The 71,389-nt window shown below is 49.4% G+C and overlaps 1 protein-coding gene across 1 annotated transcript; it reads right to left on the bottom strand.

Moving 5' to 3' along the window:
- Positions 1-21,219: 21,219 nt before the first annotated feature.
- Positions 21,220-69,147, bottom strand: PDE6D (phosphodiesterase 6D). Its single transcript, XM_048505516.1, has 5 exons — positions 68,943-69,147; positions 33,504-33,592; positions 27,159-27,284; positions 23,940-24,045; positions 21,220-22,002 (listed from the first exon to the last, which is right to left on the bottom strand). The coding sequence occupies exons 1-5, from the start codon at positions 68,993-68,995 to the stop codon at positions 21,921-21,923; spliced, it is 456 nt and encodes a 151-aa protein (XP_048361473.1). The 5' UTR covers positions 68,996-69,147; the 3' UTR covers positions 21,220-21,920.
- Positions 69,148-71,389: the final 2,242 nt, after the last annotated feature.

Here is a 71,389-nt window from a genome sequence, read left to right as displayed (position 1 = left end):
GCATTTTTACCATGCGAAATGTTATTCTTGTTATTTTCTGCTTATATTGTTTGTTTATTGGTGTTCTTACTGTTTTGTAATGTTATGCCTGTGGATGTTTTGTTGACTGACTATGACCCATGATTTTTGCTGCTTATATTATTGTTGCTCACCGCCCTGAGCCCTACGAGGGAGGGCGGGTTATAAATCGAATAATGACATGACATGAATGATACCCTGTTAAAGTATCTGTCCAGTCCAAACTTTCCCTTTCCCCAGAATCTCCCGGTGTTTCCCAACCCAGAGCTTGCAACCAGTGGTGGGATCCAAAAATTTTAGTAACAGGTTTCCATGGTGGTGGGATTCAAACTGTGGCATAGCGCCAATGGGGCTGGGCGGGGCACGATGGGGGCGTGGCTGGAGCATTCTGGGGTGGCGCATTCGTGGGCGGGGCTGTGGCAAGGGCATGGCAACTAAGCTTCAGTCACTTGAGGCTGGAAGCCTTAGCGAATGCCTTGGTAGCGCCCAGGCTGCCTTGCGCTTACACCCGGTGCACCTCCTGCTAAGACTGTTTCAAGTTCTGCTGGCGCTACTGCTGAGGAGGAGGGCGTAACTAAAGGCAAAAACCACGTGCTTAAGGCACCAACTAGTAACCCCCTCTCGGCACACACAAAGAATTAGTAACCTACTCTCGGGAACCTGTGAGAACCTGCTGGATCCCACTTCTGCTTGCAACCCTTGGTCCAGATAAGAGTCTGCTCTCTCTCTCTCTCTCCAGTTGGAATGTGTTGTTGATTTTGGGAGAGAGCACGTTGGCACCTTGCTGGCACTGCCCACCATTGCCCCGTTCAAGATCAGAGGTTGGGCACAGACTATCCAAACGCCACCCAGCGGTGTGACATGGGGATCTGCAATGAAAGCATTTTGCAGCCAAAGTTAAGAACTGCGGCTGGCCACATTTATGGATCAAGACAGCCCTCTGGTGGTTGAACAGAGACCTGCATAGGACAAACGAAGAAGAAGAAGAAGAAGGAGAAGGAGAAGGAGAAGGAGAAGGAGAAGGAGAAGGAGAAGGGAAAGAAGAAGAAGAAGAAGGAGGAGGAGGAGGAGGAGGAGGAGGAGGAGGAGGAGGAGGAGGGAGGAGAGGAGGAGGAGGAGGGAGGAGGAGTTTGGATTTATATTCCCCCTTTCTCTCCTGTAGAGGAGACTCAAAGGGGCTGACAATCTCCTTGCCCTTCCCCCCCTCACAACAAACACCCTGTGAAAGTGGGTGGGGCTAGAAGAGCTCCGAAGCTGTGACCCAGCCCAAGGTCACCCAGCCTAGCGTGTGTGTGGGAGTGCAGGCCAATCACAATTCCCCAGATGAAGCCTCCCACGAAGCTCAAAGGCGCGACAGAGCTGGGAATCAAACCCGGTTCCTCAGATTAGATACCTGAGCTCACCATAACCTCCTAAGCCACTGCTGCCTTTTGTTGTGTTATTGTAAAAGTCGTCCAAGTGGCAGCCAACTTACGGCAGCCTGTTATAGCACCAAAACAGTGGCACAAATCAGTCTCGCACCTGTTTTCGATTTCTTCAAAAGCGGCTGCCACATTTTGCAGACCATCGAGTCACAGAGAACCTTTGGTGACCCCCTACCAACGGTCACCTTCGCAAGGAGCAGGAAAGAAGAAGAAGGGAACGTTGTGGGCATCCCTAAAATTCTGCAGAGTTTGCAAAGAGAAGATAAATTTGACTGGATTGGATAGTGGCAACTAGGCTTGAGACACTTCTGGAAGAGGATTTGGAGACGGACTTTTGGGAGGACAGAATTAGGGCGAGGAAGCGAAGAGTGGCATTATCTAGGGTGAGAGAAAGAGCGAGGCGTATTGAAGGCATGTGCCCTAGACGGCAGTCTTGAAGGGTGCATGCTTGCAGCAACTTAGAATTGCAAATGAGAAGGTTCAGGCATTAGACTATGCGCCTGCCTCGAGAAACTCCCCTCACAGAGTACAGGGGCAGGGCATTCATTTCGAAGTTGGACTTGGCCAGGCTGGGTCCAGCTTTAAGCAGGGTCCAAAGCCTGCAGTTTAAAGCTGGATCCAATCAGGCCCAGCCTGAAGTTTTAAATTGAGGGCTTCAGAGGTGGAAAGTTCACAGTTTAAATCTGACCAGGCCGAGTCCAGCCTTGAACTACACTCCCCACCCCTGAACTCCACATGGGGGGGGAGGCAGCACTGGACAGGGCTGGCCCTAAGCCAGGGGTGACCAATCTATGGCGCTCCAGATTTTTCATGGACTACAATTCCCAACAGCCCCTGCCAGCATGACCAATTGGCTGATGGGAATTGTAGTCCATTGCATGGAACATGGAGTTAGCCACCTACTTATGGGTTGGCCACCCCTGCCCTAGGCCAGGGGTCTGCAACCTGGACTCTCCAGATGTTCATGGACTACAAATTTAAAAATTTAAAATTTAAAATTAAACTTTGAGTTTTATATTGGGTATACGTATTGGGAAATTTTATCGCTGCTTTTAAATGTTTATTTAATTATATTGTATTTTATATGTTGTACACCGCCCAGAGCCCTTCGGGGATGGGGCGGTATAAAAGTATAATAATAATAATAATAATAATAATAATAATAATAATAATAATAATAATAATAATAATAATAATAATAATAATAATAATAAATCCCATCATCCCCTGCCAGCATGGCCAACTGGAATGACCAACCTAAGCCAGGGGTGACCAACCTATGGCGCTCCAGATTTTTCATGGACTACAATTCCCATCAGCTCCTGCCAGCATGGCCAATTGGCCATGCTAACGAGAAGCAGATGGGGCTGTAACAGTCCATAATTGCCTGGAAAGCGCCATAGGTTCAGCCTGCCTAAACCAGGGTCTGCAACCTGGAGTTCTCAGATGTTCATGGACTACAAATCCCATCCCAGCCCCTGCCAGCATGGCCAATTGGAGTGACCAACCTAAGCCAAGGGTGACCAACCTATGGTGCTCCAAATTTTCATGGACTACAATTCCCATCAGGCCATGCTGGCAGGGGCTGATGGAGATTATGAATCCACAGTACTATCTGAAGCCACACTTGGTTGCAGAACCCATACCCTAGAGCACTAATTTTCAATAAATATGCCTCTGCAGGGGAAGGAGCTAATCAGTTAAAACTATTTCCTGAGGACGATTCTCCCAGATAACCGTGTTCCATTTTTTTCTGCCCCTTTCCGTTTTCACCATAAAGTTTTTTGGTTTTTTTTTTACAAATTGTCAATGTTTGCTTAAAACTGATCTTGTCGTTCCTGGCTTTAATGAATCAGTCATTTGCTTTTTGCTTGTTTGTTTAAAAGCTTTACATCCTGCCTTTCCGGTTTTTTAAAAAAACCATTAAGGTGGCTTAGCTTGGTCAAATTGCCAAACTTTCAAATAAGCAAATACTATAGACATGTTAAAACACGGATAACCGCAAGATTATAAGACTGTAGTCGCTCGAGATCTTCAGCGGTAGCCAGATTTATGCAAGGACTGGAATAAACTGAAATTGAAACGCTTCTTCTGTACCATGTTTAGCTGTAGGAGAGAGGATCTTTTTAATTTTCCTCAGAGGGGCCCAAAAGTCCCTCCCTGCCAATAGAAATCCAACATACAACGGAGAAGGTGAGACCTAGCCCTTCTCCTTGACAAGCTACTTTTATCCATTGCAAGGAGTTTTGTGAGCACTTCCTCCAAGGAATTTTGTGCGGCGCTGCTTCCAGTCAGAGATCATGAATCTTAGCTAGAGGACCAACCCAGCCGAGCTCCAGCGTGGTGTAGTGGTCAACAGCAGGTGGATTCCAATCTGGCCAACCAGGTTTGATGCCCCACTCCTCCGCCTGAGTGGCTGAGGCTTATCTGGTGAACCAGATGTGTTCCTGCACTCCTACATTCCTGCGGGGTGACCTGGGGCCAGTCACAGTTCTCTCAGAACTCTCTCAGCCCCACCTGCCTCACCAGGTATCTGTTGTGGAGAGAGGAAGGGAAAGGCGCTTGGAAGCCACCCTGAGTCTCCTTACCAGAGAGAATGGTAAGGTATAAATCCAAACTCTTCTTCTTCCTCTACAGAAGGCACGAGTTATTTAAATTTATCTATATTTATATTTTGTGTTGTACACCGCCCAGAGCCCTTCGGGGATGGGGCGGTATAAAAGTTTAAGCAATAAATAAATAAATACATAAATTAGACGGACTCAGAGATGCTGTCTTGGCTCCATCACCCTCTACCAGGTGACTGGCAGGTGTCTTCCTGGCCAAGAAAGGTAGCTTTCCTGACACCGGAGGTTATTTCAGCATGAATGAACCAGGGTCATGTTTGGTACAGAATATATCTATCTGTATCCCAGGCCGCATCGAGGAGAGACGGTTGCTTAGCGCCCTCCCTTTGAAACTGGAAACACCTGCAATTACTGTATTTCGGAGCTAATTGGAACACAAGTCCCCCTGGAAACTTGGCAAGCAGGGGGAAAGAGAGAAAAACACAGCGATCTGTCTGCTTGCCAAGTTTGAGGTGACTTTGCTGCAGCAGCAGCAGCAGCAGCAGAAGAGTTTGGATTTCTATCCCCCCTTTCTCTCCTGCAGGAGACTCGAAGGGGCTTACAAGCTCCTTTCCCTTCCTCTCCCCACAACAGGCACCTTGCGAGGCAGGTGGGGCTGAGAGAGTTCAGAGAGAACTGGGACTAGCCCACGGTCACCCAGCAGGAATGTAGAAGTGGAGAAACACATCGGGTTCACCGGATAAGCCTCCGCCGTTTAGGTGGAGGAGTGGAGAATCAAACCTGGCTCTCCAGATTAGAATCCACCTGCTCTTAACTACTACACCACTCAGCAAATGGTTTTAAGAGCTGGGTGAAATCTCTCCTGTGTAGGATTTGGCCGCTTTCCCCTAGGATGTAATGTGCTCATCCCATCAATAGAAGGGGATCTCTAGGATTTACCAACCTGGACTCTCCTCCTTTGAGTAGGACAAGAGGGATGGAGGAATTGTTGTGCTGCAGCACCATCTAGTGGCTCAGCCTGGGAAATGACGCTCAACTGTTCAAACTGGATTGTAGGGAAAGGTGCTGGAGTTGCATTTCCTGGAGGCTGACACTGAGGAGGGTGAAATTTGGAAATGGCCCCGCCCTCCGAAGCAGCCATTTTCTCTGAGGGAACTGATAATGCTATAGGGCCCGCCCTCGGAAGCAGCCATTTTCTCTGAGGGAACTGATAATGCTATAGGGCCCGCCCTCGGAAGCAGCCATTTTCTCTGAGGGAACTGATAATGCTATAGGGCCAGCCCTCCAAAACAGCCATTTTCTCTGATAATGCTATAGGGCCAGCCCTCTTAAACAGCCATTTTCTCTGAGGGAACTGATAATGCTATAGGGCCAGCCCTCCAAAACAGCCATTTTCTCTGATAATGCTATAGGGCCAGCCCTCCAAAACAGCCATTTTCTCTGAGGGAACTGATAATGCTATAGGGCCCGCCCTCGGAAGCAGCCATTTTCTCTGAGGGAACTGATAATGCTATAGGGCCCGCCCTCGGAAGCAGCCATTTTCTCTGAGGGAACTGATAATGCTATAGGGCCCGCCCTCCAGCTGTATTTTTCTCACAGGGGAACTGATAATGCTATAGGGCTAGCCCACAGGGCTTAGCCATTTTCTCTGGGGAACTGATAATGCTATGGGAGGGCCCGCCCTCGGAGCAACCATTTTCTCTGGGGAACTGAAATGTGCTATGGGGCCCTTTCGGAAGCAGCCATTTTCTCTGAGGGAACTGATAATGCTATAGGGCCAGCCCTCGGAAGCAGCCATTTTCTCTGAGGGAACTGATAATGCTATAGGGCCAGCCCTCTTAAACAGCCATTTTCTCTGAGGGAACTGGCTGACTGGGGCCAACCCTCCCAAAACAGCCATTAAGTCTCTGATAATGCTCATAGAGATGAAGCCTCTTAAACAGCCATTTTTCTCTGGGGGGGAACTGATAATGCTATAGGGGCCAAACCCTCAAAGCAACCATTTTTCTCTAGTAATGCCATTTCAGTCTCTTAAAACACATGACTCGATGGTGATAAACTACAAAGCAAATACGAAACTGCAGTGTTCTTATGCGTCCAAGAGGAGGGGGAAGGCCAGCTAAGGTGAACTTGGAACGGAGGAAGAACAGCTACGTGGACGCCGCTTTGCTCCAGAACACGGCGCCACGTTGGATCGAAGCCAGAAAAATCAAAGCTAGGTGAATCCAACAGCCCAAAGTGAGCCAAACATAACCGATTGAGCTGGATGCAGAGGGGAGTAGAGGCGTGGATGCTCCAGTCTTGTCCCACTGTCCTGAATTCTGGTCATCCTTAGAAACTGAGAATTGATATACAAACTGGCCTATTAGGAGCATCAACCGACACTAGCAGATCTTTCCAGATTTGGGACAGTCAGTTGGGGTTCGTGATTTGACCTGTGTGGCAATCGCAGCCATACACGTCCCGAAGAAAAGCCAGCGTTTACATTTTCTTTTTTAAAAATGGACAATAGCAAAATGGTGCATGTGACGTCAAAGACATTTGTGTCTTCACGGGCCCTGGCACTACTGGGGTTAACGGTAGCATCCTCAGTGCCAATAGGTTCTGGGGCTAACCCTGGGTATGCTGTAGCATCCGTCTCAGGACTGAAAGGTCTGCAGCTAACCCTGGATATGCTGTAGCATCAAGCTCAGTTTTGATGGGTCTGTGGCTAACCCTGGATATGTTGTAGCATCAAGCTCAGCACTGATAGGTCTGCAGCTAACCATGGGTATGTTGTAGCATCAGTCTCAGCACCGAAAGGTCTGCAGCTAACCCTGGGTATGTTGTAGCATCAGTCTCAGCACTCTGTGGCTAACCCTGGATATGTTGTAGCATCAAGCTCAGCACTGATAGGTCTGTGGCTAACCCTGGATATGCTGTAGCATCAATCTCAGCACTGATAGGTCTTTGGCTAACCCTGGGTATGTTGTAGCATCAAGCTCAGCCCCAATGGGTCTGCAGCTAACCCTGGGCATGCTTTAGCATCAAGCTCAGCACTGATAGGTCTGTGGCTAACCCTGGATATGCTGTAGCATCAAGCTCAGCACTGACAGGTCTGCAGCTAACCCTGGGTATGTTGTAGCATTAGTCTCAGCACTGACAGGTCTGCAGCTAACCCTGGGTATGTTGTAGCATCAGTCTCAGCACTGATACGTCTGTGGCTAACCCTGGATATGCTGTAGTATCAATCTCAGCACTGATAGGTCTGTGGCTAACCCTGGACATGCTGTAGCATCAACCTCTAAACCAAAAGGTTCTGAGCCTCATCCTGGGTATGCTGTAGCCTCAGCCTCAGCGCCGGTAGGTCCGGGGCCAACCTTGGGCATGCCACGGCATCAGCCGCCAACCAGGCAACACTCTCCAGCTTCAGCCTCAAAACCACACCCCTCGTCCACGCCTGTTGCTTCTCCTTGCCCGCCGGCTGCAGCATCATCTCTGATGTAGCAACAGTGGCAGAGCGGGTTGCGGGAGGTGATGTGCCCTCAGGCAGCGCCGCCTACTTTGTTCAGCCTCCCGTGCTGATCACTGCGTTCATTAGGTGAGGCAATTGAGCTGACTTGAGTGGGCAGCCCCACCCACCTCACAGGGTATTTGTTGTGGGCCGGGGGGGGGGGAGGGAGGGAAAGGTGATTGTCGGCCCCTTTGAGTCTCCTGCAGGAGAGAAAGGGAGATATAAATCGAAACTCCTCCTCCTCCTCCTCCTCCTCCTCCTTCTTCTATTAGAGTCCACTGCTCTTAACCTCTACACTACACTGACGCAGAAGACTTTAGGCAATTCGGAGGTGTCTATAACTGCATGGTTTCTGCTGCTAGAACGTGATCCAGAAGCTGTGGATTTGAGCGCTTGCTCAGGCAGCCTGGGACCAGTCTTTCAGCCTGACCTACCCCGCAAGGTCGTTGTAAGGGCAGCAGGGAGAATGACGCACTCCCAGCTGCTTGGAGGGAGGCCAGCTAAAAATAGACCCAGAAGACAGCTGCAGAAAGAACGCTACCCGTTCAGTGACAATGGAGGAGCAAAAAGCCAGATGGGCACAGGAAAAGCCCATGGCTCGTTTTGGGGTCAGAACCAGGCTGAGCGCTGGAACGAAGCAAGGATGGGAACCCAGAGGCCTTCGGGGGGGGGGAGCTTGCCCTTTTCACACCCAGCCCCCCCTCCCCTCAATTGCAGGGGCCGAGTGACCTTGGATGAGCAGCGGACCCGGTTATGCAAAAAGAGCTTCATATCCATCCATTACGACACAGGTGTCAAACTCGCGGCCCTCCAGATGTTCATGAACTACCATTCCCATCAGCCCTTGCCAATGCTCATGTTGGGAGGGACTGATGGGAATTGCAGTTCATGAACATCTGGAGGGCCGCTAGTTTGACACCCCTGCTTTACGACATCAGCAGGGGGTTCCCCTTGCCTTGGGAAAGAGCTCGTGTCCTTGGCTGCAAAGCACTGATTGTTGCAAAAAATATGTTTCATGCAAATTTCATGTAAACATGCATCTCACTTGGAAAAATAGGAAGATAAAGGCTGGCAGGCAGGACGCTACAGCCCTATCAGAACAACCCTGGGAAGCTAAGCAGGGTCGGCACTTGGATGGGAGGCCACCAAGGAAGACTTTGTAGAGGAAAGCAACGGCAAACCGTTTCTGCTTCTCACCTTTCTTGAAGGCCTACTCGGCAGGGTCGGTAAGCCCCGGGTATGCCCAGTGCAGGAGGAAGCTAAGCAGGGTCGGTTCTTGGAAGGGGGACCACCAAGGAAGGCTCTGCCAAGGAAGGCAACGGCAAACCACCTCTGCCTTTCGCTTGCCTTGGAAGCCCTTTGCTGTGATGGGCATAAGTTGGAGGCTAAGTGTAACCCCCATGCTCAGAATGGGTTGACCCAGTAAGGGGTGGAGACTCAAAGCAGCAAGAGGCTGCAGAGCTCATGTAGTTTGGAGGAGACCAGGCTACCAGACTCGGACCTTGGTTTGTGTAAGCCCATAACACCTTGTTAAGGGTTTCTTTTTGTGGTTGTAATGGGTGAGAGTTCTCCTGGAAACCTTCCTCATGTTGAATCCTGTTCACCCAGCCCTTGGAGTCTTCAGGAGCCAACCCACTTGCAAGAAGAATTGGACTTGGCAGTATCAGTAGACTGTAAATATAAGGACTTGAAAATGCAACCTGAACAGGACCTTGAAGTGTGACGTTAAATGTTGATGTTAGATGTTATATGTTAAGAAAGTAAACCATTTTGTTTTTAAAATTTGTTGTTGCAAACTCATTCCAAGTTCTGCTCCACTGAACCCACAGATAGAGGTTACATAAGCAGGGTCGGTTCTTGGAAGGGAGACCACCAAGGAAGGCTCTGCAGAGGAAGGCAGCGGCAAACCACCTCTGCCTTTCACTTGCCTTGACAGCCCTTTGCTGTGATGGGCATAAGCATAAGCATTTTATTGTCATTGTGCACGCACAATGAAATGTACAGCAGCATTCCTCGATGCCCACAATTTCAGACTCGTACCCCGTCTTCACTTTCCCCTTCCTCCACCCATCCCTACACAGCCCCAAACACATCAACACGAAGCCGCGGAGTTCAGCATAGCCACCGCTCTAGAGTAGAAGCTGTCTCTAAGCCTCTTTGTCCTAGTTTTGATAGACCTGTATCGTCTGCCGGATGGTCACAGTTCAAAAAGAGAGTGTGCTGGATAGAGGCGGGTCTCTCCCGAGGAATATGTTGCCGGGCCTTCTTTAGGAAGCCGGAATTATAGAGAGTTCTTCAAAGGAGGGGAGAGGGCAGCCGATAATCCCTCTGTGCAGTAGTGATCACCCTTTGGAGCGCCTTCCTATCTGCCACTGTGCAACTGGAGAACCATACACAGATGCAGTAGGTGAAGACACTCTCTATAGCACAGCGGTAAAAGGACACCAGGAGTTTTCCATCCAGTTGTTGTTTCCTTAAAAGTCTCAGATAGTACAGCCCCGGGTATGCCCAGTGCAGGAGGAGGCTAAGCAGGGTCAGTTCTTAAGAACATAAGAACATAAGAACTAGCCTGCTGGATCAGACCAGAGTCCATCTAGTCCAGCACTCTGCTACTCGCAGTGGCCCACCAGGTGCCTTTGGGAGCTCACGTGAATGTGAAAGCAAGGACCTTCTGCGGCTGTTGCTCCTGATCACCTGGTCTGCTAAGGCATTTGCAATCTCAGATCAAAGAGAATCAAGATTGGTAGCCATAGATCGACTTCTCCTCCATAAATCTGTCCAAACCCCTTTTAAAGCCATCCAGGTGAGTGGCCATCACCACCTCCTGTGGCAGTATATTCCAAACACCAATCACACGTTGCGTGAAGAAGTGTTTCCTTTCTTCCCCCCAGCATTTTCAATGAATGCCCCCTAGTTCTAGTATTGTGAGAAGGAGGACCACCAAGGAAGGGGGTGCAATGTAATAGCTGGTGAGCCATTCTTGGAAGGGGGACCACCAAGGAAGGCTGTGCAGAGGAAGGCAACGGGCAAACCACCTCTGCCCTTCACTTGTCTTGACAGCCCTTTGCTGTGTTGGGCATCAGTTGGAGGCTAAGCAGGGGCGGTTCTTGGAAGGGAGACCACCAAGGAAGGCTGTGCAGAGGAACCACGAAACTCTGCTTCTCACTTGCCTGCAAGGCCTCTCGCTGCAGGTGCCAGAAGTCAGTTGTGACTTGAGAGAACTTGCGCAGGTACATTAAAGGGATGATGAAACGTCCCCGCCGCAGGTGATATTGCTACTGTCTGTTGCACAAAACTATAAATAAATCATGTTGGGTGTGAGCTTTTTCTGCGGATCCCACGAGAGGGTAGCGGAAACACAACACCATGGGGAAACGGGGACAGGGAGGTAACTCCTGGGTTTTTCCCCTGTAAAGATTAGAGTTGCCAACCTCCAGGTTGCGGCTGGAGATTCCAACTGACAGAGATGAGTTCACCTAAAGAAAATGGCTGCCTTGGAAGGCGGACTGATTGCCATTCTATCCCAGGAAGTTAAGAGCTCGTGTATCTAATCTGGAGGAACCGGGTTTGATTCCCCGCTCTGCCGCTTGAGCTGTGGAGGCTTATCTGGGGAATTCAGATTAGCCTGGGCACTCCCACACACGCCAGCTGGGTGACCTTGGGCTAGTCACAGCTTCTCGGAGCTCTCTCAGCCCCACCCACCTCACAGGGTGTTTATTGTGAGGGGGGAAGGGCAAGGAGCCCCTTTGAGTCTACTGCAGGAGAGAAAGGGGGGATATAAATCCAAACTCTTCTTCTTCTTCTTATACCCCATTATGCCCCGCCCTTCCCAAACCCCACCTCCAAAATCTCCATGTATTCCCCAACCTAGAGCTGCAAACCGTTGCAAAGTGTGAAAGCCAGCGTGGTGTGGTGGTTAAGAGCTGGTGGATTCTAATCTGGGGAACCGGGTTTGATTCCCCACTCTGCCACTTGAGCTGTGGAGGCTTATCTGGTGAACGGGATGTGTTTCTGCACTCCTGCATTCCTGCTGGGCGACCTTGGGCCAGTCACAGTTCTCTCTGAACTCTCTCAGCCCCACCTGCCTCACAAGGGGTCTGTTGTGGGGAGAGGACGGGAAAGGCTTACAGGAGAGAAAAGTGCAGTGGTGGGATCCAAAAATGTTAGTAACAGGTTCCCATGGTGGTGGGATTCAAACTGTGGCGTAGCGCCAATGGGGCTGGAAGCCGAGAACATTCCAGGGGCGTGAAGTCGGGCCATTCCGAGATTGTGTAGCGGGGACATTCCTGGGCGAGAGGGCTGTGGCAGGGGCGCTTGGCAGCATGGCATCAGTCTTTGGGCGAGCAGCTTGAAGCAGGCGCGGGCTTGCCGCCATGCACGCATAGTGCACCTCCACCTGCTAGACTGCTTCAAGTTCTGCGCGCTACTGCTGAGAGGAGGGGCGTAACTAAGGCAAAAATCACGTGGCAAAATCACCCATTAGTCACCCCCTCTCGGCACACACAAATAATTAGTAACCCACTCTCGAGAACCTGTGACAACCTGCTGGATCCCACCTCTGGAAAGGTGGGATGTAAATCCAAACTCTTCCTTAAAGGTAAAGGTGTTGTAAAACTACCAAGGGACGGCAGAATTCAACAAAAACCCTTCCAAGCACAGCATTTTGGATGCTTCTGCAATGCCTGCCTGGGTTCTGGGCTAACGGGAAAGGGTTCCGTCCTCCCGCCCTGCTTCTCCACAGCATCTTCGTGCTTTTGGCTCCCCAGCTTTTCCCACATCTTTCTGAAACTCGCTTTGCTGTGAGGTTTTGGGAACAATAACAATAAAAACATCTGCACTTCCCTTCCACCATTCAGCTGAGTAGGGTGGGGGGAATGGAAGGAAACCAGGGGGCTTCGATCAGTGGTGGGATCCAAATAATTTAACCACTGGTTGTTTACAAGCAGCATTTTAACAACCGGTTCTGCCGAAGTGGTGCGAGCCTGCTGAATCCGACCACTGCAGTGATGGTGAACCTTTTCGAGACCGAGTGCCCAAACTGCAACCCAAAACCCACTTATTTATCGCAAAGTGCCGACACGGCAATTTAACCTGAATACTGAGGTTTTAGCTTAGGAAAAACGGTTGGCTCCGAGGTGCGTGTTCCTCAGGAGTAAGCTTGGTGAAGCAACCGTGCAACGCTTCGAATGGGTGAATCACGACCCTAGGAGGGTTTACTGAGAAGCAAGCCCCATTGCCAGCAACCGAGCTTACTCCCAGGTAAAGGATCGTGCCCAGGCCAGCCTAGAGGTGTGGGAGGGGGTAAGATTTTCTCCCCCCCCCACATGATGAACACTGTGCACATGTGCCCACAGAAAGGGCTCTGAGTGCCACCTCTGGCACCTGTGCCATAGGTTCGCCACCACTGGAACACTGGCTTCAACAGCATCCCACATCCCATGTGGCCAGAAGGGACATCAGTGTGTCATTAGGGATGCTCTGGCATTTGGGCAAAATTCTATTATTAAACCACAGAGTTGTTGCCAAATACTAGAGTGTCCCCCATGATTTCCTGATCTCACTTCCAGGGGCACAGGAAGTGATGTCAATATGGTGCTGGTGAGGGCCACCTCCAAGAAAGTAAGTCTCCCGCCAGTTGCTAGGGACGACCTGGAAATTCTACCATTCAGCTTGAAGTGTTAGCAAAGCCTTTTTGCTTTCTACTGAGGAGCAAGAGGTGGTAAGGACCCAAGAAAAATCAGCACCCTTTCCCCAGGAACACTCACCAAAAGAACTTCCAAGTTGTCTTCTTTTGTTTTGCTTCTTAGCCTCTAGATTTTATTGTAACGATGATTTAATTCTGATAACCTTTTTTCTGTTTTGTTTATTTCTATTAGTAAAAATACAATGAAAAAAAGACAAAAATATAACAACGGTTGTGGCAGAGCCACACATACCTTTCCATAAACGGCTTCCAAATATCTAAAAAATAAGTTCATGTATAATTGCCGTCGATACGCTACGTGTTCAAATATTGGTAGATTTCGAAGATCAGACCCCCATAAGTTCAACAGTGCCACCTTCTGGTAGGGGTGGGTATATAACCATCACAGTGATTATGCTGGGGGTGGGGAGTAGAAGAGGAGGAGGAAGAAGAAGAGTTTGGATTTATATCCCCCCTTTCTCTCCTGTAGGAGACTCAAAGGGGCTGACAATCTCTTTGCCCTTTCCCCCTCACAACAAACACCTTGTGAGGTAGGTGGGGCTGAGAGAGCTCCGAGAAGCTGTGACTAGCCCAAGGTCACCCAGCTGGCGTGTGTGGGAGTGCCCAGGCTAATCTGAATTCCCCAGATAAGCCTCCACAGCTCAGGCGGCAGAGCTGGGAATCAAACCCAGTTCCTCCAGATTAGATACACGAGCTCTTAACCTCCTATGCCACTGCGTAGGAGGAGGAGTAGTTTGGATTTATACCCCCCTTTTCTCTCCTGTAAGGAGACTCAAAGCGGCTCACAAACACCTTTCCCTTCCTCTCCCCTTATGAGGTCGATGGGGCTGGGAGAGTTCTGAAGAGTCGCGACCAGTCCAGCAGGCTTCATGTGCAGGAGTGGGGAACCAAACCCGATTCTCCATCTTAGAGTCCATCTGCTTGGGAGTCCACCAAGCTAGCAGGCTGCAAAGAGGGTAGGAAACAGACGCAACCGAACGGTCTTATCTCCTCCGGGGGGGAAAAAGCTTCCAGGAATCTGTGCTCGTCAAGCTAAGTGGAGAAAAATAATGGCCCACTGCGGCATAGAGTCGTCATTAACTACGCCGTGTGAGAGCAGGCTCCCTCCAGATCAGGGATACAGCCTGCGGGCTTGATTGAATCGGGAGTCCCAACAGCAGTGCAATCGCACATCTGGGCCCATGTTCCAATTTGCGGAAAGAAAGCGCCGCTTCCCAAGCCGCGCTTCCAACGCGCTGGAGGAGACGCCAGCTGCGCGCACAGTCCCGGATTGCTCCCAACAGGGGACGGGGAGCTACCCCGTAAAGTTCAAGAAGAGGACACAAGGGGGACCGTTGTCCCGTTGGTCTCATCCCCACCCCCATCTGTTATTTTGGCAGCTCACCCGTTGACCCGGGCCCAGAAGCAGCTGCTCGAGGCTGGGTCTCCGGGGGTTTCTTTAGACGGCAGCACCATAGCAACTGCTGGGAAAGAATGCGGCTCTCTGCGGATGCCAGCCGATTGGGAGGCAGTTTCTATAGGAACTGAGCGCAGGAGGGTTGAGGGGTCTCCACGGAGAAGAAGAAGAGTAGAAGAGTTGGCTTTATATCTCTCCGCCCTCCCCTTTCTGTCCTGTAAGGAGACTCAAAGGGGCTGACACTCTCCTTTCCCTCCCTCCCACCCCCACAACAAACACCCTGTGAGGTGGGTGGGGCTGAGAGAGTTCTGAGAGAACTGTGACCAGCCCAAGGTCACCCAGCTGGCACGTGTTGGAGTGCACAAGCTGATCTGGTTCACCAGATAAGCCTCCGCAGCTCAAGTGGCAGAGCAGGGGATCAAACCCGGTTCTCCAGATTAGAGTGCACCTGCTCTTAACCACTATACCACGCTGCCTCTCTTCAGCTCAAGTGGCAAAGCGGGGGAATCAAACCTGCTTCTCCAGATTCTCAGAGTCTGCCGCTCCTAACCATTACACCATGCTGGCAAAGCAATGCCTTTTGGGTCTGCTGTTCACCCCAGTCCGTCCATTTGATGGATTGGAGGTGGCTTTTGATAAAGTGACAGAGCAGGGAATCCAAACCAGTTCTCCAGATTAGAGTGCACCTGCTCTTAACCACTACGCCACGCTGGCTGTCATCTCAGTTGGCTCACAATCCTAAGCACCAAAGTAAAGGGAACCGTGGGGGCGACGCATCCCGCTCCCCCCCGAATCTCAAAGGGGGCTTGGGAGAACAGCGTGGCCTAGACAGGAAGTGCGTGAACTGGCCCGTCGTCTTCGTGATTGGCACACGATTGTGCTTGGTTTGAGAGCCGACAACTGGAAGAGAACTGCTCCGCGTACCCTCAGGTTCTTGCTGTGCCCGAAGCCCCCATCCATCTAGAACACAGGTGTCAAACTCGCGGCCCTCCAGATGTCATGGACTATAGTTCCCATCATCCCCTGAGCCCGCGAGTTTGACACCTGTGATCTAGAAGCTGTCTGCTGTGTCTCTGTATGAATCACAGCCAGCCTCCCAGGAGTTCTGCTGTCCCACTAAACATCAGATTCAAACGGCATCTGTCTCTCGAACGGAAAAACAGAGGAAAACCAGTCAGACTGACTGGCGCTTCCTTGTTTCTTCTCTGTATGGGATCGGCTCCTTCCCCTGAGGAAGCCGGTTGAATTCGCTCACGCTGGAAACGGCTCCACGTCCTACAGCGGCCATTTTGGAGTCGCACCCACCATTCTGTGCGAGAATTCCTCAGGTAGCCACGAGTATTCATTGAAAATGAACACATTCATTGAAAATGCTGGGGGGAAGAATTAGGACTAATAAAAGGAAACACTTCTTCACGCAACGTGTGATTGGTGTTTGGAATATGCTGCCCCAGGAGGTGGTGATGGCCGCTAACCTGGATAGCTTTGAAAGGGGCTTGGACAGATTGATGGAGGAGAAGTCGATCTATGGCTACCAACCTTGATCCTCCTTGATCTCAGATTGCAGATGCCTTAGCAGAAAAGGTGCTCCGGAGTAACAGCCGCTGAAGGCCATTGCTGTCACCTCCTGCACGTGAGCTCCCAAAGGCACCTGGTGGGCCACTGCGAGTAGCAGAGTGCTGGACTACCTGGACTCTGGTCTGATCCAGCAGGCTCGTTCTTATGTTCTCACTGCGGACCCTTTGCTACACACGCACCGGGCCAAATCAAGGGTGCAAATGTTGCTGTAACCCGTTTAATTTTTCAGGAAAGAGACCGGCGAAGAGGATGCTCAGCCTAGAAGCCAAAGAAACACGCAGGCCTCTCGACAAAGACTGAAAATGAGCCCGTGCCAGGTTTTCACACGCACAGCTCTGTCCGATGGCATGTTCCAGTGGAGGCGTTGGTCCAATCCCGCTCACCCCCCGCCCCCCCAAAAATTAAGTCACAGCACAATGTCACAAAAAAGTTCACTCGTGGCACCAGAGGTGAATTGAGGGGAAATGGCACCCGGAGACAACTCCTTCTCCGGGCACCCCACAGCCCCGTGCTCAGGGGTGTGGCCCCACCCTTTGAGCCCCGCCCCCCAGCCTCAGTGCAGGCCCGCTTTCAAAAGCCAGCTTGCACAGAGGCCAGGGGGACGGGGCCACGAAAGCCGGCCTGCACAGAGGCTGGGGGGGCGGGGCTCACGTGACCAAAAGGCGTGTGCCAGGGGACATGGGTGACCCCATGTTCCTATAGGCCAGTGATGGTGAACCTTTGGCACTCCAGATGTTATGGACTACAATTCCCATCAGCCCCTGCCAGCATGGCCAATTGGCCATGCTGGCAGGGGCTGATGGGAATTGTAGTCCATAACATCTGGAGTCCCAAAGGTTTGCCACCACGGCTATAGGCTGTACGGAGAGGTGGGATCCAGCAGGTTCTCACCAGTTCCCGAGAGTGGGTTACTAATTACTTGTGTGTGCCGAGAGGGGGTTACTCACTGGGTCCGCTTTTCCGTTAGAAATCCCTTTAGGTCCAAAAACCATAAAGTCCTGCTGTTTCCTATGTGGCTGGTTAGCGAAGTAGAAAACGGGATCATTCTCCCTGTGGGGCTGTTTTAAAAACATGTTTTAGAAATATGGTCAAGTTCCTTGTTTAAGGAAAGTCTCCTTCTTTTGATTTGTACAAACAAAATTAAGTATTTGAAAGTATGAAGTATTTGACAGGCAGTCAATTAGAGGAGAAGTAGTTGTTTCTGTTGGCAGCAGACGATAGGACTTGCTAGAATGAGTTTAAATGATGGACAGAAAGATACCAGCTGGAAATTAGGAACTTTTTTTTTTTACAGTAAGAGGTTTTTTACAGTAGCAGAGAAATTATTAATGCCCCGCCCCCGGAATGCCCGGCCACGCCCCCGTCGTGCCCCGCCCAGCCCCATTGGCGCTACGCCACTGTTTGAATCCCACCACCATGGGAACCTGTGGCTAACATTTTTGGATCCCGCCACTGGCTGTCCGCCTCTGCGTGGCACCAAAAGATGAGTCCCCTGGCCAATTCCCAGGTGCAAAAGATCACTTCTAAAGTACATGCAAAGCTCTGCTGGCTGTGGTAGGTTTTCCAGTCTGCGTGGCCGTGGTCTGGTCGTTTTTGCTCCCAATTTTTCACCCGCGTCCGGGGCTGGCATCCTCAGAAGCACGTCGCAGTGAGATGCGTTTCCACGGAAACCTTGCTGCATCAAACTAGTGGTCCATCTTGGCCAGTGTCAGGGGGATGTCAGCTGGGTGATTGAGATGCACTCAGATTCCTACCGTGTTTCCCCGAAAATAAGACAGTGTCTTATATTAATTTTTGCTCCCAATGATGCGCTATGTCTTATTTTCAGGGGACGTCTTATTTTTCTGTGTTCTGTTCGTCGGACGTGCTTCCAAACAAAAACTTCGCTACGTCTTACTTTCGGGGGATGCCTTATATTTCGCACTTCAGCAAAACCTCTACTATGTCTTATTTTCAGGGGATGTCTTATATTCGGGGAAACAGGGTATGTAACCGATTGAAGTAACCAATGCTGATCTGAGAGATATGTAACCAACCTGCTGTATGTAAACCACTGCCATCTGTGCATTCTTTCATTGATCTTCACTTTATGGCTTCACATGCTTTGTCGGAAATTGGCTTCCCCTCACACCGCTGTCCCGTGAGAAAAGAATTACATCCATTATCTCATATGGGCAAGAAGCCAAGCGGCTCTCCTCGCTATCTATTGCCGACCTTGGGGCTCTATCGGCTCTGAATTCGCTATCTATTGCCGACCTTGGGGCTCTGAATTCGCTATCTATTGCCGACCTTGGGGCTCTATCGGCTCTCCTCGCTATCTATTGCCGACCTTGGGGCTCTATCGGCTTTTCATGAATTCTTGGGAAACCAGGAGGGGAGCTTTCAGCGGGGGATAAAGGGGACCTGGAACGCCAGCTTTGCCAGAACTGGTTTTCACCAAGTATGGTTCTTCGATACCTCATCAATAAATGCTGCTGATTGATACTTCAGAGTCAGTTGATTGGCTAAAGGTTTCGAGACCTGACAGCCAGCAACTGACCAGTTGCCCTAGAGCACAGGTGTCAAACTCGCGGCCCTCCAGATGTTATGGACTACAGTTCCCATCATCCCCTGCCAGCATCATGCCAGCAGGGGATGATGGGAACTGTAGTCCATAACATCTGGAGGGCCGCGAGTTTGAATCCTATGTCCTAGAGGACCAACAACATGACATGGAGGCTGAGTCCTTTCCCACACCGTGTCTCAGAGGTTGATTACCTGGATATGGAAGTTCCCTTTACTCACCATGTCTAGCACAGATGGACTTCTCCTCCACGAATCTGTCTAACCTCCTTTTACAGACATCTTGTCGTAGGCAGACCCCTCAGGAACCCACAGACAGTCTACAGACTGTCCAACCAACAGACAGGAACCAACAGATCAGCGGTGGTGAACCTTTTTGAGACCGAGTGCCCAAAGTGCAACCCAAAACCCACTTATTTACCGCGAAGTGCAAACACGGCAATTTAACCTGAATACTGAGGTTTTAGTTTAGAAAAAATGGCTGGCTCCGAGGCGTGCGTTACTCAGGAGTAAGCTTGGCGGTAGTTGGTGGCTTTGCTTTGAAGCAACCGTGAAACGCTTCCAACGGGTGAATCATGACCTTAGGAGGGTTTACTCAGAAGCAAGCCCATTGCCAGCAACCAAGCTTTCTCCCAGATAAAGAATCACGCTTTAATGTATTGTCGAAGGCTTTCACGGCCAGAATCACTGGGGTGCTGTGTGGTTTCCGGGCTGTATGGCTGTGTTCTAGCAGCATTCTCTCCTGACATTTCGCCTTCATGAAGATGCCAGCCACAGATGCAGGTGAAACGTCAGGAGAGAATGCTGCTAGAACACGGCCATACTCCCTTGCTCCAACCCTAGGCTCCACAATCACTGATAGTTCTTCCTATGAAAATCAGTGGGGTTTATCAGCACTTAATAGGGTTACCTACACTGCTTCCCCAAAACTAGGTCTTAGGTTTAATGCTAATAATTGAACCCAGCGGCCCAGGCCAGCCTAGATGTGTGTGGGGGAGCACTCTGTTTGCGCATGCCCACAGAGAGGGCTCTGAGTGCCACCTCTGGCACCCGTGCCATAGGTTGGCACCACTGGTCTGGATACAGTTGTATTGTATTATTAGATTTATATAGCACCCACCCCCGAAGGGCTCAGTTCTTAGCAGGCTCAGCCGTTTGATGGATGCACAGTCTGGAACCAAGGTGAGGCTAGAAGCAGAATCAGTGACCTGCAAACTGAACTACAATGGTGCTGCCACAAGCTAGCTCACCTGCAACCTCTCTTTTATAGCCAGGCTCCCATTCACCAGCCTCCCTTGCTTTTTATGGTGGTCGTCTGGAACACACTATTGAATTATATGTATAGATGGTGGGGGCTGTCACCAAAAAGGCCCTCTTTCACGAACCCACAGGACAAGCTTATTTGATTGGTGGGGCAGTCTCCTTGCAAACCTAATTCCTGGGCCGTAAGGTGTGAGAGAAGGCAGCCTTTCAAATACCCTAACCCCAAAGCCACGTAGTTGAGCTACAAACCCCTAGGGGCTCTGTGTGTGTGCACGTGTGCGATATGCGCCTTCGAGTCACTTCCAACTTAAGGCGACCCGATTAAACAGCAATTAGAACTAATCAATTAATTATGAATTAATGACCTCCTAAACCATCCCATCGTTAACAGCCTTGCTCAGATCTTGCAAACTGATCTTGCAAAACAATCTCACTTCTATGTATTGTCGAAGGCTTTCACGGCCGGAATCACTTGGGTGCTGTGTGGTTTCTGGGCTGTGTGGCCGTGTTCTAGCAACATTCTCTCCTGACGTTTCGCCTGCATCTGTGGCTGGCATCTTCAGAGGTCTCTACTCTATGAGCTACTCTATGAAACTTGGGTGCTGCGTGGTTTCTGGGCTGTATGGCCGTGTTCTAGCAGCATTCTCTCCTGACGTTTCGCCTGCATCTGTGGCTGGCATCTTCAGGGAGTCTCTACTCTATGAGCTACTCTATGAAACTGGGGTGCTGTGTGGTTTCCGGGCTGTATGGCCGTGTTCTAGCAGCATTCTCTCCTGACGTTTCGCCTGCATCTGTGGCTGGCATCTTCAGAGGTCTCTACTCTATGAGCTACTCTATGAAACTGGGGTGCTGTGTGGTTTCCGGGCTGTATGGCCGTGTTCTAGCAGCATTCTCTCCTGATGTTTCACCTGCATCTGTGGCTGGCATCTTCAGAGGATCCTCTGAAGATGCCAGCCAGATGATCCTCTGAAGATGCCAGCCGCAGATGCAGGCAAAACATCAGGAGAGAATGCTGCTAGAACACAGCCCTGCTAGAATACAGCCCAGAAACCACACAGCACCCAATCTCACTTCTTCCTGCCATTCGTTGTACCTTCAGAAACAGCAACGCGGGGACATAATGTCCACACAGGTGCAACCTGAAAATTATCCCAGGGATGTGTCCTCCCGGTCGAGGAAAAACCGCAAGATAAAAAACTCGCTTGGATTCCGAGTAGTAGGAACATTTGCTTTTTTTTTTTAATTCAGAAATTTTAAATTACATTATGCAATAACGTCAAGTCTATTTTACAAGTTTTAACGGGTGGGGGCAGGAGTCGGCGTGGGGACCGGTTAGGCAAAAATCAGGAACGAGACGAAATGGATTTTTTTTAACCCCCCAAAAAAGAAGAAGAAGAGGAGGAGACAGGAGGAGGGATTACAGGTTAAGTACAAGAGAAGTTAACTTAAAAGTAGGAAAATCGAGGAAACGTAACACCTGCCCAAAAAAAAGCAAGAGAGAAAAATAAGGAGCGGAATCCGGTTACTAAGATTCCAAGATCTATAAAGGTTTTTTTTTTTAAAAAAGAACAACAAACTAAACAGTTTACAGTCTTGATCCTTCATAACCATGTTCTTCCCCTTGTTTGAGACGTGCGGTCCTTAACACCTCCCCGAAAATCCTGAGCAGACCGTGGCACGTCAAAACGGCCCAGACTGCTCCGTCTGGTCAGGAGGAGGAGGACGACCGAGGACACGCAAACGTCACACCAACCAGGGCTCCGGGGTCCCCGCCTAAAGGAACCGTCTTCCGCGGGATGCTGTTGGATGGGGTGGGGGGTTCTTCCGTGCCAGAGACCAGCAGAAGGGGGAGGGGGGAAACTAAACCAGGCCTCTTCTCTCTCCGCCCCCCCGCCCGCCCCCCCGGGGCCTTCTCTCAAACGTAGAACAGTCTTACTCTGGAAGTGCTTACGAGGAGGTCGTCGTCAAAAAACTTGGTTTCTATGATAACGTTTCCGCTGCAGAGAAGGAAAAGAAAGGGAGGACGTCAGAGGAGAACCAGTGGGGAATAAGAGAAGAGTTGACAGCAGGCCGCCTGGTAAAACCAGTGGGGAATAAGAGAAGAGTTGACAGCAGGCCGGCTGGATAAGCAGCATGACATCATAGAGTTGGAAGGGGCTGTGGAGGTCATCCACTCCCTGCTCAATGCAGCATCAACTCATAGAATCATAGAGTTGGAAGAGACCAGAAGGGCCATCCAGTCCAACCCCCTGCAATGCAGGGATGCACAATCAAAGCACTCCTGACAGATGGCCAGCCAGCCTCTGTTGAAAAACCTCCAAAGAAGGAGACTCCACCACACTCCGAGGGAGTGAATTCCACTGTCAGACAGCCCTGATTGTCAGGAAGTTCTTCCTGATGTTTATGTGGAATCTCTTTTCCTGCACCTTGAACCCATTACTCCTGGTCCTAGTCCAGTGATGGCGAACCTTTTCAAGACCGAGTGCCCAAATTGCAACCCAAGACCCACTTATTTATCGCAAAGTGCCAACATGGCAATTTAACCTGATTACTGAGGTTTTAGTTTAGAAAAAACGGTTGGTTCCAAGGCGTGCATTACTCAGGAGTAAGCTTAGTGGTAGTCGGTGGCTTTGCTTTGAAGCAATCGTGCAACTCTTCCAACGGGTGAATCACGACCCTAGGAGGGTTTACTCAGAAGCAAACCCCATTGCCAGCAACTGAGCTTGCTCCCAGGTAAAGGATTGCGCTGTGGTTCTTCGTATGAAAATCAGTGGGGTTTAACAGTGTTTAACAGGGTTACCTACACTGCTTCCCCAAAACTAGGTCTTAGGTTTAATGCTAATAATCGAGCCCAGAGGCCCAGGCCAGCCTAGATGTGTGTGGGGGGCACTCTGTTTGTGTGTGCCCATAGAGAGGGCTCTGAGTGCCACCTCTGGCACCCGTGCCATAGGTTCGTCACCACTGTCCTAGTCTCTGGAGTGGCAGAAAACAAGCTTGCTCCCTCACCAACTTGACATCCCTTCAAATATCTCAACAGGGCTACCATGTCACCTCTTGACCTTCTCTTCATCAAACTAAACATCCCCAGCTCCCGAAGTCTTTCTTCGCAGGGCGTGGATTCCAGACCTAGAGCATTTCTGACCAGTGCTTTGATTGTGTCTTCCATTACCCTATAATGCTCTGAACGTTTCCCAAATTGTACTCATTAGTGCTAGCTTTCGTTTGGTTTTCAGAAGAAGGGAAGAGTTTTGGATTTATATCCCCCCTTTCTCTCCTATAGGAGACTCAAAGGGGCTGACAATCTCCTTGCCCTTCCCCCCTCACAACAAACACCCTGTGAGGTAGGTGGGGCTGAGAGAGCTCCGAGAAGCTGTGACTAGCCCAAGGTCACCCAGCTGGCGTGTGTGGGAGTGCACAGGCTAATCTGAATTCCCCAGATAAGCCTCCACAGCTCAGGCGGCAGAGCGGGGAATCAAACCCGGTTCCTCCAGATTAGATACACGAGCTCTTAACCTCCTACGCCACAACAAACACCCTGTGAGGCAGGTGGGGCTGAGAGAGCTCCGAGAAGCTGTGACTAGCCCAAGGTTCCTGGGCCTTAAGGCTGAATGTATTTTATTTATTTTATTTATTTGTTAAATTTATAGGCCGCCTCACCCCCGAAGGGCTCGAGGCGGCTCACAATATGGCTGTTCTCTAAGACAGCAAATCAATACAACACAAAACTTAAACCCATTAAAAACTTAAGCAGCAGTTACTAACAATAAATATAGATTAAAACAACAGAAGTATACACGTAGTGCCTGCTTTACCCGCCCTAACCGTGGTTGGGTTCACATGCAATGTCAAAGGCATTTAGCAACAACCCACCCCACCCCCACCCCCAATTCTACGTAGCTTTTCTTCGCCGGGGGTTTCAGGGGGAACGACTCACGTTAGGACGTTAGCGGGCATCATCTGAGACTCTGGTGCCGCCTCTATCAAGGACTGCCAGGTGTTTGTGGAGTTGGGGATCACAAAGCCAAACTCGAAGAACCATTCTGCAAAGAGAGGAACAGAGAAAGAGATGGTGCCAGCACTGTCCAGTTTCCCCTCCTTTCCCACCATTGGTGCCCATCTAGGCGACTGTCTGCCGAGAAACCTCCCTCTGCGGTTAAAACAAAGCTGTACAGTGTAGAGCCGTGGTGGCGAACCTTTGGCACTCCAGATGTTTATGGACTACAATTCCCATCAGCCCATCAATTGGCCATGCTGGCAGGGGCTGATGGGAATTGTAGCCCATAACATCTGGAGTGCCAAAGGTTCGCCACCACTGGCCTAGAGCAGCAGACTGCAACCTGTGGTTCTCCAGATGTTCATGGACTACAAGTCCCATCAGCCCCTGCCAGCATGCCCAATTGGCCAATTGCTCAATTGGCCATGCTGGCAGGGGCTGATGGGAATTGTAGTCCACAACATCTGGAGTGCCAAAGGTTCGCCACCACTGGCCTAGAGCAGCAGTCTGCAACCTGTGGCTCTCCAGATGTTCATGGACTACAATTCCCGTCATCCCCTGCCAGCATGGCCAATTGCTCAATTGGCCATGCTGGCAGGGGATGATGGGAACTGTAGTCCATGAACATCTGGAGAGCCACAGGTTGCAGACCCCTGGTCTAGACGCATTCAGCAGCTTCCTGGGCCACCTTCCCCAACAGTAACACAGAGAGAATCCACACAAAGTTGCGTAAGTAATAGCAAAACCATAGTCAGGGCAACGGACAGCCAAAAACCACCAGTCGGCTGCTTGATATATTCAATCTTGCAAAACAGCAGAGGCCTTTTCCAAAAGATCTCAGACAGGCCATTCATTTTCACTAAGAGCGGCCAAAGGAAACCTAGCCAAGAAATGCATTTCCGAAGGGCATTTGCTAAGTCCTCTCCATGCTGGAAAACTCTACGATCTGCACTCACAAAGAGTGTGGTTCGTCCTAATAAAAAGGTATCAGAATACAGCTGATCTGGGGCGCTCTTCCAAGGATTAATGTGGCTAACTAAAGTTCTGAGAAATGTCACATTTAGCCATCCAAGAACAGGACTCTACACCTGAAGGGCAGGGAGCAGTCCTTTCCACACAGACACTTCAAAACGTTTGGAGGCAGGAAAAGAAAATGTTCCCTCTGAAGACTTCTGCAGAGTTCTTACCCCCACGTTTTATTTCCAGCCGGAAAACGTTGCAAATGCATCAAGATCGGCGATTCTTTTGCGGAAATGTTTTCACTTGCTGTGCGGTCTTTGAAAGACATTTCCGATGCCTCCCTGCAGCCCCCAGATTTCTTCCTTGGTGCCATTTTCTGAGCTTGTTCTGTTCCATCGCACCTGTTTATTTTTGTCAGTTTTTTTAAAAAATTGTGTGGGGGGTGTGTGTGTGAAATCTACAATGCATTGATCACACGAGCTATGGAGAACTGGGGCATAGAAGCATTAAATCCACTAAAAGTTTTTTTTTAAAAAAACACCCCAAAAATCACAAAATGGTGGCCAGTACTTGTTTTGAGGGGGTGAGCGCAGACAAACTAGATTGGGGGGGGGGGGGGGCAAAAACATTTTGCAGACATTTTCAGTGATTTGTGCGGCAAAACCTGGTTCTTAATACCAACAAGACAAAGGAGCTTGTAGTGGACTATAGAAGGAATAGCTCAGAAATTCAGCCCTTGACTATAAGTGGAGATCAAGTAGAGCGGGGGGCTAGTTTTACATTTCTGGGCGTCATGATTAAAGAGGACTTGACCTGGGGCATTCAGACTGCCGCGGTGGTTAAGAAGGCCCAGCAAAGACTGTACCATCTGAGACTGTTAAGGAAACAACAACTGAATGGAAAACTCCTGGTGTCCTTTTACCGCTGTGCTATAGAGAGTGTCTTAACCTACTGCATCTGTGTATGGTTCTCCAGTTGCTCAGTGGCCAATAGGAAGGCGCTCCAAAGGGTGATCACTACTGCACAGAGGATTATTGGCTGCCCTCTCCCCTCCTTGGAAGAACTCTATCATTCCCGAAGCCTAAAGAAAGCCCAACATATTCTGAGAGACACGTCTCATCCGGCACACTCTCTGTTTGAACTGTTACCACCCGGCAGACGATACAGGTCTATCAAAACTAGGACAAAGAGGCTTAGAGACAGCTTCTACTCTAAAGCTGTGGCGATGCTGAACTCTGCGGCTTCGTGTTGATGTGTTTGGGGCTGTGTAGGGATGGGTGGAGGAAGGGGAAAGTGAGGAGGGGGTATGAGTCTGAAATTGTGGGCATCGAGGAATGCTGCTGTAAGTTTCGTTGTGTGTGCACAATGACAATAAAATGCTTATGCTTAAAAGCTATCCTCGTGAGACACTGCTTCTATAAGTGTGCGAGAAGGAGGTGTTCTCCCATCCCTGGGTAATTCTTTCCAATTTGGACCTTGCTGACTTCTTGTCTAGTGCACCAGCGACTTCCCCAGTTCCATTAGGTCTAGCAAAATCAGCACTGTGTGCTCAGACTGGAAAGAGCTCTCCAGGGTTTTGGGTTGGGGTTTTCCACATCACCTGTAACCTAGTCCTTAACTGGAGACACCGGGAATCGAACCTGGTAGCTTCTGCAGGCAGAACAGGGGCTCTACCACTGAGCCACAGTTCCTCCCAAGGGACCAGTTTCTTTCATTCTGTAAAGGTTTTTGTTCACTAAATGGGTAATTATATAACAAAGGTCTGCAACCTGTGGCTCTCCAGATGTTCATCAGCCAGGGACTGATGGGAATTGTAGTCCACGAACATCTGGAGAGCCACAGGTTGCAGACCCCTGTTATATAAGAACAGATCTTGGTGGGGAAGACTTAAATGTTCACTCATGTAAGCTACTGACTTGCTCCAAAAATAGAAACGCGGTTTGATATACTGGGGTTGTTTGCAGATTCTGGCAGAACCAGCTGTTCCCCTCGTACCCAAGTATCTACCAATAAAGGCTTCTTAACCTTCAAGTTCCAGAGTCTCATTTGGATCACACATCCGGGTTTGACAACAGGCTTCAACTATCAGCCAGAGTACATTTGAAGTTCGATAAAAACCTGCCATTATCCTCTCTCTCTCTCTCTCTCAAGCCCAGTCACACTGCCCATCGCCTGGACCCTCACAGATCCAAACGGTACCTTCTAGACATTGTCCTTTGAAATACACTTTCTGTTCCAGGCGGAATTTCTCCATCTGTTCTGACGAGGAGAAGTTGAGCTCCCGAGAGACGGCTTTGCATTTCAGGATTTTCTTAGGGACTCGAGCTGATGGAGAGGAAAGCAAGAAAAGCATAATTATTACTCAAGAGGAATAAGACAAGCAAAGGATTTGAAGCATGGGGACGGACGTGGGAGAGGGCTCTGTCAGAGTCAGGCAGTGGGAAAAAGAGCCATTTGCATTGGTTAACAAGTGTTAAGGGTGCAGTTTGCAAGTGTAATATACCTGTGGAATGTGTCATTTGCATGTGTTATATACCTGTGGAATGTCCCAACCTGGACATTCCACAGGTATATATACTCCACTTGCTTTACCGCCATCAGATCCTCTAAAGATGCCAGCCACAGACACAGGTGAAACGTCAGGAGAAAATGCTACTGGAACACAGCCACACAGCCCAGAAACCACACAACACCCTAGTGATTCTGGCCGTCAAAGTCTTTGACAAGGCCTTAAACTCTATGCTGGGGACAATTAGGAAAGGAATTGAGAATAAAACTGCAAGGATTGTCATGCCCTTATATAAAGCCGTGGTGCGGCCGCACTTGGAGTCCTGTGTTCAGTTCTGGTCGCCGCATCTCAAAAAGGAGATCGAAGAGATAGAAAAAGTGCAGAGAAGGGCAACGAGGATGATTGAAGGATTAGAGCACCTTCCCTATGAGGAGAGGCTGCAGCGTTTGGGACTCTTTAGTTTGGAGAGGGAGAGCGTCTGAGGGGATAGGAGTTGAAGGTCTATAAAATTATGCGTGGGGGTAGAAAATGTTGACCCGAGAGAAATTTTTTCTCTCTTTCTCCACAATCACCTAGAACCAGGGGGGGCATTCATTGAGAAATGCTGGGGGAAAAGAATTAGAGAGACGAATAAAAGGGAAACCCATTTCTTCGCTTGGCGTGTGATTGGTGTTTGGAATATGCTGCGACAGGAGGTGGTGATGGCCACTAACCTGGATAGCTTTAAAAGGGGCTTGGACAGATTTATGGAGGAGAAGTCGATCTATGGCTACCAATCTTGATCCTCCTTGATCTCAGATTGCAAATGCCTCAGCAGACCAGGTGCTCAGGAGCAGCAGCAGCAGAAGGCCATTGCTTTCATCTCCTGCAGGTGAGCTCCCAAAGGCACCTGGTGGGCCACTGCGAGTAGCAGAGGGCTGGACTAGATGGACTCTGGTTTGATCCAGCAGGCCAGTTCTTATGTTCTTATGTTCTTAAACTGTTGACACTTCTTGACTGGAACGATGCCTCTCGAGCCCACTGTGACCGTAGGGATGCTTTATCAGTCTGCAAGAACAGCATATACCCAACCTGTAAGATCAGATCCTAAAATCAGTCTGCACAGAGAAGAGCGGGCAAAGGCAATTTCAGAAACCCGGCAATTTCAGAAAATGAGAGAATAAGGGCCGGCAAGGCAGTTATTCAGCTCCCAGCCCTTCCTGCTCAGCAGGGATATTATCAAATTATCTTGGTTGCCGAGTCCATCCGATAGGCTTTAATGATATTTTTGAGCCTCTTAACGACTCGCTGTCAGTTGCTAAGCAGGTTATGCGCCCGGCGATTTTCTGCAAAAAGCACGGGAGGGTCAAGCAAGCAAAGAGAGCTGAACGCTAAAGTGGATCTTGATAAAAGGAGCAAAAAGCCAGATTAATGGCTTGTCAGGGCATTTCCTCCATCTGGCTGCGCATTTCCAGTCATGAGTCAGGGAGGCTCTCGGGCCCAATCAGCGAAAGACATCCTGCGCTAAGCGATGGGGAGGAGAAACCGCCGCGGGCAGGGCAGGAGAGACAACACTTGTGAGGCGCAGAGCCAGGATCGGCCACCTGCAGCCAGGTGCCGCCGAACGTGCTCTCGCAGGCTCTCCAAAGTCCACCAACGTGTCTCGTCAAAAGAAGAAAAACGGATTCTCGGGATCTCTTACTAGTGAAGGCATAACTAAGTCTGAATTGAACATGTCATGCCCCTAGAATGGGTGTGTTCCAACTCTGGCGCTTCAGATGTTCATGGACTACCATTTCCACCTTATGAGGAGAGGCTGCAGCATTTGGGACTCTTTAGTTTGGAGAGGAGATGGCTGAGGGGGGATATGATTGAAGTCTATGAAATTATGCCTGGGGTAGAAAATGTGGACAGAGAGAAATTTTTCTCTCCTTCTCACAATACTAGAACCAGGGGGCATTCAATGAAAATGCTGGGGGGAAGAATTAGGACTAATAAAAGGAAACACTTCTTCACACAACGTGTGATTGGTGTTTGGAATATGCTGCCACAGGAGGTGATGATGGCCACTAACCTGGATAGCTTTAAAGGGGGCTTGGACAGATTTATGGAGAAGTCGATCTCTGGCTCCCAATCTTGATCCTCCTTGATCTGAGATTGCAAATGCCTTAGCAGACCAGGTGCTCGGGAGCAGCAGCAGCAGAAGGCCATTGCTTTCACCTCCTGCATGTGAGCTCCCAAAGGCACCTGGTGGGCCACTGCGAGTAGCAGAGAGCTGGACTAGATGGACTCTGGTCTGATCCAGCAGGCTCGTTCTTATGTTCTTATGATTTATGGGGCAACTGACGCTTCAGATTTTGCCAGCTGGCCACAGCCGAGCACTTCCAGCATGGTGTAGTGGTTAACAGCAGGTGTACTCTAATCTGGAGAACTGGGTTTGATTCCCCATTCTGCCACTTGAGCTGTGGAGGCTTATTTGGGGAACCAGATTAGCTTGTGCTTTCCAACACATGCCAGCTAGGTGACCTTGGGCTAGTCACAGTTCTTCGGTGCTCTCTGAGCCCCACCTACCTCACAGGGTGTTTATTGTGAGGGGGGGAAGGGAAAGGAGTTCGTAAGCCCCTTTGAGTCTCCTTACAGGAGAAAAAGGGGGGATATAAATACAACTCTTCTTCTTCCACAATGCCAAGAACAGCAGAAGCAGAGACGGTGACCTCCCCTTCTTAATTTCCTTACTGGGAGAGGTCCAGCAAGTGTAGAGCAATAAATTAAGTTGCCTGGCAGTACCAGATGCCTTCTATCTATTGGCTATCCCTGCAGCCACCTTGAAAATGCTTTCAAAATGGACTTTTTCAGGCGTCGCCTTGCTTTATTTTCATGTTCATTTAATTTTTAAAAAAATTATAATTTCGAGGTTGACCTCCCCAAACAAAGAAGATGCGTTCCGTGAATCGTTCACGCTGGCAGAAAAACCCGTTGCTGGTTAAAACAAAATTAATTTCACAACAGCCCTGAACCCATTTGCTTTTGTCTTTTGCATAAATAGCTGGCCCGTTGGAAGATTAGAGCTTTGTGTTGTGGTTATTTTAAACAAAAGTTAATGTTTCAAAAACCTTTGACAGCTAATTATGGCTCAACCCCCCCCCCCCCCCCGCAATCAGAGGTGTGGGTTTTGACCTTTAAGGCCTTACATGGCCTGAGACCCTTGTACCTTAGAGACCACATTATCCCATATGCCCCTACTCGACCTCTGTGTTCGGCAGAGGCCAATTTGCTGGTGGTCCCTGACCCCTCGGTGATGCGGCTGGCCTCCACACGGCAATGGCCGAGGGCAGCTTTACAGCCTCTGGCCTGCCCTGAGTGGGAGTTTCACCTCTCCCTCCCGGACTGTCCCACGGCCCTGCAGGTTCTTGGTGAATTCACTTGGAGGAGCCTGCAAGACTGAGTTGTTCCGCCGGGCCTTTGGAGTGTCCAGTTGCTGAGTAGGGTGCCCCCCCTTACCCTCTTACTCACTTACTTTTACCATTCTATTTTGTTTACATCTACATTACCTTCCTAGGGGAGGAGTCGGCTGTTCCCTCGCTTTTTGGGGAGGCTTTTTAATAAATTGGGTTATGGGACGCCTGTTAATTTTGTATTGACCGCTGTTTTTAATGGTTTTAATGGATTTTAGTAAATGTAATAATTGTTTATTTATAAACTGTATATATGTTGATGTTGTTGTTGCACGCCTAAGAATTTGCCCAGAGGGATGGGGTAGGTCTACAAATCTAAACAACAAAGAAAGAAAGAAAGAAAGAAAGAAAGAAAGAAAGAAAGAAAGAAAGAAAGAAAGAAAGAAAGAGAAAGAGAAGAAGAGAGAAGAAGAGAGAAGAAGAGAAGAAGAGAAGAGAAGAAATAAGTGAATTCCTCTCATACAACCAATGCAGTTCATTGTAGTTATAATAGGAGGGACATCCGGGGACAAACACCCCAGGCACCCTGCGATTCAAGGTCATATGGGAATCCCCCACTCACAGCACACTTCTGAGAGTAAAGTGGGTGTGGGGTGGGGCATTAATTGCCCCTACCACAGGAGGTCTTGAGGGGCGTGCAGGAGGATAGGGAGGCAGTGCGTAGGTTCCACGTGGCGCAGGAGGCGCCATTTTGCCCCACTAAGCCTCTGTATCTTCCTGAAGAAGGCAAAGGAGTGCCCTGATAGATTTGATCAGGATCCACTTCATTCCACACACGAAGAAGAAGAAGAAGAAGGAGGAGGAGGAGGAGGAGGAGGAGCAGGAGCAGGAGCAGGAGGACCAGGAGGAGGAGGAGGAGCAGGAGGAGGAGGAGAAGAAGAGGAGTTTGGATTTATATCCCCCATTTCTCTCCTGCAGGAGACTCAAAGGGGCTTACAATCTCCTTGCCCTTCCCCCCTCACAACAAACACCCTGTGAGGTGGGCAGGGCTGAGAGAGCTCCGAGAAGCTGTGACTAGCCCAAGGTCACCCAGCTCGAGTGTGTGGGAGTGCACAGGCTAATCTGAATTCCCCAGAGAAGCCTCCACAGCTCAGGCGGCAGAGCTGGGAATCAAACTCGGTTCCTCCAGATTAGATACACGAGCTCTTAACCTCCTACGCCACTGCTGCTCCTTGCAAGAATCCTTGCCTCCAGCAAGTGCTAGGCGGTCCACTAAAAACTGTCCAGCAGTTCACTGGTGACCTGCAATCTACTTGCTAGAGCAGGATTCCCCAACATGGTGCTCACAGGCACCCACTAGTACCTGTCAATCCTTCCAGAAAGTGGACGGGACCATTGTAAGGCAAGGTTTGTTACTGGCAGTCCTCATGCAAAGGAAAGAGTTTTTCACAGTGGCAGAGCGGCAGAGAATGTCATTTTTGCCTACGCTAAACCGTCAGAGGCTCAGATGGTGCTACGAACCACCATCTGCCGCATGTTCGGCAACCCCGAACAAGGCTGGAGGTTCATGCCGATCCCTTTCCCACCCCCGCCTGTCACCAAGTAGAGGCTCGGAACGGCCGGCTGCTGGTGGTGTTCTAGGCTGTTGAGAGGCATGTCAAGGTAAGACGTGTTTCTCTCCGTAACGCAGCGTGCGGCGATTTGTATAGCTGGGTCTCTGTTTCGTTCACCTCTCAGGTGGGAGTGTTGTGAGACGCCTGTGCGTGTGTCTGGCTGGAGTTTATTTTTAATTAAGCAAGCCTTTATTGGCATAGACAACAGCACAACAATAATAAAAAACGGATTAAAAAGCATATACAAAACAGGAAATAAATGTTAGGTTGAAGGAAATCTACTGGCGTTTAGTAATTTCCAGGAGAAAGTCCGCCACTATCATACAGAGAGAAGGATCAGGGTTGTCCAACAAGTAGTGTAATCTAATTAAATCGGGGAGATGGGGTAAATGTAAAGGAGTAAGATTCACATACTTGGATCTGATTTCCTGGAATCTGAGACAGTGTAGTAATTGGTGGGCCAGAGATTCAACTGAGCCATTGTTACATGGGCACAATCTTTTAGCCTTTTCTTGCTTATTAAATCTGCCAGGCAACAAGGCAGAAGGCATAGCATTAAACCTGGCGAGCATTATGGCTCTCCTTTGAGCAGGGTTTATTAAGCCATACAGGTAGTGTGCCAAGTGGCCCCGTTCAAATGGGAGAGAAAAATACAGGGGGGATACACATTTTCTTGGCTGCGGTGATTAGGGTAGAGAACTCTCTATCCAATAGTTGACCTTTTAATTTCCTATAAGCTTCTGAATAGGACAAAGGGAGAAGTGCATCCACTGACAGTCCAATAGAGGCCATTTTTTCTTCAATTATGGAAAACCAGGGGTTGGAATGGGTGTCAGAGAGCAAACGGTGGACCAGGGAATTACAGTCCGAGAGAAAATGAATTCGCAGCCAGAATCTAAAGGTCCTCAGCCAAGCGGCTGATTCCAAGGAGTTTTGACCTAACCTGGAGTTTATTTGCAGTTGTGACATACAGCGCAGAAAACCCACAATATTGAGCTGATTCTGAGCCCGAACGCTTCCCACAATACACGAACCGGCGCAGAAATACCTTCGTGTTCTACCCCAGGGACGGAGAGGTCTTCGGTTCCTTGCCAGAGAATCTTCCCTGTTTCGGCATCCCGGAGGTTCATCCAATTTCTGTTTGCAAAGCGGTTAAGGAAGACAGAGGGCATTTCTTAAATCTACCGACTACGTTTCCTGGCCCATCCCGACACGATCGAGTCTAAGGCATCTGTTTCGAAAGCGACCGATGAAAACCTCGGGAGAGTTCTCTGCACAGACGTTTCCCAGAACGAAGACGTGGCCGCCGATTCAAATTCACCGTGATGTTTTACTGCACAGGTGTCAAACTCGCGGCCCTCCAGATGTTATTTATTTTTATTTATTTATTTATTTATTAGATTTTTATACCGCCCTATCCCCGAGGGGCTCTGGGCGGTGTACAACAATAAACATAATAAAATGGCAAAATCTTTAAAAGCTGCGATAAAACAGTAAAAGCTAAGTCTTATAAATACAATACAATAAAATACAATAAAAATACAATAATAAATATAATACAATAAAAATACAATAACAAATATAAATGGCATCCAGCTGCTCTGTATTTGAAATCCTCTCCCCAAAGGGAGATAAGCAGAGTCCCAGATGTAGAGGGGCCATGAGGGCAGAGACCATGAAAGGGGGAGGCACCATCCAAAGCGGCCCGGTTCCTCCAAAGGCCCGGTGGAACAGCTCCGATCTTGCAGGCCCTCGCAGGAACTCACCAAAGATCCCGCGGGGTGAGGACAGTTGGTGGAAGAGCGTTCCACCAGGCGGGGGGCCAGAGGCAGTGAAGGCCCTGGCCCGTGTGGAGGCCAACCGCATCACCCGAGGGCCAGAGGACCACAAAGTAGAGTTGGCCTCAACTGATCCGAAGAGGCCGATTACAAGGGACATATCCAGGGTGTCACGGTCACCGAAGATCTGTGATAGTCCCAGGCAGCGTAAAGGCCTTAACGAGGTCAACACCAACACCTTAAGAAGATGATCCGAGGAACTCTACTGGGAGCCAATGCAGCTGGCGCTGGCACAGGCTGGATGTGTATGTGTTCCCCAGGTAGACTACCCTGTGAACAAGCAGCGCCACGCATGCTGCACCAGTTTTAGTCTCGGATCAAAAGCGCAAAGGGAAGGCCCGCGTAGAAGCGAGTTACAATATGAATCTAATCTGGAGATGACCGTTGCATGGATCACTGTGGCTAAGATCCGCTTGCAGGAGAGGAAGGGGGCCAGCTGCGGGCCTGGCGAAGATGGGGAAAAAAAGGCAACCCGGGTTATATGGGCCACCTGGAGTCTCCATTAGAGAGAGAGCGAATCCAGGTGGACCCCCAGGAAAATAGCGCTTACGGAGGGGGTGAGCGCCAATCATGGCCCCTCCACGGCGGCTACGGAAAAGTCCCACCTCCCCCTTCACGGCCAAGCCAGGGGATCTCCGTCTTCGATGGAGTTCAGATTTTAACCTGCTCTGGTGCAGCAGCCAGCCAGCTGGACCGCCTCCATTACAATGCTGTATTGTGAGAGCGCGCAGAGGCAGAAGCGTGGCTGCTCCCCTCCATCAACAGCATTAGGCCAGGCTGGGTGTCATCTCTGCATATTGATGACAGGAATCAGCCCAAAACTCCCGTTACCAGCTGAGCAAGGGGTCGCATGTAGATGTTAAATAGCAAGCGGGGATAATAATGCCCCTGGGGTACACGCGCACTGGGCGGGCACTTGCCGAGGGGCGGGCCTGATGGGCCCCGCACCTCACTTGCTGATTCCGACCCCGGAGAAACGAGACAATCCACTGAAGGACAGTGCCCCGTACTCCGGAGGCGGCCAGGCGGTGGCAGGGGATGATGGGAACTGTAGTCCATAACATCTGGAGGGCCGCGAGTTTGACACCTATGTTTTACTTTCATTTACAGAAGATGCTTTTGACTTTTAGAAGGCACCTCCTTCAGGGGCCGGTCAAGATGATGGTAGGGTGTCATCAAGTCGCGGCCAACTTTCAGTGACCCTGTAGGGCAGTGATGGCGAACCTATGGCACGGGTGCCAGAGGTGGCACTTAGAGCCCTCTCTGTGGGCATGAACAAACAGAGTTCATCATGCGGGGGATGGAAAATCACTCCCCCCCACACACACATCTAGGCTGGCCTGGGCTGCTAGGTTTATTAGCATTAAACCTAAGACCTAGTTTTGGGGAAGCAGTGTAGGTAACCCTGTTAAGCTGTTAAACCCCACTGATTTGCATGCAAAGAACTAAAGCGCGATCCTTTCCCTGGCAGTAAGCTCGGTTGCTGGCAATGTGGCTGGCTTCTGAGTAAATCCTCCTAGGGTCGTGATTCACCCGTTCAAAGAGTTGCATGATTGCTTCAAAGCAAAGCCAACAACTACCACCAAGCCTACTCCCGAATAACGTATGCCTCAGAGCCAACCATTTTCTCTTAACTAAAACCTCAGTATTCAGGTTAAATTGCCGGGTTGGCACTTTGCGATATATAAGCAGGTTTTGGGTTGCAGTTTGGACACTCGGTCTCAAAAAGGTTCGCCATCACTGCTGTAGGGCAGGGATGTCAAACATGCAGCCCGGGGGCTAGATCCGGCCCCTTGAGAGGACTTCTCAGGCCCACAAGCCAGGCTAGATCAGGAGCAAGGGAGGGGGGTTGCCTCAACTGGCTTGCAGGCCTGATAAACCCTCTCAAATCAGCCGCCCCGCCCTGATGTGGGCTTGCCAGTCCAGAGACACACACACACCCCTGGAGCTGTTCTTGGGCCAGCTGAAGCAGCCACCCCCCCAACCCCCACCTCTTGAGCTGAGCCCAATGTTAGGTGTCAAGCAGTGGTGGGATCCAAATAATTGAAGAAGAAGAAGAAGAGGAGGAGGAGGAGGAGGAGGAGGAGGAGGAGGAGGAGGAGAAGAAGAAGAAGAGGAGGAGGAGGAGTAGTTTGGATTTATATCCCCCCCTTTCTCTCCTGCAGGAGACTCAAAGGGGCTGACAATCTCCTCGCCCTCCCCCCCTCACAACAAACACCCTGTGAGGTAGGTGGGGCTGAGAGAGCTCCGAGAAGCTGTGACTAGCCCAAGGTCACCCAGCCGGCTTGTGTGGGAGTGCACAGGCTAATCTGAATTCCCCAGAGAAGCCTCCAGCAAGCTCAGAAGCTGACAGGAAGCAGAGGAATCAAACTAGAGGTTCCTCCAGATTAGATACACAAGCTCTTAACCTCCTACGCCACTGCTGCTCCTGGTTGTTTACAAGCACCGTTTTAATAACCGGTTCTGCCAAAGCAGTGCGAACCGGCTGAATCCCACCAGTGGTCTCGAGGCTTGAAACAGTAAATGGACTCTGGATTGTCGATCGGAAGTGTTTATGGGAAAGGTAACGCAGCAAAACAAAGCAAAGCCTGAGACAGTATAAATGTCAGTCATAAACAATAATCCCCTGTCTGGCTCCAATACAGAATTAAAAACTCCATTTTAATATAAACATTTTAAAACACATCAATGAACATATAAACTATACATACAATGGACAACAACAACAACAACAATTCGAGACCCCACATACACTTGTGCACAAAAAAAGGGAGAGAGATTCTCTGAACCAATGTATACACAACAAGTATACGCAATGAGCCACTTGGTGGCATCTATTTCTCCTGGGCCATCCTGTGCTGCCCTGCGGATTATCATTGTTGATGAATGAATGTATGTGTATATACTGATACATTTCAAAGACTCTTTGAGCAGGACTACCAGAAACTGATGGCACAAGCAAACAAAACCTGCTCTCCAATCCATCTGCATATTTTGCCTCATTTTCCCACTCCGGCTAACTATCTACATCTTCTACATGAGCCCACTCTGAGACGCGCCGTCACCTTAGCCAGATGCAATGTTCTTCCTTCTACCAGACGATACAACAGAGAACACCATCTTCCATCCTCCGATAGATCTTGCACCTGCAATCCTGGTCTTGAAGAAACCGTCCATCATGTTCTATTATATTGCCCTCTATATGCTGTAGAGCGGGAAAGACTACTTAACCCTCTCTTAGCTGCTCTAGGCAACACTACAGATGCTGTCAAAACTTTGTTCTTGTTAGACAGCAACTCCGCTGTTACCATCGAACAAACTGCTAGATCCTTGTGTGTTGCCATCACTGAACGTTCCCAAATGCTCAGTAGACTCAATCCCAATTCAGTGGCTTAATATTCCAGCCCTCATGATGCTTGTTTTTTTTAACTTTTTACCAGCCAATTTTAATTTCCATTGTATAATTTATATATATGCCATTAAAGGTTTATTATTATTATTATTATACTGATATATTTATACCATTATTGTTGTTGTTGTAATAGAACAACTTGTACCAGAATGATGTGAGTGGCTGAAGAAGTCTTTTTAGTCGAAAGTATCGAATTCATCCCAAGTCAATACTACCACCTCCATCGGAGATTGGCCACCAGCCAATTTGTTCACCTCACAACCGTGCACAATCTATATATATAAAAATTTATCAGTGCGTTTTTCTGCTGACAGGTAATCTCCCAAACTACTGGATCGATTGCTTTGAAATTTTCACACAACGTCGCATTCATGTGCGGCCAGGTTTTCATGCTGTTTCCACACCTCCTGTTGTGTACATGTCACAACTGTGCCAGTTATTGTTAATGTACATGCCACACCTGCTGACAGTTGGAACCACAGTTCTGTTCACGCAACGAAGCGCCATCTGCTAGCCCATCAAAGCAACACCCTCTGATACAAAGGGAACCAACCATGCAACTTCGCTTAGAAGAAACCACTGCCTTATGGGTGAAGAAGGGATGGGGTGGGCCATCTGCACATGGCCCACCTACCCTACAGGAGGAAGGAAGGTGAGGGAGGAGGTCAGGGGTTTTACAAGGCCAAAACACTCCCTGAAATTTGAGCACAACGTAGCTCATGCCTCTCAGCGTGTTTTACGCTAGATAATTTGCCTGCAAGGGAAGGGAGTGAAAGGGACAGGACCAGCCCACCGGGACATGGCCCACCCACCCTAGCAGAGGAAGGGGAACGTTAGGGAGGGACTGGCCGGGTTGCCATGCAAGGGAACGGGAGAGAGGGAGGGGAGCGAGGGGCCCCTTGCCCCTCCCCTCCCTTGCAAGCATTGTGCAATGACACATGTTCGAACCGCTCGCTTCCCCTTTTCTTTCTTATCCACTTCACCAGACTCAGTCACAGCAACGCGTGGCCGGGCCCACTAGTTCGTTGAATATGATGTTCTCATGGTAGAGACTTGTTGTGTATACATCGGTCCAGAGAATCTCTCTCCCTTTTTTTGTGCAAGAGTGTATGTGGGGTCTCGAATTATCGTTGCTGTTGTCCATTGTATGTATAGTTTATATGTTCATTGATGTGTTTTTAAATGTTTATATTAAAATGGAGCTTTTAATTTTGCATTAGAGCCAGACAGGGGGATTTGTTGTTTACGATTGACAAAGGTAACGAAGCACCCAGCTTGCAAGAGGCCAGTTCTGACAAACCTGGGTTTCACAACCCCCTTTATCCAGAAACAATCCCCCCTCCCGTTTTCCCCAAGAATATGAGAAAGAGTTGCTTCGGAGCCTAGGCGCCCCGAGGTCAGCGACAGACACAGATAAAGCCCCGCAGTACAACGGAAACATTCTGCTTCCCATGGGAGTGGAGGGCGTTAGGGGTGAGCCTAGTTATCTACCAAGCATGTGAAACCATAGCACAAACATCAAGGCAAGAAGGTCTCCATCACAGCAGTGGTAACATTTGGCAGGCTCTATACAAGACCTACCCTGAAAATATGCCCTAGGATGATTTTTTGGGAATTTTTGGAGGATGCTTGAAATATAAGCCCTACTCCACAGATAAGCCCTAGTTACAGATTCCCCGGCGCAGCTGGTCTGGTCATGTGGGGGGTGCAAAACCAGGGGGAAAAATAAGACATACCCTGAAAATAAGCCCTAACACATCTTTTGGAGCAAAAATTAATATAAGACCCTGCCTTAGTTTCAGGGAAACATGGTGTATATATGTGTATACATATACACTTTATATATTTAAAAGCAGGATGGATGGATGGATGGATGGATGGATGGATGGATGGAGGGAGGGAGGGAGGGAGGGAGGGAGGGATGGATGGATAGAGAGAGAGAGAGAGAGAGGGAGGGAGGGAGAGGGAGAGGGAGAGGGAGAGGGAGAGAGGGGGGGAGAGAGGGGGAGGGGGGAAGAGGGGGAGGGGTGGGATCCAGCAGGTTCTCACAGGTTCCCGACAGTAGGTTACTAATTATTTGTGTGTGCCGAGAGGGGGTCACTAATGGGTGATTTTGCCACCTGATTTTTGCCTCAGTTACGCCCCTCCTCTCAGCAGTAGCGCGCAGAACTTGAAGCAGTCTAGCAGGAGGTGCACCGGCGTGCGTGGCAGCCTGCGCCTGCGTGCATTTGTTTCCCGCCCAAGGACTGGCGCAGCGGCTGCGTCCTTGCCACAGCCCTGCCCAGGAACGCCCCACCCCCGGATTGCCCGGCCACATCCCCATCGTGCCCCGCCCAGCCCCACTGGCGCTACGCCACAGTTTGAATCCCACCACCATGGGAACCTGTTACTAAAATGTTTGGATCCCACCACTGTGCAGGCAGGCAGGCAGATAGATATAGACATTTATATTTAAAAGCAGTTACACTGACAGGAATGCATCTCAATCACCAAGATACAATCACCACCCAGTATTTTATGTGGGCAAAGTAATCTTCCGCCACGCCTGCCATCTGAGTGTGGAAAATACAGGGCAAGACGGAGAGAAAAAGGTTGTGTATGGAATACTACATGTAACCCACTAAGCAGAGTTACTGCGGTTGATACAACTTCGGCAGTTGCTTTCTAAGTTATGTTAAACCGCACTTTTGTGCCTTTTGTTTAATGGCCTGGCTGTTCTCGCCTCTTCGGGGTTTTTGTCAGTTTCCCGCCACGCCTACCATCTGAGGCAGGAGTCCCCAGCACGGTGCCCCAGGGCACCACGGCTCACGTCAACATCTTTCCTGGCACCCGCTAACTATTTTTACAGCGTGAGTGGGGGCACGTAGGGCTTTTGGCCAGCAAGGCTGTGGAGATTCCTTAAAAAGTAGCCTCAGCAGTAGCTGCCACCACAGCACAAGGAAGTCTGTTGCATTCCTGTGGGTGTTCATTTTTAAAAGAATCCTGTTAAACAAGAGATTCTGAGTTACTACTAGGATTTTGCTTAAGAGTTTGGATTGAGTTTGGATTTATATCCCTCCTTTCTCTCCTGTAAGGAGGCTCAAAGGGGCTTACAATCTCCTTACTCTCCCACAACAAACACCCTGTGAGGTGGGTGGGGCTGAGAGGGCTCCAAAGAACTGTGACTAGCCCAAGGTCACCCAGCTGGCATGTGTTGGAGTGCACAAACTAATCCAGTTCTCCAAATAAGCCTCCACAGCTCAAGTGGCAGAGCGGGGAATCCAACCCGGTTCTCCAGATTAGAGTGCACCTGCTCTTAACCACTATACTACACTGGCTCAGGCCCCAGCAGTAGCCGTTTCGTGGTTGCGTGCACCGCCCTATGTCAAAATTCACATGAGCCCGCATGCTTGAAAGGGTTAGGGGCCCAGTTCGGAAGTACCGTATTTTGGTACCTTTTTAAAAAACATGGGGAAGGAACATTGTTGTTTTTAAAGATTTATCACTACGTCCTAATTCAGACAGCTAGTTTAGAGTACCCTGCAAAACAGATCCTCAGAACTGCATCTTGGTAGCAGATGCTTTCGAAGTTTGTTCCAATTCCTGTTGAAGCTCCAAATCAGGGGTCTTCAAACTACGGCCCTCCAGATGTTCACAGACTACAATTCCCATGAGCCCTACCACTTGGCCATGATGGCAGGGGCTGATGGGAATTGTAGTCCATAAACATCTGGAGGGCCATAGTTTGAAGACCCCTGTATAAATATATAAATGACTTGCATGCACAACTTTTCACAATTCATAGTACTTAAGCCTAGAATGATTCTTGGGGGAGGGGGGTGGGCACAGGGTGGTGGTATGCGATATCACCTAATTTGGGGTGGAGGGGGAAAGAATCAAAACCTTTGTTTCACGTACTCCAAGGGGGGGGGGTGGGAAGCAAAAGACACCCCATGGTGTTGTAGAACATTTCAAAAAATACATCCAGAGATGGTCTTCATTAGAAAAACAAAAGGGTGTTTTTTTTGCCAGTTATGTTTGGCCCTAATCTGAGAAATTAAACAGGCAGAAACACACAATCCAGTCATGCAACCACAAAGACAAACTCGGGGCCATTCACCTGGCCTGCCTCTCTGCATATTTCCTCCAACTGTCTGGTCTGGTCTCGAAAATAATTTGTGTTTCCAACTTAGCTAGCCTCCCTTCCCTCAAAGGAGCAGCAGTGGCGGAGGAGGTTAAGAGCTCGTGTATCTAATCTGGAGGAACCGGGTTTGATTCCCGGCTCTGCCACCTGAGCTGTGGAGGCTTCTCTGGGGAATTCAGATTAGCCTGTGCACTCCCACACACGCCCGCTGGGTGACCTTGGGCTAGTCACAGCTTCTCGGAGCTCTCTCAGCCCCACCTACCTCACAGGGTGTTTGTTGTGAGGGGGGAAGGGCGAGGAGATTGTCAGCCCCTTTGAGTCTCCTGCAGGAGAGAAAAGGGGGATATAAATCCCAACACTCAAACTCTTCCTTCTCCCCCTCCCCTTTATTTCCTTAGGGATCTGTTAATTTATGGGGATAGGGGGAAATTGGAAAGCATTCTTGAAGTACCAGGTTTTTATCACTACGTTATTTTAATGCTTACTGCTATATTTTTGCACGTTACGACATATGTTTCATTGACACATACAACTCATAGTCCATCATAACGAAGACAGCGGCACAGTTTAGGCTGCACTAACTGCGGAACGTTTGAAAGGCTCTGCCGGGCACTAATCAGGTATCACATCTCCGCCGATGAGATGTTAATTCTTGGGTTAGTTTTCTGATCGGAATGTACTCATCTACACACGCACAAACGACACAACCAAGCTAACGTTAAGCAAATAAACTCCGTGGAAGAACAATAAACAATAAGTAACAAGCTCTGATGAAGAAATGCAAGCATGGGCCCAATTCTCCCGCTCTGAAATAAATAAGACTTCACAGCTTTGCTGGGGGGGGGGGGATTATTTCCCCTTTGCAAAACCTCATTAGATCCAACTGACGATATATATTGAAGATTACCCACATTTCCCACTTTAAGATATTGTGTACCGTTCTGGGCACCGCAATTCAAGAAGGATACTGACAAGCTGGAACGGGTCCAGAGGAGGGCAACCAAAGTGGTCAAAGGTCTGGAGTCCATGCCCTACGAGGAGAGACTCAGGGAGCTGGGGATGTTTAGTTTGGTGAAGAGAAGGTGAATAGGTGGCATGATAATCACCACTATCTCTAAGAGTGCAATGTCAGCACTAGCCTAAATACTAAGAAATACACACGTTGCACTCTGGCTGTATCCAATCTTATATATTGATCTTACATATAATTAATCAACTTAGCACTTCTATTTGTATTTACATTTCCTCCATTTTTGACAGAGTTCTTCAAGATACAGTATAAGTCCTCCAACATTTATAATTAAACATAAATAACCACTTAGTCCGTTCAATTCCTACTGGAGCACCTTCCCTATGAGGAGAGGCTGCAGCGTTTGGGGCTCTTTAGTTTGGAGAGGAGACGGCTGAGGGGGGATAGGATTGAAGTCTATAAAATTATGCCTGGGGTAGAAAATGTTGACAGAGAGAAATTGTTCTCTCTTTCTCACAATACTAGAACCAGGGGGCATTCATTGAAAATGCTGGGGGGAAGAATTAGGACGAATAAAAGGAAACACTTCTTCACGCAACGTGTGATTGGTGTTTGGAATATGCTGCCACAGGAGGTGGTGATGGCCACTAACCTGGATAGCTTTAAAGGGGGGGCTTGGATTGAGATTGAGTGGAGGGAGAAGTCGATCCTCTGAAACTACCCCAATCTTGATCCTCCTTGATCTCAGATTGCAAATGCCTTAACAGACCAGGTGCTCAGGAGCAGCAGCAGCAGAAGGCCCTTGCTTTCACATCCTGCAGGTGAGCTCCCAAAGGCACCTGGTGGGCCACTGCGAGTAGCAGAGAGCTGGACTAGATGGACTCTGGTCTGATCCAGCTGGCTTGTTCTTATGTTCTTATTTGTATTTACATTTCCTCCATTTTTCTGACAAAGTTCTTCAAGAAACAGTATAAGTCTTCCAACATTTATAACTAAACATAAATAACCACTTAGTCCATTCAATTCCTGCCAATATGTAAGATCAGTATATAAGATTGGATACAGCCAGAGTGCAACATGTGTATTTCTTAGTATTTAGGCTAGGTGACATGATAGCCATGTTTAGATATTTGAAGGGATGTCATGTTGGTGAGGGAGCAAGCTTGTTTTCTGCTGCTCCAGAGACTAGAACCAGGAGTCATGGGTTCAAAGCGAAGGAAAAGAGATTCCACCTAAACATCAGGAAAAACTTCCTGACAGTAAGGACTGTTTGACAGTGGAATGCACTGTGTTGGAGTGTGGTTGAGTCTCCCTCTTTGGAGGTTTTTAAACAGAGGCTGGATGAACATATATCGGGAGTGCTTTGATTGTGCGTTCCTGCATGGCAGGGGGTTGGACTGGATGGCCCTTGGGGGTCTCTTCCATCTTTACGATTCTATGATTCCTACAACACGAAGGAGGAAAAAGATCCGCCTGATGTTCCCAACAACTGCTTTTCAACTGGAAAGATTCCGCTCTCCCTCCAAGACACGGACGACGTTCCAGTCAAAAGGGCTGCTCACAAACACAACTGACCGGCGGCTTTGAGGGAAGGGAGACAGAGAAAGAATCCCGGAACAGCAGGCAGAGCAGCTGCCTGACGAAGATCTAGTTAGCGGCTTAACCAAGTTGGAAAGAGTCTCCGGTGCTAAGACACGCTTCAGTGATAACGCAGCAACTGGAAATGCTGGAACCGGACCGGCGTGCACACTTACCTCCCAGCGTGTTTAATTGGCTTAGCCACTCTGCCTTCCAAACGGGAGGAAGACGGGACAAAAATAGAAACCGCCTGATCCGCAGAGCAGCAGCAGAGACCTGCAGGCAAGATCGCAAAGGGCACGGAGGAGCCGTGTTAACACAGCTCCAAAGCAAGCATTCGTTCGGAGGAGTCCGGAGAGGTAGCGAAGTAGGCGTCAAGAAAGGAGATGGATGCGAGGACCGGGGCTCGGAGGGGAGACAAGAAACCCGGAAAAGGGGTCCGGAGACATATATCAAAAGCCACCTCCAATCCATCGAACGGACAGACTGGGGTGAACAGCAGACCCAAATGGCATTGCTTTGCCAGCGTGGTGTAATGGTTAGGAGCGGCAGACTCTGAGAATCTGGAGAAGCAGGTTTGATTCCCCCCTCTGCCACTTGAGCTGCAGAGAGCCAGCGTGGTGTAGTGGTTAAGAGCAGGTGCACTCTAATCTGGAGAACCGGGTTTGATCCCCTGCTCTGCCACTTGAGCTGCGGAGGCTTATCTGGGGAACCAGGTTAGCGTGTGCACTCCAACACGTGCCAGCTGGGTGAACTTGGGCTAGTCACGGTTCTTTGGAGCTCTCTCAGCCCCACCTACCTCACAGGGTGTTTGCTGTTGTGGGGGGGGAAGGGAAAGGAGACTGTAAGCCCCTTTGAGTCTCCTTATATGACAGAAAGGGGGACATAAATCCAAACTCTTCTTCCTCCTCCACATTAGCGGTGGACTCTGATCTGACGAACTGGGTATGTTTCCCCACTCCTGCACATGAAGCCTGTTGAGTAAGCTTTGGCTAATCACAGTGCTCTCCAAACTCTCTTAACCCCCCTACTTCACAAGGTGCCTTTTGTGGGGAGGGGAAAGAAAGAGGAGGAGTGGAGTGGAGTTTGGATTTATATCCCCCCTTTCTCTCCTGCAGGAGACTCAAAGGGGCTGACAACCTCTATTAGAAGGTTGTTCTGGCCTGCCTCATTTGTTGGACAGCAGCTACTACCATGCATTGATCGAAACTGGATTTTACAGTTGGTTCCATTATTAATGCATACTTAATTTTTACCTATTGTTTTTATTTTGCACGTACTATCCGGACTTTTAACTTGTTGGAAGACGCCCTGGGCCCCAGTCGGTTGGGGGTGGCTAGAAAAATCTTAAGATCCTCGGAGCCCTTAAGAAATCAGCAATCTTGGTCTTCTGGAAGCATTTTGCAGAAGAGGCAGGGCTGAGAATGAGATGGAGCCAAGAAAAGAAATGGTGTGCGTGTGTGGGGGGGGGGGAGGGGGAGGGGGAGGATGGCAATCATTTTTATCCTGCAGCCGTAACCTTTGAAACCATTTTCACAGCTGTTAGTGAACCGCCGACAAAAGTATCAGATTGCAAGAGGAAGCCCGAGGGATCAAAACAGCTCCAACTATGCTAACCCGTCCCTAATTGCTTTTTCCATTCATTTCCCTCTGCGGGACAAATCTAAGGATCGACAGAGCGCGCCTCTCCCACGACAAAGCCACCGAATGCGCTTGCTTCTGGGAGACGCCCACGATGCTGCGCGAAAAGGCTTTCCCCGCGCTCGGTTTCTAAAAACGGCAAAAGGCGAGCACGATTCTCACTGACTGCAACACACCCAAGAGTCACAGAAGACCAACGTTTGTGAAATTTGTCAAATGTGCCAGCGTGAACATTCAGGGGCCCCCAAAAGGTGCTGCCCCAACAGCCTCGGCTAATTTTACTGAGGTTCATGCAAGGCAGGGGTGGCCAACCTATGGTGCTCCAGATGTTCATGGGACTACAATTCCCATCAGCCCCTGCCAGCATGGCCTGATGGGAATTGTAGTCCATGAACATCTGGAGCACCATAGGTTGGTCACCCCGGGTTTAAACAATTGGCCATGCTGGCAGGGGCTGATGGGAATTGTAGCCCATGAACATCTGGAGCATCATAGGTTGGCCACCCCGGGTTAAAACAATTGGCCATGCTGGCAGGGGCTGATGGGAATTGTAGCCCATGAACATCTGGAGTGCTGTAGGTTGGCCACCCCTGGGTTAAAACAATTGGCCATGTTGGCAGGGGCTGATGGGAATTGTAGTCCATGAACATCTGGAGCGCTGTAGGTTGGCCACCCCTGGGTTAAAACAATTGGCCATGTTGGCAGGGGCTGGTGGGAATTGTAGTCCATGAACATCTGGAGTGCTGTAGGTTGGCCACCCCTGGGTTAAAACAATTGGCCATGTTGGCAGGGGCTGATGGGAATTGTAGGGAATTGTAGTCCATGAACATCTGGAGCGCTGTAGGTTGGCCACCCCTGCGTTAAAACAATTGGCCATGTTGGCAGGGGCTGGTGGGAATTGTAGTCCATGAACATCTAGAGCGCCGTAGGTTGGCCACCCCTGGGTTAAAACAATTGGCCATGTTGGCAGGGGCTGGTGGGAATTGTAGTCCATGAACATCTGGAGCACCGTAGGTTGGCCACCCCTGGGTTAAAACAATTGGCCCTGTTGGCAGGAGCTGATGGGAACTGTAGTCCATGAACATCTGGAGCACCACAGGCTGGTCACCCCTGATGTAAGGTAATGTGGGAAGTCAAAGTATTGACTTACATTGATGGTCCCATGAAGGAAAGGATGAAAAAAGAGTATAGCGGAAGCACAAGATCGTCACTACGGTTGTGAGTTTTCATGATCAACCTCGCCCCCAGCCCTGCCCCAGTACCCCCAGAGCAGGAATGGTTTATTCATGCATGCTTTTAACGTACGGGGGCTGCTGAAGAAGAAGAGTTTGGATTTATATCCCCCCTTTCTCTCCTGCAGGAGACTCAAAGGGGCTGACAATCTCCTTGCCCTTCCCCCCTCACAACAAACATCCTGTGAGGTGGGTGGGGCTGAGAGAGCTCCGAGAAGCTGTGACTAGCCCAAGGTCACCCAGCTGGCGTGTGTGGGAGTGCACAGGCTAATCTGAATTCCCCAGAGAAGCCTCCACAGCTCAGGCGGCAGAGCTGGGAATCAAACCCGGTTCCTCAAGATTAGATACACGAGCTCTTGACCTCCTACGCCACTGAGAGATTCAAGAACGTTTGGAAAGGCAGAACTACGGCACTGCGTCATCTCAGCGGTGCAGCGGGGGGCTGGAACCCCAGGTACACTTGTTGAGGTCATGGGGGGCGCACTGCAGGGCCACCCCCATGCAACTGTGCCCCACCCCCAAACTCCCCATGCAGTTTGGGGGCGGAACGCAGCTGGGGTCAGGGGCTTACATAAATCTCAATAAAACTAGCCGCGGCTTGCTTGTGAGATCCCCTTCGGCTTCTAGATACAGTTTTCCATGCGGTCTCGAAACAAGGGCAGCGGTTTTAGGTGAAAAAGTCTGTAGCCTCTCGGTTCGCCGGTTCCTCGAGTGCACAGTGTCCCAAATTATTCAGCCAGGTGTAACAGCGCCCGCTTTTCAGTCTGAAGGTGGCCAGTCAAATCCAAGTACCCAGAAACCCTTCGGGAATAGGGCGGCCTATAAGTTTAATAAAATAAAATTAAAATTAAATAAATAAATAAAACCGGGTTTGTCCAGGGAAGTTAACGATGGCCCAGGAGGGCCAGACCTCGCGCCACTTACAGTTCTTGCAGAACTCTCTCAGCCCCGCCCACCTGACTCACAAGATAATTCTGTCACGAGAAGAGGAAGGGGAGGAGCTTCTAAGCTGCCCGGGGAGTCCCAACGGTTGTGAAAAGTGAGTTATAATCCAAACTCTCCTAGAAAGATCCATGCCTGGACACCAACTTGGACTTTCTCTTTATTTTTCTACTCCAGATTTTTACAGGCCAGCCTTAAGCGGGGTGCAAAACGAGATCCTCCAACCCACAACAACCAAAAGAACATAAGAACAAGCCAGCTGGATCAGACCAGAGTCCATCTAGTCCAGCTCACTGCTACTCTCGCTTGGTGGGCCCAAATTTCAGGTGCCTTTTGGGAGCCTTCACAGGGCAGGAGGGGTGGAAAGCAATGGCCTTCTGCGGCTGCTGCTCCCGAGCACCTGGTCTGCTAAGGCATTTGCAATCTCAGATCAAAGAGGATCAAGATTGGTAGCCATAAACTGACTTCTCCTCCATCAATCTGTCCAAGCCCCCTTTTAAAGCTATCCAGGTGAGTGGCCATCACCACCTCCTGTGGCAGCATATTCCAGTAAACACCAATCTAACTGCCACGTTGCGTGGAAGGTATTCCAAACCATTGGCCACACACTACTACTACTACTACTACACACACGCTCTAGTAGTTTTCATGGATCCCGCTGCCCAGCTTTTTCCTCCAGTTGCACAAGCACGCTTCCCGCTCACAGCATTAGCTGCCCAGCCCGCCCGCCCGCCTGCTCCTAGCCTAGCTCAAAGTTTCCTTTCTGCAGAGCCAGCGTTTTCCCCAAACCACATTGAAAGCATTTCAAAACTGCAGCATTGCAGGCACCAAAGGGCAAGACCAGACAGTCTGGCAGAGGTCAGGAACGGAAGAGAACCACTCAAAAACAGCTGCCGCGGGCCAAGTGGGCGCTCATCGAGCCGGACCGAAAGGGGAACAGCGGAGGCGGCATTTGCGGGAAGAGCGCCCAGCGAAAGGGGACCGTTTGCCCGCCCGGAGCAGGAAGACACTTTGCTTTGGAGGCGCTGCTAGAAACGGCTGTGATCTTTGAGCGCCTGCTGCCGTCGAGAAGAAGCCAGGTCGAGTGCAAAGAGGGTAGTCACGTTACGTCTTTCGTAAAAAAATGGAAACCAAAAAATAGCAGCGCTGTAAATGGAATTGGCATCTATTTCAATACGTGCTTTGCCGGGGCGCAGGTCACCAAAAGACGGGTGATGGAAGAAGAAGAAGAAGAAGAAGAAGAAGAAGAAGAAGAAGAAGAAGAAGAAGAAGAAGAAGAAGAAGAAGAAGAAGAAGAAGAAGAAGAAGAAGAAGAAGGAAGAAGCAAGCAAGCAAGAGAGAAGAAGAAGAAGAAGAAGTAGCTAGGAAGAAGAAGAAGAAGAAGGAAGAGAAGAAGAAGAAGAAGAAGACTAGTCTCTAGGCGCACCAGGCCTCTAGTCACAGAAGTCACAGCTTCTCCGGAGCTCTCTCAGCCCCACCTACCTCTACAGGGTGTAATCTGAGTTGTGAGGGGAAGTGCAAGAAGGAGATCGCAAGCCTTTGAGTCTCCTGCAGGTAGAGAAGGGGATATAAATCCAAACTCCTCCCTCCCTCCTCTCTCTTCTTCTAAATCGAAAGTAAAATAAAAACCCGGTTCCCTAGATTTAGGAGTCCACCCCTACACCACAACGTGTGGGAAACATTTCAGGAAGCCCATTTTATTTTGCTGAGTGAGACTCCTTCCTGGATCATTCCATCAGTGGCATTATTGTTCCTACTCAGGCCGACAGCAGCTCAGCCAAAGACAAAGGGGCCGTCCCCTCCCCTTCTACCACTTCAGCAAAAGCAGCATCAACACTGCAGACTGGGGGGCCCCCTGACTCATTCACAAAGAAGTAACCTGCGAGGGCATCGTCTTTCTAAGGATCTCGTGCTAATTTTAACAGCTGCAACACAAACAAAAACTTAAAACCCGAGCTGACCAATAGTGCAATCCTAAAATGAGGGGTAAAGGTTTCACGGATAAAAGGAGAATGTATAATGATGAAATGTCTGGAACTATATGAAAAATGCAAAGGGAAAATTCTAGGGCTCATATACAAATATATGGTAGGTGATGAAGAAGAAGAAGAAGAAAAGTTTGGATTTATATCCCCCCTTTCTCTCCTGCAGGAGACTCAAAGGGGCTGACAATCTCCTTGCCCTTCCCCCCCCCCCCACAACAAACACCCTGTGAGGTAGGTGGGGCTGAGAGAGCTCCGAGAAGCTGTGACTAGCCCAAGATCACCCAGCTGGCGTGTGTGGGAGTGCACAGGCTAATCTGAATTCCCCAGATAAGCCTCCACAGCTCAGGCGGCAGAGCTGGGAATCAAACCCGGTTCCTCCAGATTAGATACACGAGCTCTTAACCTCCTACACCACTGCTGGAATTCATGATAAGAACATTGAATCAAAAATGGGAGAAGGAAGGATTTCTAGACATTGGCAGAACTGAAAAACTAATAGACAGTTGGGGAAATATAAAGATCGAGAAATGTGGAGTTAGAAAGAACAGTGATATTAAAATGGTATAGAATGCCAAAACAACTAGCATAAACGATAAAAGGACTTAGTTCCAAATGCTGGCACTGTGGAGACCAAGAGGCATATTATAGCCATATGTGGATAGAATGTGCAGAAGTAAAAACAATTTGGACAATTGTACTGTTATATATCAAGAAACTGGTGAAGATTAATATTGATTTAAATAATGACTTAATGTTCATGGGTGTAACGGAAGACAGAAGGGTGGACAAAAACATAGTTATATGTATAAAATAACGATTAAAGCAGCCCATGCAACAATAGCCTTGGGCTGGAAAGAAAAGAAAAAATGGACATTTCAGAAGTGGCTAGAATATATCTGGGAACAAGTGACACTTGAATATCCCCCCTTTCTCTCCTGCAGGAGACTCAAAGGGGCTGACAATCTCCTTGCCCTTCCCCCCTCACAACAAACACCCTGTGAGGTAGGTGGGGCTGAGAGAGCTCCGAGAAGCTGTGACTAGCCCAAGGTCACCCAGCTGGCATGTGTGGGAGTGCACAGGCTAATCTGAATCCCCCAGAGAAGCCTCCACAGCTCAGGCGGCAGAGCGGGGAATCAAACCCGGTTCCTCCAGATTAGATACACGAGCTCTTAACCTCCTACGCCACTGCCGCTCCAAATCCAAAGAAGAGTTTGGATTTATACCCTGCTTCTCCTCTCAACCATAAGAAGTCTCAAAGTGATTTTCAAGCTCTCTTCCTTTCCTCTCCTTGTGAGGCCGGTGGGGGCTGAGAGTCCAGAAAGAACAGTGACTAAGCTCGGTCATGCCGTTCGACCACGGAAAGAGCAGCCCGGCCCTGGGGAGCTTCTCCCAAGCAAGCAGCCCCAGCTTGAGCTAGCTGGCATTCAAAGGGCCAAAGTCAAGTGAGAATAGGAGGCTAAGAGCAGGTGCACTCTGATCTGGAGGAACCGGGTTTGATTCCCAGCTCTGCCGCCTGAGCTGTGGAGGCTTTTATCTTAAGAAATTCAGGATTTTTTTAGCCTCTGTTGCACTCCCACTACCACGCCAGCTTGGGTGACTCTTGGGCTAGTTCACAGCTTCTCGGAGCTCTCTTCAGCCCACCCACCTCACCAGGGTAAGCTTTGCTGTGCAGAGGGGAAGGGCAAGGAGATTGTCAGCCCCTTTGAGTCTCCTGCAGGAGAGAAAGGGGGGATATAAATCCAAACTCTTCTTCTTCTACAAATGCACTCTGGTTATGACATCTGCTCTCAAGCCACGCAGGCCGGCCTTGCAGACGGCTGCAGCCGCACCGGCGCCTTTCTCCAGCTTCCGAGCAGAAGGAGGCGTTTGTCAGGTTGCCAGGGTAGCAATCCGTTCACAAGCAACTCACCTCGCCCTTAAGCTAACGACACCCCTGGGCTTTTAGCGCTTGCAGGGTTAAACCTGTAAGTGTCAACTCTTGAGTGTGAGATGGCACATGAGCTCACCGGAGGTCAACTGCCCATGGATATTGACAAGCTGGAACGGGTCCGGAGGAGGGCAACCAAAATTGTGAAAGGTCTGGAATCCATCCATGTCCTACGAGGAGAGACTTGGGGAGCTGGGGATGGTTAGTTTGGTGAAGAGAAGGTTACGAGGTGACATGATAGCCACATTTAGATATTTGAAGGGATATCATGTTGGTGAAGGGAGCAAGCTTGTTTTCTGCGGCTCCAGAGACTAGGACATGGATTCAAGGTGCAGGAAAAGAGATTCCACCTAAACATCAGGAAGGACTTCCTGACCGTCAGGGCTGTTCAATAGGACCAGGAGCATTTAGTTTATCGAATCGGACCGGGATCATCAACCGACCGGATCAATCAACCCGACCTAATCAATCGGACGACCGGTAATCGAATCAATTCCATATTATTCCACTTATATACCGCCCTCCCCCGGGCTCAGGGCAGTTCACAACAATAACAACAGACAAGTGGATAGATAAAATATCGTACAGAGTACTGGTCCTCAGGTTAAAATACAGCGCTCAATTAACGTAACCATTTTAAAATATAGATGGCGTCCGACTATTAAAACTCCTCTAAGAAGGGAACAGCCTTAGTTGTTAACGGGCAATGGATTCAAGGTGAAGGAAAAGACATTCCACCTAAACATTAGGAAAAACTTCCTGACTGTCCGAGCTGTTCGACAGTGGAATGCACTACCTAGGAGTGAGATGGAGTCTCCTTCTTTGGAGGTTTTTAAACAGAGGCTGGATGAATACATCAGGAGTGCTTTGATTGTGTGCATGGCAGGGAGTTGGACTGGACGGCCCTTGTGGTCTCTACCAACTCTATGATTCTAACACTGCAGCTCAATCCTCAGGATAAAGGGGGAGGGGAGGGAAATCCATAGAACCTACTTAATCTAGTTTTTGCTAATATTTTTGGAAGCAGCATTATCTACTTTATTTGCAAACTGTGCACTTATAGAGATCGTCAGATCCATTCCGGCTGGGCTCTTTGAGCCGACCTGTATCCTCCTCGGTCAGATTAAATCCTCCGGCTTTAGTGGTACGCCTCTCAGCAACGGATTCTGTGTTGTAGATTAGCTGCAATTCCTAAACCTTGGGTAAGGCTTACTCAGAAGCGCTTTGGGGGTAATGATGAAAAAAAAAAAAAATTACATAATGGGTTTGCTAATATGGGGATACAATTTTAGGGCAATGGGTTGCCAAGGGATAGGGTTAGTGAAAAAAAAGGCGGGAATCACTTCTGTAGATGGATCTGTGTTCAGTTCTGTGTTCAGTTCTGGTCGCCACATCTCAAAAAGGATATTGAAGAGATAGAAAAAGTGCAGAGAAGGGCAACGAGGATGTTTGAGGGACTGGAGCACCTTCCTTATGAAGATATCAAAGGAAACAAAGACCAGGATACTTCTATTCAGATGCATTCACCTATTGACCTTGCTATCTTCATTGTTACTCCCAGTGGTGGGATTCAAAAATTTTAACAACAGGTTCCGAAGGTTGTGGGATTCAAACGGTGGCATAGCTCCAACAGGGCCTGGAGGGGTGCGCAGCAGTGGGGGTGTGGCCAGGGCAGTCCGGGGGCGGGGCATTCCTGGGCGGGGCTGTGGCAGTGACTCATGGCACGCGTGCCCCAGGTGCAGTTGTTATGCCATTTATATTTATCTGCTTTGTAGCACAGTAAGTTAATCAGGACTAGATAGTACACTTCTGTCTACATGTGTATTACTTACAGTTTGTGGAATTATAAGATGCTAAGGAGAAGTGAATAGAATATAGGTTACTCAAGCCTTTTCGACTTCCTCCTTAAATGACTGTTGATTGTTGCTTCATGTAGAGTAGTGTAGATATGGAAGAATTTGCAGATTAAAATTATCTTCTTTTCCTCTCTCTTCCCCTCCCATGATGTTCTTTTTTCTACTGTCTCCTAGTGCCTAACTTGTAAAAACCAACGCTTCTTCTCCTAATTTATGAGTTACTAAAATGAGTTAGCAACTTTAGGGGGCAGCATTATGCTGATGTATCTGTGCAAGGTAGATTGTTTTTAAAAATGAAAAAAGATCAGAGCAGCTTGCCACAGTAAGAGAGTGGTTACATACAATTAGTTATGTATAGACTAAAAAGTAGTGTGTGTGAAGTGCAATCCATTCACCCAGCACAACCCGATTCACCCAGTAATAATAACTGGACATCCTGAAAGGAGCACACAATGAAGTTAACACAGTTACATTTTAAGATCCCACTCAGTCACTTCAACATAGCTTCACAAGAAGGTATGTGATTTCTCAGGCAGTCAGTTCACATTACCTGTTGCTTGGTCACTATCTTTACCTTTCTCTATGCATAGACAGTGGTTTTCTCAACTGAAGTGTTTCTATCTGACGACTGACAACAGAAAACCTGAAATGTTAGGGCAGAGATTATAGTGACTTAACTGATATTTAGCCCCCTTCCTTTTATTTTTGCAGAAGCCCTGGGGGAGGGTGCTCTGGCTGGCATCCCCTTTCCCCAGGCAGCCTTTGCTCCACTCTACTGCAGAGCACTACTCATCCTGCTAGGGAGGGAAGACATCAACCTCAAGCCCAGGGTGGGAGCTGACAGCTGCTGCAATGGGACAGTGGAGCAGGCTGCCAGGGAACACAGGGGACCAGCGCTTTTGGAGCTGTGAATCATGGGGAATGTTGTTGCAGCTGCTTTCTGCCTATTCATTATCTATTGCCTTTTCTACTCAGAAGAGTAAGAAAACAGGAGATGGAAGAGCCAATGATGTGATGGGTTTGCCATCGTGTGTGTCATTCATCCGTGTGTCATTCATCCCACATGCAAGAATTTTTAATTTGGGGTGGACTGATACACTTGACAGAGTTAGCAGAAAACAGTCTGTGGTCATGCAGAGGAGTTTTCCTATGTGAGGTTTTGCATTGATCAAAGAGCAAAGGTTAACAAAGGGAATCTTTCCTCACATTGTATCTGAGTTGAAATGATTAGGCTTTAGCACAGGCAAGAGTCCTAAAACAATGGGATCTCCTTGGTAATCTCCCATTCAAATACTAACCAGAACAATCCCTACCCTAGCAACTGAGTTCCTGACAAAATCTGGCTTGCATGAGCTATCTAGGTTAGGGTACAGATATCTTAGGACTGCACATTCCCCACCCCGTTGTAAAAGAACAATGAAATTCTAAAATTAAATACAGCCCCCTAACTGTCAGTTGCTGTGGTCTGATGGGAAGTAATGGCTATTCAAAGGGAGCCCCATTATTTCATGTAGATGCAAACTAGGCTTAACAGCTCTGGATAGTACCCAGCATGATCTGCTTCAATATGCCCAGAATGTGCTTCAGAATCTCTTTCTTTTAAAGGATATAATTTATATACTTTCTCTGCAAACAGGAAAATATGAGGGTCCCAAACACATATTTGCTAAGGAGAGATCACAGAAAAAAATCCAGAAGGGAATACTGGCCACACAGAGTGAGGACTGGAGTCCTGGAGGGGACTCCAGCTGGGCACCCCACTGGCTTAGAGAGAGGCAGGGCCACTGCTTCTGGGACAGAGCTGGAGCCAAATGCTCCCCCCTCTAGAGAGAGAAGTAGTTTCAAGACACCCAGTAAAGGCAGGTGCCACCTAAGCAGTAAAGGTCCTGCCCAGTAAAGGCAGGTGTTTACAGGTCTAATCTGGAGGAACCGGGTTTGATTCCCCTCGCTCTGCCTCTTGAGCTGTGGGAGGCTTATCTGGGAATTCAAGATTAGCCTGGGCTACTCCCACACACGCCCAGCTGGGTGACCTTCCAGGCTAGTCCAGCTTCCTCAGAGCTCTCTCAAAGTCCCACCCACCTCACAGGGTTGTTTGTTGTGAGGGGGGAAGGGCAAGGAGATTGTAAGGGCCCCTTTGAGTCTCCACCTACAGGAGAGAAAGGGGGGATATAAATCCAAACTCTTCTTCTTCTTCTTCAGGTTGGCTTCTTAAGTCACATCTCTGGGAGTGGGCTAGAGCCTAGAGGGGACTCCAGCCAGGCACCCCGCTTGTTTGGGAAGGGCAGCGCTGCTTCTGAGGTGCAGAGCTGGGGCAAATCAACTCCCCTCTCCTCCCCCTTTGATAAGAAGCTTTTGAAGAGGCGCCCGCTCGGCAAAGCCAGGCACCTTGCTGCCTGGAAGAAAAGGCTTTAGAAGAGGGGTCTCTGGGGTGGGCTGGAGCCTAGAGGGGACTCCAGCCAGGCACCCTGCTTGTTTGGGAAGGGCAGGACCGCTGCTTCAGGTGCAGAGCTGGGGCAAATGCTCCCCTCTCCTCCCCCCCCCCCCCCACTTCGAGAAGAAGCTTTTGAAGATGCTCGCAAACCCGGGAGCCTCCTTGCTGCAGCTTTCACTCGGGCCCAAAAGGGGAAAAGTTCCCTCCTCCGAGAAAAGGCTTTTGAAGACGGCTGGCTAGCCACATCTCTGGGGCCGGCTGGAGCCTAGAGGGGACTCCAGCCAGGCACCCCACTGGCTTGGGAAGGGAAGGACCCCACGCTTCGGGTTGAGCTGGGGCAAATGCTCCCCTCTCTCCCCAGCCGAGGAAAGCTTTTTTGAAGGAAGCTCTCGGCAAAGCCAGGCACCTTGCTGCCTGGAAGGAAGAGCTTTAGAAGAGGGGTCTCTGGGGTGGGCTGGAGCCTAGAGGGACTCACAGCCAGACACCCGGCTGGCTTGGGAAGGGAAGGACCGCCCGCTTCAGGTGCAGAGCTGGGGCAAATGCTCCCTCCTCGAGAAGAAGCTTTGAAGAGGCTGCCTGCAGCCAGGCACCTTGCTGCCTGGAAGGAAAGGCTTTAGAAGAGGGGTCTCTAGTGGGCTGGAGCCTAGAGGGGACTTCAGCCGTGGCACCCCCCCGCTGGCTTGGGAAGGGAAGCGACCGCCTAGGTGCAGAGCTGGGGCAAATGCTCCCCAGAAGAAGATAAAATCGCGCACCACTTGCCCGCTTTACGCCTTTGCCTTTAAGGAAAAGTTACTAACTTTAGTAGCCTAAGATAAAAGGCTTCAGGGAACCTTCAGTTCAAAAATCACCTCCTGTTCTTCCCTAAGCTCTGCCTCCAGTGCTCTCCTCCGTGAAGCGCTTCCTAAGCTTTGCCTCGTGCTCCCCTCCCTCCTCAAGCGTTTCAAACACACGCCTACTTCCCCCTCTTTCTCCCATATGGGCGCAGAACCAATCTTTCATAGCTGCTGACGCTGGGCTGTAGTGATGCCCCTCTCCCGGAATCATCAAAGGGGATCTCATTGGATACTCAGTTTAAAATTCTTCCTCGGGCCACTAAACGCCAGCAACTCAAAGAAAAAAAAATGGGCAGAGAGGTTAATTAACAACCGGTTCGCCGAACTGAAGAAAATTTAACAACCACTTCTAGCGAACCGTTGCGAACCGGCTGCATCCCACCTCTGGTTACTCCCAGGCTACAGACTTCTTTGTGACTCACATGCCAGGCTACTCTATTCAGAGGGCCTCACCTTTTGACCTCACAGTACATATACTCCACTTGCTTTCCATTCCTACTATCAGATCCTCTGAAGATGCCAGCCACAGATGCAGGCGAAACGACAGGAGAGAATGCTGCTAGAACACGGCCAGACAGCCCGGAAAACACAGCACCCCAGTGATTCCGGCCGTGAGAGCCTTTGACAATACATTAAGGTGAGTATTGCCTGCTCAGGCTGGCAGCTGCTCTCCAGGGTCTCAGGCCAAGGTCTCACATCACCTGCTGTCTGGTCCTTTTACCTGAAGGTGCCAGGGAATTTTTAATTTTTATTACCTTAATGCCCTTCCCTTCCCAACAAAGCTTGGCCTCGAGGCAGCTTCCGGTTATTACTTCACCACATTAAAATATCATAAAAGCATACAATTTAAAATCAATTTTAACAACAGTATCCCAACAATTCAACATTAAAACATTACAGTGTTTCATTTCAATGCTGGCCAGGCAGATGTCCATTAAGAGACCCTGAAGCAGCCTGGAAATCTATCCATTCCTGTCTCCTTTTACCTGTGAAAGGGAGTCTCAGTAAACCACAAACTGAACATGAGTCAGGAGTGTGATACGGCGGCCAAGAAAGCCAATGCAATTCTGGGATGCATCAATAAGAGTACAGTGTTTAGATCGAGGGGGAGTAATAGTACCACTCTGCTCTGCATTGATACATATAATTCATAGTCCATCATAACGGCACAGATATTTAACCACACGCAGCTAATCTACAGTTTAGGCCGCGCTAACTGCGGAACGTTTGAAAGGCTCTGTCGGGCACTAATCAGGTATCACGTCTCCGCCAATGAGATATGAATTCTTGGGTTAGTTTTCTGATCTGAATGTACTCATCTACACACGCACAAACGACACAACCAAGCTAACGTTCAGCAAATAAACTCCGTGGAAGAACAATAAACAATAAGTAATAAACTTTGATGAAGAAATGCAAGCATGAGCCCAATTCTCCGCTCTGAAATAAATAAGACTTCGCAGCTTTGCTTTGGGGGGGGGGATTATTTCCCCTTTGTAAAACCTCATTAGATCCAACTGACAATATATATTGAAGATTACCCACATTTCCCACTTTAAGATATTGTGTACCGTTCTGGGCACCGCAATTCAAGAAAGATATTGACAAGCTGGAATGGGTCCAGAGGAGGGCAGCCAAAAGGGTCAAAGGTCTGGAATCCATGCCCTTCAAGGAGAGACTTGGGGAGCTGGGGATGTGTAGTCTGGAGAAGAGAAGGTGAAGGGACAGCAGTGAGGAGGAGGTTAAGAGCTCGTGTATCTAATCTGGAGGAACCGGGTTTGATTCCCTGCTCTGCCACCTGAGCTGTGGAGGCTTATCTGGGGAATTCAGATTAGCCTGTACACTCCCACACCCGCCAGCTGGGTGCCCTTGGGCTAGTCACAGCTTCTCGGAGCTCTCTCAGCCCCACCCACCTCACGGGGTGTTTGTTGTGAGGGGGGAAGGGCAAGGAGATTGTCAGCTCCTTTGAGTCTCCTGCAGGAGAGAAAGGGGGGATATAAATCCAAAGGGGGGATATAAACCCGGTTGGCAGCCGGCACCCCGCACACAATGCCGTGGCATGCCCCCAGAGACACAAGATACCCCATGTCCCCAACTTAGCCAGTCATATTCTCCACATACGCTGGAAAGCTAGGCTTCAGATCTGGGGGATGTCAGAAGACACTGGAGAAAAGTGGGGAAGCGACACGGAAGCCGGAGAACTTTTATCCTAGACCGACGGAATGCTAAAGAGCACATATTATGAACCACTCAGCGGGCCGTTTACAAGCACAAACGCTCCCCCTCCGTTTCAGGCCGCCCTATTATCTGCGTGGAGCTAAGCCTGCGAAGAGGGAAAGGGAAAGAAAGAGAGGGGAGTGAGTAAAAAGGGGCCCTTTCTTTGCGAGCCTGCGAGCAAGAACCCAGGAGGCCCCGCCGCTGTTCTTTTCCAAAGCCCTGCTCTCTCAAAGCAAACAGAAAGAGCATTCACGGCGGCGCGGACGGCCCTCCGAAAAAGCACGGCTATCTCCTTGGCACCGGGCTTAACGGCTCCCCCATCAGGAACAAGCTCTGCTGGACAGTTCCCTCGGGGCCAAGAAGAGCCAAGGTGAGCCGCTGGTAGAGGCAGCGAAGCCGATCCCAGCAGAAAGACCTGGGACGGTACACTCTGGGAAGGACAAACGATATTCTGCACAGGTCTTTTGCAACTCCTACTTTGCTGGCCAGGCATCCCGAGCGCTGCATTTAAGCCTTCCTGCGATTCCGGCCTGCAGTGAATCGTCTTAACCCAGAGATCAACTGGGGTGGGGGAGGTGGGGAGGGAAGGGTGCTATAATCTCCTTTACGGCCAAGATCTCTCTGGAAAGCACCTGGACCTCAGCGACGGCAGCCATAGAACGAGGGCTGTCGAAAGCTGAAGCGCTTCAGCCTCTCAGACCGAATCCAGCGTTTCCAAGGGTTTCTTTCAAGCAGGAGTTTCAAGTCCTCAAGACCGGCAGTTGCGGAAGACCAAAAGGGCCAGGGGGAGAAGAAGAAGAGTTTGGATTTATATCCCCCCTTTCTCTCCTGCAGGAGACTCAAAGGGGCTGACAATCTCCTTGCCCTTCCCCCCCTCACAACAAACACCCTGTGAGGTAGGTGGGGCTGAGAGAGCTCCGAGAAGCTGTGACTAGCCCAAGGTCACCCAGCTGGCGTGTGTGGGAGTGTACAGGCTAATCTGAATTCCCCAGATAAGCCTCCACAGCTCAGGTGGAGGAGCGGGGAATCAAACCCGGTTCCTCCAGATTAGATACACGAGCTCTTAACCTCCTACGCCACTGCTGCTCCCAGCACGGCAAAAATGGCTGCTGGCAATGTTCCCAGCAGCACCACAGGCCCACCTTGGAGTCTACAAGGGATGCCTCTCCATTGGCCCAGAGGCAGTTACAGGGCAGAATACAAACCAGGGCCCAAAGATCCCCAGAACCCACATTACAAAACTGGCAGTGGCAGGAAGCCCAGGACGGGGAAGAACGACGAAGAAGAGTTTGGATTTATACCCCACCTTTCTCTCCTGTAAGGAGACTCAAGGTGGCTTCCAAGCTCCTTTCCCTTCCTCTCCCCACAACAGACACCTCGCGAGGCCGGTGGGGCTGAGAGAGTTCTGAGAGAACTGTGACTAGCCCAAGGCCACCCAGCAGGAATGCAGGAGTGCGGGAACACATCTGGTTCCCCAGATAAGCCTCTGCCCCTCAGGTGGAGGAGTGGGGAATCAAACCCGGTTCTCCAGATTAGAATCCGCCTGCTCTTAACCACGACACCGCACTGGCAGATTCATGCAAGTCTGCAGGCTTTTCAGGTGTTTCGTTGACATCTGGTTTCTGAGTTCAAGGTTTTAAAGGTCCTGTTTTCAATTTGGTTGTCTCTCCCCCAGTCGCGACTCATCGTGCGAGTCCATTTTACGGTTTTAGGTTGTCAAACGGAAAGGGGTTTTCTGCTTCGTTAAATCTGTCAGTCTTCATGGCATGCATTTTTTGTTTTCCTACAACAGGTAAACATGGTTATCCCCTTGGGAGTGTTTAAGAGATGAAATCGATTGCGTCTCAGTAATATTTGGTTCACTGGATAAGCCTCTGCCACTCAGGTGGAGGAGTGGGGAATCAAACCCGGTTCTCCAGATTAGAATCCGCCTGCTCTTAACCACGACACCACGCTGGCTGAACGCAACACTAGTGTGGGCCCTGAACGACGCTTTCAGAACGAGACATTCTTCAGTCTTCAGCGCCGGCAACTTCCACCACTCCTGCTGGGCCCAGTTACCTCCTGGCCTACCGAACCTGGAATGAATGCCTTGCTGGATCAGCTGACCCAGCACAAGTCTCCTGTTTCCAGCTACCCAAAACTTGGCCAGCCCCAGGGCAATGGATCCACTACCCCTGCAACGGCTACCTGACATCAGAGAGCAGGATCTGGGCACGGTGGCTTGGGAGCAACCTTTAGTCACCACAGAAGAAGCAAAGCTTGGATTTATACCCCACCTTTCTTGGAGTTGGAAGAGACCACAAAGGGCCATCCAGTCCAACCCCCTGCCATGCAGGAACACACAATCAAAGCTCTCCTGACATATGTTCATCCAGCCTCTGTTTAAAAACCTTCAAAGGAGGAGACTCCGCCACCCTCCAAGGTAGCATATTCCAACATCCAACAGCCCTAACCATCAAGAAGTTCGTCCTACTGTTTAGGTGGAATCTCTTTTTCTTCACCTTGATCCCATGACTCCTGGTCCTTATCTCTGGAGCAGCAGAAAACAAGCTTGCTCCATCTACAATCTGACATCCCTTCAGATATTGAAACGTGACTATCATGTCCCTCCTTTACCTTCTCTTCTCTAGACTAAAGATACTCAGCTCCCTAAGTCACTCCTCATAGGCAGTTGTGGCGAACCTATGGCACTCCAGATGATCATGGACTACAATTCTCATAGTCCAGATGATCATGGACTACATGGTCTCATGGACTACAATTCTCATAGTCCAGATGATCATGGACTACATGGTCTCATGGACTACATGGTCTCATGGACTACAATTCTCATAGTCCAGATGATCATGGACTACATGGTCTCATGGACTACAATTCTCATAGTCCAGATGATCATGGACTACATAGTCTCATAGACTACATGGTCTCATGGACTACATGGTCTCATAGTCCAGATGATCATGGACTACATGGTCTCATGGACTACAATTTTCATAGTCCAGATGATCATGGACTACATAGTCTCATGGACTACAATTCCCATAGTCCAGATGATCATGGACGACATGGTCTCATGGACGACATGGTCTCATGGACTACAATTCTCATAGTCCAGATGATCATGGACTTCAATTCTCATTGGTTAACAAGTGTAAAGGGTACAGTTAGCAAGTGTGATTTGCATGTGTTGAGTGGAATGGCCAATTGGCCATGCTGGCAGGGGCTGATGGGAATTGTAGTCCATAACATCTGGAGTGCCAAAGGTTCGCCACCATGGACATAGGGTAAAAGGAGTGGGGAATCAAACTCAGTTTTCCAGATTAGAGTTGACTGCTTTCCACCACTACACACGCTGGCAAGCAGCTATTTAGAAGATTGGCTGAGGCCACACTTAGGGACAAAATCTGGCTGACATAAATCCCAATGACTGCCCAGGACCTCCATTTGCCTAAAGAAATTCTCTGGATTGTGGTCACTGCAAGTTCTTCATAACATAAGAACATAAGAACATCAGAACGAGCCTGCTGGATCAGACCAGAGTCCATCTAGTCCAGCACTCTGCTACTCGCAGTGGTCCACCAGGTGCCTTTGGGAGCTCACCTGCAGGATGTGAAAGCAATGGCCTTCTGCTGCTGCTGTTGCTCCTGAGCACCTGGTTTGCTAAGGCCTTTGCAATCTCAGATCAAGGAGGATCAAGATTGGTAGCCATAGATCAACTTCTCCTCTTCCATAAATCTGTCCAAGCCCTTCTTAAAGCCATCCAGATGAGTGGCCATCACCACCTCCTGTGGCAGCATATTCCAAACACCAATCACACGTTGCGTGAAGAAGTGTTTCCTTTTATTAGTCCTAATTCTTCCCCCCAGCATTTTCAATGAATGCCCCCTGGTTCTATATACTCGATGAAGACATTCTCCAAGAATCTTGATCCTAAAGGTACTTGAACACCTGGTCTCACTCCACCCGATTCCAAACATTCAAGGAAGTTTCCAAAGGAAACGTTCAGCAAAGCATAAGAGGGATCCTCCAACTTCTGCAGGAGTCTACCTTGAAGCTGTGGACAAGTCTACATCGGGACCACAAAACGTAGAGCCCAAACACAAATCAAAGAACATGAAAGGCATTTCAGACTACTTCAGCTAGAAAAATCAGCAATAGCAGAACACGAGATAAACCAAGCTGGACACAGAATGTTATCTGAAAACACAGAAATTCTGGACCACTGACAGTCGCTACGTCAGACTACACAGAGAAGTCACTGAAATCCACGTGGACAATTTCAACAGAAAGGAAGAAACTATGAAAATGAACAAAATTTGGCTAACCAGTGCTGAAAAACACTAGAATCAAGACAATGGTTAGTGAACCCCACCCAGACACAGGATGTCTCTCTGCAGGAAGCAATTAAATGAATTAAAATGCCAGGCAACTACTATGCATCTGCCAGCCACAGATGCAGGCGAAACGTCAGGAGAGAATGCTGCTATAACACGGCCATACAGCCCGGAAACTACACAGCACCCCAGTGATTCCGGCTGTGAAAGCCTTCGACAATACCCTCACTAATTGATTATGCAACTTCATTGATACTTACATGTGCTAAAATGGGTGGATTCCACTCAACACATGCAAATCACACTTGCTAACTGCACCCTTTACACTCGTTAACCAATGCAAATGGTTCTTTCTCCCACCCTGGACATTCCACGGGTATATATACTCCACTTGCTTTACTACCATCAGATCCTCTGAAGATGCCGGCCACAGATGCCGGCAAAACGTCAGGAGAAAATGCTACTGGAATACAGCCAAACAACCTGGAAAACCCACAACACCCTAACTTTCCAAAGCTGTTGCAAGAAACCACAAATACAAGTGTGGATTACTGCAAATTGTGGTCAGTGTACAAATTATCCACTTATGGCACTCATCATGAGCAGCAGTGGCGTAGGAGGTTAAGAGCTCGTGTATCTAATCTGGAGGAACCGGGTTTGATTCCCAGCTCTGCCGCCTGAGCTGTGGAGGCTTCTCTGGGGAATTCAGATTAGCCTGTGCACTCCCACACATGCCAGCTGGGTGACCTTGGGCTAGTCACAGCTTCTCGGAGCTCTCTCAGCCCCACCTACCTCACAGGGTGTTTGTTGTGAGGGGGGAAGGGCAAGGAGATTGAGTCTCCTGCAGGAGAGAAAGGGGGAATATAAATCCAAACTCTTCTTCTTCTTCTTCTTCTTCATGGTAATTCTTAAACTGGACCCTAGTGGTGGTGCTTCACCCCCACCAGAGATCTTCTGCCCTGGTTTAAGCCACCAAAGAAAACCTTGAACCATGAGGAAAGGCAAGATATACATTTTAATTAACAAATATAAAGATAACTCTCACACCTGGCACACAACTATCCTCAAGCCACTCAAAAGTGGCGCATTCTCACTTGGGGGCGACACACAGAAGCATCTAATCCAGGGTTATTAAACATGCAGTCCAGGGACCAGATCCAGCCTCTTGGGCGGCCTTGCTCATCAGGCGCACGAGTCCCCTGAGGCAACCCCACTCCTTGCCCCTAATCTGGCCAAGCGGAAGGGAGGGGGAGTTGCTTCAGCTGGCTGGAAGGCCTGATAAACCCCCTCAAGGCAGACACCCCACTTGCCGCAGCCTCGGCAGTCCAGGCACCCCCCCCCCAGTGCAAATCAGTTGAGGCAGCCCCCCCCCACACTCCATCCTGGGCCCAGCCCAACCAATTTATGTCATATCCAGCCCCCGTTACAAATGAGTTCGACACCTCTGAACTAATCCATCTTTAGCAGTTCTTCCCGACCATTTTCACCGCAAGTTCCACTTGGCAGCCCATTGCCCTAATTCAGTGGTGGCGAACCTACGGCACGGGTGCCAGAGGTGGCACTCAGAGCCCTCTCTGTGGGCACACGCAAACAGAGTGCCCCCCCCCCCCCACATCTAGGCTGGCCTGGGCCGCTGGGCTTGATTATTAGCATTAAACCTAAGACCTAGTTTTGGGGAAGCAGTGTAGGTAACCCTGTCAAGCGCTGTTAAACCCCACTGATTTTCATGCAAAGAACTAAAGCGCGATCCTTTACCTAGGAGTAAGCTCGGTTGCTGGCAATGGGGCTTGCTTCCGAGTAAACCCTCCTAGGGTCGTGATTCACCCGTTCGAAGAGTTGCACGGTTGCTTCAAAGCAAAGCCACCGACTACCACCAAGCTTACTCCTGAGTAACGCGCGCCTCGGAACCAACCATTTTTTCTAAACTAAAACCTCAGTATTCAGGTTAAATTGCCGCGTTGGCACTTTGCGATGAATAAGTGGGTTTTGGGTTGCAGTTTGGGCACTCGGTCTTGAAAAGGTTCGCCATCACTGAGATAGAACTTTCTACAAAGCTGAGAAAAGCCCCAGATTTGCAGGGGGGGGAAATAACAGAAATCTCTCGCTCTTACACATACATATGTGGGGTTAAAACCCCCCAAATACTAAAGCAGCACTTGTACCTTTAAGAAGCAAATGCGCTCTGCAGTGGCCAAAGCTGGGGTTGATAGGCCAGCACAACAATATTGCCACTCTTCAAGTCGGTTCGCCATCACTGCCCTAAGTTATACTCCCATATTAGAATTTTTTTAAAAAATACTTTTAAGCTTAACTGAAAACAATGACAAAAACTGCAGGTTGTTGCGGGTTTTCCGGGCTGTGTGGCTGTGGTCTGGTAGAAAACCCACAACAACCAGTTGAATCCGGCCATGAAAGCCTTCGACAATACGCAAAAACTGCAGTTCGTCGAGAAAACGGGGAACAAATGCCTGGTCAAACGCTACACAAAGGCAGCCTGTGCTCCAATGGGCACAAAGTGGAGGAGACCAAGAGCCTGCCAAGAGGCACATGCGCACTGCAGAGACACGCTCACCAAAATAGCCAAGTTAAGGAAGGGAATGCATGCTTTCCTCAAAGTTACATAACAAAGGAAACCCACACCACCACTCGTCGTAACACTGAATTAGTTTCACAACTTTTGACTTGTGTTTTGTCTTACACTGTTGGCATTCATGCATCTTTCCCTTTCACTATATAATTTTTGGCATACCCCCAGATGTTCTGGCACGTACCCTTGGGGGTAAGCCACAGCACCACAACACACAACACACGCCTTTATTGGCATATAAAACTGGCCAAATTTTTAAAACAAAACAAGGTTAAGAAATACAGTTAAAAATACTAATTTCCAGTATAAAATTTGCAAGTTCTACAAAAGAGCACATCAGAGCTGTTCAGGAGATCGGGTATCTTATAACACTCGTGCCACTGAGAACATTGCAAGAAAATGGAATTCATGTATTTCATGCGTATCTTATTGTATTTGGGGCACAGAAACAAAGAATGGTCAAGTGTTTCAACCGTAGTCATATCACATGAACAAACTCTTTTAGCACGTTCCATATTTTTAAATCTTCCCTCCAGCAGAGCTGATGGCAGCACATTACATCTTGCAGTAGCCAAGGCTCTCCTCTGGGTTTAAGCGTATCCCAGTGTGGGAACCACTGATCTACAGAAATCCTAGAATCAAGAACCAAGTTAATCAGGGGATGGAAGTGCCCTCCCGTTAGAAGCAGGAAGTCTGCCGTTCTCTCTCACCAGGTTCTCCCCGGCTGAAAGTTCTGTATCAAAGGCCTCCCTCCCTCCTTATAGGCAAGCAGACTTTCTGTATGTTTTCCTTGCAACTCTGAGAAATGGGGAAACGTAGAGGGCAGAGCCCAGTGTTCCACACTGATTTACCTGGAAGCAAGTTCCACTGTGCATTCAGAAGCACAGACTTTGGGTTTAAGCAGCCATCATCTCCCTACTACAGTGGTGACGAACCTATGGCACGGGTGCCAGAGGTGGCACTCAGAGCCTTCTCTGTGGGCACGCTCAGAGTCACCCCTCCACACACGCATCTAGGCTGGCCTGGGCAGCTGGGCTCGATTATTAGCATTAAACCAAAGACCTAGTTTGGGGGAAGCAGTGTCGGTAACCCTGTTAAGCACTGTTAAAACCCATTGATTTTCATACGAAGAATTAGTGCGATTCTTTACCTGGGAGTAAGCTCGGTTGCTGGCAAAGGGCCTGCTTCTGAGTAAACCCTTCTAGGGTCACGATTCGCCCGTTGAAAGAGTTGCACGGTTGCTTCAGAGCAAAGCCACCAACTACCACCAAGCTTATTCCTGAGTAACGCACGCCTCGGAGCCAACCGTTTTTCCTAAACTAAAACCTCGGCATTCATATTAAATTGCTGTGTTGGCACTTTGCGATAAATAAGTGGGTTTTGGGTTGCAATTTGGGCACTCTGTCTCGAAAAGGTTCACCATCACTGCCCTACTACCTCCCTGCCCATGTCAGCATGGTTCCTTCTCACGAGATTTTTACACTGTTCTACCCGCCCCGCCCCCTACAAATGTTTGCAGCTCAACATATTTGTTGAAGCACCTTAAAAGGTAGTGGCTCCGGGTCAAGGATTTGGGGCGTTTGGGTCGAGTATGGGTCTAGCCATTTGGGTTGAGCATTTTAATCATTTATTGTATTATATTCATCTATGGCTGCATACTGAATTTGGAATATTATTTTTAGGTTGGGAGCCGCCCTCAGTCTGGCCTTTGGCTGGGGTAGGGCGAGATAAAAATCAACATAAAGTAAAAGAATCCCTCTGCAATGCACCTTCTTGGCACACCCCCGTAGGGATTACATGGATTAAACCCGCAAAGGCTCACATCTGGAGAATCCTGCCAAGAGTCCGGGGGGGGGGGGGGACTGAACTCAGTGACCTTCTGGCTATTTCCAGAGCTACCCTTCCGTTTATATAACCCTAGCAAATCGGAACAGCCACAACGTACCTGGGCAGCCAACTCAGCCAGGCCTTTTGCATTGCCTGCAGCGGACGAGTTCTTGCCAGAAGAAAAGCCAGGCTGTTTGGCTTGTCAGAGGCAAGTTTTGGGATGCAAAGTGAAGTCGCCCTCCTAAATGCAAGCCAAAAAGTGAATTCTGCCAGCAGGGCTGGAGCTTTACAGGTAGCCAGGTGAGAACAGCTCCATCCCTTTGCATGGAAAACAGCTTTTTGCCCACATCCCCTGCAATGCCAGAGATCACTCAACACTCCCCCCCCCCCTCCAGAAATACTACATGCAGGTAGTAAAACCAGCCTTACCGTATTTGCACAAAGCATTGCGCCCCGCCATTCAGGACACACCGTCAATATCTCCATACACAGTTCAAAGATACCGTATGATAAAGCAAACCCCTGCAGAGCTACCGCATTTCACCAATAAAGCGCGCCGACAATTTGCGGGCATGCCTCCCCGCCAGCATTGAGGCGGTACCGTATTTCCCCACATAGCCGCGCCGCGATTCTACAACACCCCCTTACCTGGTACCGTATTCCCCCCTGTGAAGGGCCCCCAACACTGAATTACCGTATTGACCTCTCTGGCGCCCCCACATATTTCCCCTCCCCTCTCCGAGTCGGATACAGCTTGAAGCCCTTCAGGATCTCCTTGGCCCGCTGCTCCTCTTGGTCCGACATGGTCCCGGCTCGGCGCCCCCCAGCCCAAGCTGGGCTGGCTCGCAGGCCTGAACGAGGCCGGGGCGGGGCGGGGGGGACAGAGGCAAGAGCGCGCCGGCTCAGACCCCGCTGCGCCCGCCACTACCCAGCTCGACCAACCACCCAAGGAGGTCCCGGCCGAGCCAGCCAATCAGAGCTCGCCGCTCCCGCCTTTCCTGGTGTTACGGAGAGCTCTTTCGACCAATCCCAAGCGAGGCAGCCGCACCCAGCTGGTCGTTAAGGAAGGGACCCTTCCACAGCAACGCCGGGAGGTGGCGGACGGGAGTCGCCGCGGGACAATCCCCGCCGAAAGGAGCGGAGGGGCTCGTTCGCGCCGGCTAGCCTCGGCCAGAGGGGGCGCTGTCGAGCAAGGGAGCCGTTAGCTGAGCGCGGCCTCTGGGGGCAAAACCCGCAGCCCTCGACACGTGTCTGCGTTCACACAATACGCGGAACAGAGGAAAACTTAGTGGGGGCGTCGTCCCTGACTGCGTTTAGATTTTTTTTTGTACAAATGGGAATAAAGAGAGGAGTTTGGGATGAAACACGTAAACATGTCTCCTTATGTAAACACGTGTCTGCTGTGCCTGTTGAAAGCACCAAAAGCAGGTTTACAGCTGAGCATCCAGAGCCCAAAAGTAATGAAGCTGGGGAAACTGAATTGGATCAGGGCTTTGTCTTCCTTGGCTCCCTCTATCACCAACCCAAAGAGAGAGGGCAGCCGAAAAATCAGGAGGAGTTGGAGACTGGGAGGGGTAGAGGTGAAGGAGCTAGAAGAAATCCTTCCTTAAGTGTGTAAGGATGTGATACTGTAACCGCTGCTGCTCGGGTAACAATAAGTGATTTCAGCTCAGCTCAGCAACGTAAATGAGGCGCAGGAAGCCGATGGTCTTTAGAGCAAAAGGGTTTTATTCGGAGATGGTGGTCACAGCTCGGACAGGAGAATCGCGCTCTTGCAACCCAGTGCAAGAACTTTTATTTCCAAACTTCAAAAGGGGCAAAGGGGCAGGTAAAAGGGGAGGTGAGGGGGCAAGTCCCTCACCAAACACTAATAAGAAAACAACAATACAAAAGCAAAATACAATGACAACTTCTGAGTGGGATTACCAAATCCCGCTGTCAAACGTCTTCTCGCGGGATCTCGCAGTGGTGCTGAAGGGAGAGCAGATAACAGTCCATTCAGAAAATCCAGGTGGGCTCGCCACTGCACCCAGCCATCTTCTTATCAGATGGCTGTTCCCTTCAGTAATACCCTGAGGCTCCCGCCTCTCATCGTTGCAACAAAGAAAAGTTCAAACTGTCCAATGGTGGTCCCTGCACGTCTTCCAACGGCTGGGGACCTCTGGGTGCTGGCAACAGATTTGATTTTCAAGTCCAAAGAGGGTCTTTGTCTTTGTTAAGGAGTCGGCTGAGTGTTGGTCTAAGCTGCATTCCAGAGCCAACTTTCTTGTCCCATAATATCAGCTTTTACAGGCTACTGCTTTTGCTAACAGACACACATTTCAAAAATAACATTTCTAAACTTAAACATTAGGGAAACCTTAAGGGATAAATACATATACTTATAGGCAAGACTTTCCTAAGTTAACAATAACAGAACCTTAAACTAACTGGACAACTTGGTCAAACTAAAATCCTAAGCAGTAAGAAAATCATAAATTCAACTCTAAAGGGGGTTTTATTACATCCTAAGATGGCACAAACAAGAGGGAAACCATATGTCGTTGGCACAATCATGTATTTGCGACCTCTGCAAGGTTTATGAAGGCTTCTGAGCCACACAAGTCTCCGCGTCCGGGTATGGAGCCAGTGTAGTCAGGCAACCTGACTCAGGAAAATATTTTGTTTATTTTCCTGGGCGGTAACAATACTGGCAACCAAGATCAAGAGAATTCATGCCATGGCATTCCTTATTTACTACGTGCAGGTATGAAAGTTGGACAGCGGGGGAAGTGGACAGGAAGAAAGTTCATTCATTTGAAATGCGGTGGAGGAGAGTTGTATGGATCCTGGGCCTCACCAAGAAGACAAAATAGCGGGTTCCAGATCAAATTAACCCTAAACTTTCCCTAGAATGACTGAACTTATTATATTTTGGTCACATTATGAGCACACAAGAGTCATTGGAAACGACAATAACGCCAGGAAAAGTTATGAACAGATATTGCAAACAGACGGTCAAGAGTTGCTGTGTGGTTTCCACACAGCACCGCACCCCAGTGATTCTGGCCGTGAAAGCCTTCGACAAGACGGTCAAGAGCTTACTCATTTGTTATCAGCTAAGATATAAATAACTGGCTCACTAGAGACTTAGTGCTGTTTTGGAATTAAATGTTAGAAGGCAGCAACTTTTTAAACTATGTAATGTTCTCTCTGAAT

Source organism: Sphaerodactylus townsendi, linkage group LG08 (assembly GCF_021028975.2).
Source record: "Sphaerodactylus townsendi isolate TG3544 linkage group LG08, MPM_Stown_v2.3, whole genome shotgun sequence".
In the NCBI taxonomy this organism is placed as follows: Eukaryota; Metazoa; Chordata; class Lepidosauria; order Squamata; family Sphaerodactylidae; genus Sphaerodactylus; species Sphaerodactylus townsendi.
This window is presented reverse-complemented; position numbering and strand designations above follow the sequence as displayed.

Coding starts and splice junctions, on each gene's coding strand:
- PDE6D (XM_048505516.1), bottom strand. CDS start 68,995: ATGTCGGACCAAGAGGAGCAGCGGGCCAAGGAGATCCTGAAGGGCTTC. Junction 27,285..33,503: donor CCCTGGGGTAGAACACGAAG/GTATTTCTGCGC, acceptor CCTCTCCATCAG/CTCGAGTCCCTAAGAAAATC. Junction 22,003..23,939: donor ATGCCCGCTAACGTCCTAAC/GTGAGTCGTTCC, acceptor CCTTCTCTGCAG/CGGAAACGTTATCATAGAAA.